Raw genomic sequence first — 72,089 nt, 5'->3', positions numbered from 1 at the left:
TGGTTGACCAGGCACTGATGCAGCAATGCAGTGCTTTTTATGCCAGATGTAGTGTTTTGCGTCCTTCCAAATAGTTCAATCAGAGTTTTGTCAGTCAACAAAATATTTTGCCAATACTGTTGTGGGGTGTGAATGTGCTCCTTGAAAAACTTCAGGCATTCAGCTATGTTCTTTTTAGTAAGCAGCAGCAGCAGCTTCCTTCGTGGAGTCCTGCCAAAGGCACCCTGCTTGTTCAATGTTTTACCTTAATCAATAAGCTCTAATATTAATTACTATGACATGTCTTAAAATAATGACGCTTGGAACAAGTTTAAAGTCAACACATACCTACGTTCTGTCACGATGAACAACCTCAAAAAATCAACAAACACATTGTTTGGTAATGGAAATGTGTGGTGCAGGAATTTCCCACAATATGTTTTCTGCCTCTGCCATGCACTGAACCAACTGAAGGAAATAGCAGAAGTCAAGCAAAAAAAAAAAAAAAAACAAACAAATATTGCAAAAGCATTTTAAAACTTAGGTTGAGGTTGAAATGTTGAAATGGGAACACGCTTAGTGTAATTTAATCATGCGACCTAAACATCCAATAAAGACAAAAAAAGCCATAACCAGTCCTATGTGGAGAAAGTACTTCGCTTTAACTTACAGTATGTCATCTTGTTGAAACATCTTCTACAAAGGCTACCAGCTGTTAATGTGGACACACCAACTCCCACAGTTTGCATAACTCCAGTATTATAGTGATAGCACTTTATTGGTAGTACAGAGGCCCATTTCATGATAAACACAGCTGTGACTCTGTAAATGCAGTCGTAAACGAGTGATGATAGTGGTACCAGTCTTTAGACTTTAACCTGCCCTTATTTAATATTAGCTCCTGAACTTTGTTTCTGAATTTCCTCTTGACAAATATCATGCAGTGGCCAACTGCACATGATGGCAGCCATGATGCTGAGGACGGGCCCAGCAACTGGGCTCAGCGCCCTCACTGTGTGTGTGAAAGGACAAAAACCATAGTAAAGTGCTTGTTTATTTTTGGTGGGTATTTGACTTCATTTAAACTGTTAACGTTTAGGCAAAGGCTTCTTGATCTGTTACAGTAATCCTCCATCCACCTACAAAATCTATTGTCAGCTGGTTTCGTTATACACTTAAAACACACGTCAGTCCTGTTCCCTAAAATACAGTTGGAGATATGGAAAGATGTAATCGATGGTTTACTCGTTTAATTTCATCATAAAAGACTAAAAGCAACACAGGACCCACTGTTTATGATTCTCTCCGATATTTAGCAGCATTTCAAACTTCTGGTTTTGACTCTATGAATGACTTTCAAACTACCAAAGTTATGCTTGTAACTTTAGAACTGATACTGTTTGCCACTGGCCAATCCCTGGATCTTCATTACGCTAGTGAGTAAATCGAGATTGAATTTGAATAACACATGGAACCTATTATGGCTATTTTTACTCTGGCTCCCACACAGGAATGCTTAATGTTACACTGAGCTCTTCTGGATTAATGTACTCAGGGGAAAATAGAGTCATACATAACCTCAGAACTGTCAAAATCTTAAGAAAAATCCAGTCATGTGACGGTAGCCGGCCAATCTCAGTGTCCGATAGCCTCTCCTGATTCCTTTTTGTCGGCAGGGCTTGGAGTGGTTGCTACATGAACAGTAACTGTGCCAACTGGCATGCTAGGAATCACACAAGAGCCGATGGTGTCACAAGGTCTCCCTCTGCCTCTTCTGTCTGTCTCCCTCTGCTACCAACTTTCCCAACACCCCCCCTCAGATCTTAAATTTCTCTTGTGATCTTGATGATATTTCCAGATATTTAAAAAACCTGCATTAGTATGAAAGGGAAATTGTTTAAAAAGTCTGTCTTCTTCCCCTGTTTGCACAAAAAGCACAGTAGATTTCTGGATCAGATTTTTCTTAACTAAATTAAGTGACTTTTTGCAGAATGCAAAAAAGGTCTATATTAAGTGTTGTAGATAGATTGATTGCTAGACAATACTGTGCAATTGCAATGTAAGAGACCATTTTGCAGCACATATTTTAACTATTGTAATGTAGTTACCACAACATTAGGAAGTTGGTACTAGTTGTGTGGAAACTACTGTGCAGTTGTGAGGTAAGACGCACGTGGCCATTTTGCTGCCTGTATTTTGCCTTTTGTAATTTACTTACAGTCGTATTAGAATTTGTGTATTGCACTTGTTTGGTGTAAATTGCTGTGTAATTGTAAGGTAACTGCCATGATTAGTGTGTAATTAGTACAGTGTTAGAAAATTAGTAGTGTGTGAGAATTGTGATGATATGGTGACATATGAATATACTAATAAAAAGTGCATCATGTTATAGGCCTTCCGTTTTTTGATTTCACAGTATTAGATAGTTTTCTAATCACTGGGCAACAGAAATGTCTGCAGGACTCAGTTTGAAATATAAATGTGTACCTACCATATACTTTGGAATACAAACCAAAGTATATGGACATTTCTTCTTCCATGAGCCACTTACTAATTGTTTTATCTTACTTAGTTGCTAATTATTGGATAATAACTAGTAAATGTGATTGTTTTCTCATTTTGGATTTTTTGGTAAGTAAATTAGTTGAAATAATGTTATAATATAACATAATATATTAATTTCTAGGTAAGTATATTAACATTTCAAACTTCATACTAAATGTTTGTAATTAAACTTAAATGCAGTTATTTCATTTAAATTGTGAAACAATTACTACACAATTGTTCAGTAATTAGAGAACTGTAATTTACTAGGCTACTCTCTAATAGCTAATGTTTACCTCTGATGGTTCATCTATCCTGTTTCACTGTTTTGCTAATTTCTTGAGCAGCAAAGTTTCTGAAAAACAGCAGTTACGACAAATCCGTGAGGTAACAAACTGTGGGGTAACATCTGTGTGAATCCACTGGAGTGTAACGACTGAAACTCCGTTCCTCCTCCCATGTATTGCCACCCCCCTGTTTCTTCATGTCAGCTTCATCATGATTGTTGTTCAAATCTTGACAGATTTTAACCATGTGCAGAAAAATACACAAATGGCACATTTGACACTGATGGGGAGCAGCATCACAGAGTAATAAGTGTTTTAAACACTCTCTCCGTCCCTGCGACTGGACTAAATGTGGGTTAGTAGGACCTCGCTCCACCTCCCAGTCAGCTCAGTAGGCCGTTATCATGCTGAGTCATCATGGTTATAGTAATAAATGGAGCACTCCAGGTACCAAAGGTGCTTGGTTGGGTTTAGAGATAAATAGTGGTTTGAGTTCAATTAAAATAAATCAGTTTAAAGTTGGAAACTCTTTGTTGTCCACCTAATTTCAGCCAAAACCATAAAATTTACTTCTTCATGTCACAAATACAAACAATGGGTGAAAACACAAAACAGGCTTAAATTAAATTATATATCATCCTTCCCAATGGAAACTGCTTGTCTGCTTGTAAACTGGAATATTAACTTGTTAAACACATAATTTCACCCTTTTACTTTTCATCACTGCTGTTTTTTTGTAAATGTTGCTATATAAAGAAATCTTTTTTCTGATGTAACCCTGGGGCTATGTTGGGATTGACCTTGGCAACCCATAGACAGTCGGACAGGGCTGCGATAAGTACAGCCTGTGGTCTTTATGATCATGTGAAAGTGGTGTGTTTGGAGCTTTGAGTCTAAAGTCTCTGTCCAGATGATTGACAGGTACACAGAGGCATGGGGATGGAGCGTGATGATGAACCCCCCAGCGATGGTTGTGATCACGTGCAAATGTGGTTTTGTTTACGTTACAGAGAGGCCTGCAGCTTCCTCTAATTAAAGAAGTTGATAGAAGACATGTTAAATAGACTGGATGGTTCAAACACACGTTGATCTGTGAATACAAGTGAATGAGAGGGCACTGAATCCAGATCATCCACGTGTTGGATTGAGAATTTAGTTTGGAATTCAGTTTTGAAAACGGCAGAGTCGTTTCCGCCATCGTGAGCACTTTGTTCTGGTTTCGGGGGCATTATCACCTCTTGGGGGCTTTTCAACCCTCAGACTTGTCTCTGAATGATCAAAAGTGTGTTTGTAATGACCCTCAGCTGAGATTTCACAGTACGGCTGAATTATTGTAAAAGTAACACAGTAGAAAGGAAGATGAACCTTTATCCAGCCTTAACTTAATCATCCCTGATCGACTTCATTTCTCCAAAAAATGTCCACTCTGCTGATGTTTTCCAGGTTAATGTTTAACCTACGGCTGAAGATCAATAAAGCAAATACGCTTTAAAAATAGCATCTCTGTCAACAAGTCAAGACTGCAGCAACTTTGACTGACAGGAGGAATCTGAACCAAACTTTTAGTACTAAAGTTTTAGTCTTTGCTCTAAATATACAGAATTTAAAAACATACATTTTACTCTAAGGATAACACCTCAAGATAATGAAGAACTAAAAGAGAAAACACTGGGAGATACTGTGTTAATACATCAGAAGCTAATGATAACGACCACTTACTACATGGTCGTTCCTCATTAACGCTGCCATTTGGTTGATTGAGTTAAAAACCCATTGTACTGTAATAAATGTCATTCCTTTTGATTATTCTAGTTTCTATAGGTTTAAATATGACATTTTGTAAGATGTTGAGATGGAAATGAATCACTACATGCTACAACTATAATGTGGATATGAATATTAAATACACATGTGGGTTATTATGGAATAAAACACTACTTTTAATAATCACGTACGATGTATGACTGTACTTAAGGTGCTAAAAGTAACTAAATAATGATTGAGTCAAGAGTAATAACTGAGGAGCTGTTTCTTTGTTTCACAGATACTTAGGGACAAATCGATACTGATTCATTAAATATCTGTTAATGTGCAGATTAACAGACTCAACTTCAGAGTCAATTAGGAACTGATGATTAACAAGTTATTTAACTATCCACAGGCGTTTGTTAGTAACTATAATCACGTTTGTTTCATGAGTGTCATCAGTCTAAGGATTAAAGCTTTAAATTACCTTTTCTTATCAAATGTATGTTGGTCTGATCTGAATCGACATCTTTATGATTTGAAGAGTAAGAAAGAAAAGAGAGTGAGTGCACAGAGTCATCATGAATTATTTTATTGAATCACTTTTACATGTGAGGCTTTGGAAGTTTGCCATCAACAATTGGAAAAAAATACATCTGTTAAATCTGCACATTTTAAACATTAGTACTGGATTTAAGTTTCCTTTTAAACACATCAAACTCATTTTTTATTCCTTTTCCACAATATTACACTTGTCTTTCTACAGAGTCACTAAAATAATCCTCTTGTGACGAAGGAGCCGGTGGGTTTATAGAGCTCTCTGCAGTGAGTAATCTGAACATCATGTTGGACACCAGCAGGGGTCCATCATGTTTCTCAAATAGCAGCTGAGCCAACAAGCTGAGGCATCACCGCCATGGGGCCCATGTGAGCGACACTCCCCCTTCAGCTGGGAAGCAGCCAGGTCAAATTTGCTCTGATTGGCTGGAGCGGAATCTCACTTACTTTTCATTGGCTGTTGCATGAACCATATGACTGAATATGCAAATTGTCTCTATGTGGCAGTTGAAATCCCAGAGTGCTGAGCAACCCCGGCAGTGAAAGGCAGAAGAGAGACAGGACAGAGGTGGAAGAGCATGAACTTCTAGAAAAGCTTTTGTACAGATTTCAGAAGTCAAAAAGGATTAAACAGTTTAAAACGCTGTTTTTGTTTTTCTTGGGACTTTTTTCTTTATTCCATGAGTGCTGCAAGGTAAGTTTCAACAAAAGAGTTTAGTTAAGGTTTTGCAAAAGTGACGCATGTTAGAAAACACAGCACGACAAATATCTGTATCACTTTTATCAGGTGCATGACTTTGTTTGCAAGTAGACTTTAGATTTGATTAGATTTGATTAGCTCAGTTTAGACATTATACAAGCCTCTGTAGTTTTAGTCAAATCGAACATTTTCATTGGACAGACTCTGACAGTTGTTGATATTATGCTGCGTGCAGAAGTGACGAGTTTCCTCAAACAGAAACCTTTTAAAGTCAGCTTGAGTTTTTTTTTTAATTGCATAAAGTAGTCACGTCCACTAATCACTCTCCCTTTCTCTCTCCACCACTCTCAAATCTCCTCTCAATTTCCTGCTCTCTCTCTTCCTCTCACGCCACCTCCCCTCTCCCTCCCTCAGTGTGCTCAGGTCTTTCAGCCCATCAGCCATGCCGGGCCCAGTTATGCCGATGGACGTGGCTATGAGATTCTACATAAGCCACTCACCGCCTCCCCTGCGAGGTTTCCTCAGCTCCTATGAGGAGCTGCAAAGGGCCAAAAACAGGGTCAACCAGTCCACCACCCGCAGCCACAACCAGCAGCTGTACAAACCCCTGCGACCCTGTCTCAGCACCCAGCAGAAAGTGGTGGGTAACGGCGATTGCATCAGCTGGAACAACAAGGCTCACAAGAAGAGGGTGGTGTTTGCTGACATGAAGGGCATGTCACTCACCGCCATCCACGTCTTCTCCAAGTTTGATGATGAACCCTATCAAGAAAAACATTGCGGGGGAATCTCAGAGGAGCTCCAGTTTGACATGACAGACCTGGAAACAGCCACAATGGATCTAAAGATCAGTTCTGTGCGCAGCATGGCACTGGACTTTAAACAGCCCTCAGCCGACTACCTGGATTTCCGGAACCGTCTGATTCAGAACTCCGTTTGCTTGGAGAACTGCTCACTGCAGGAGCGCTCACTGGCCGGCACCATCAAGGTCCGGAATATTGGGTTTGAGAAGTCAGTGCAGGTGCGTGCCACCTTTGATTCATGGGCGAGCCACACTGATGTCGAGTGCACCTTCATGAACAACGTCTACGGCTGCCAAGACACTGACACCTTTTCATTTGTTCTGGAGCTGCCTGCGTACATACCCCCACAGCATCAAGTTGAGTTCTGCATCTGCTTCAACGTCCAGGGTCAGACCTTCTGGGACAATAACGACGGGAAGAACTATGTTCTCAAACATGTCGGCTGGAACGGAGAGAACCTGAACACTCAGACACACCCAGCTTCTGTTGAGCAGAAGAAGCCTTCAGAACACAAAAATGGAGGTTTGAGACTCCTGGAGCTGGAGATTGATCAGTTTGGCAGCCCACGCATGTCCAGCGGACTCTTCCCTGGCTGGCAGAGCTGGGGTCAGATCGATAACACAGTGCCTTATTGGTGAGAACATCTGGACATATGTTAACACAGCAATAAAATAAGAAATGAGGAACTCACAGCGTTCAGTATGAATCCAGCTGTGGGTCTGAGGTTGGACTGGCTCACAGCCAGAAACTGAACTGAGGCAAACAACCTCTGCTTTTAAGCAGAGGAAGTTCATAAACCAGACAGAAACCCATTTGTGATGTCCTCAACTGACCTACTTTATGCTGTAATATATGGTCATTTGGCCTAAAGACAAGCAAACTGTCGGAGAATGAGGGGAGTCTCCAATCATGTTTCATATATTCCTCTGTTGTAAAACATTAATGTGCCTTCTGAGAGTGCATGGCTACTAAAATTCAGGCTACTTGTACAATCTACAGCAAGCTGCAAGCCCTTTGTGAACGCCTGTGTTAAATATGCACTGATTGAGATGACGTCCCTCTCAATGTAATGTCTGTTAAGTGAAGAAGAAACAGAAATGGAACTGATTACATCCTTCATATTGAAGGGAAAGCACAGGGAGTATGTGACAACGAAATGCTTCCCCGCTGAAAGAAACACAGCTGATTTATTTCTAATGAAACATGCACACTAAAACTAGCACCTTCAAAAGGAGAAAATGTTAAACATGATTCAAAATGGCCTTAACTTTGAAATTTGAGTCATGCAGCCCGTTCTTTCCCTACATGTAAATTGCACGTGTGATATAAAATGTTTGGGTGATATGATTTTTTTAAAGAGCTGCTATCAAAAGATATGTTACAAGAAAGACTCTGCACGTGATTGGCGGTCTAGAACATAGACTAAGTTTAGAGGTTTACTATGTGGGTAATACTATGTCAAGAAAGAAATTATTTGACAGATGTTTTTATTCTCTTGTTTTTACAAGTGCAATTCTGTGATGAGTGTACAGTATGTATGGCTGGAACTGAGATAGGACCTGTTCTCACTGTGAAGAAAGCTCTGTGCCCCAGCATTTAGCGTTTCACTTGAAAGTGTGTGTAGCTGACATGAACCATGTCAGTCATGTATTTCCCTTTCTGAAAATAAATTTCTATATTTGTGCTAAAATGTCTCGGACCTCCTTTTATTTCTTTATTTACTCACAAAGAGAAGTGTCACACAGTAAATCCTACAGTAACATTTGAAACACGAATGAACAGTTTTTCAGCATCAGCTCTAGTAGTACACACTACGCAGTGTACAGTTACTGATACACTTCTAAACAAGAACTCCCACAACAAAACTGAAACCAAACCTAAACAGGAAGCAGAGCCCGTCTCCAACAAGCCGAGTTCAAACGCTGCTAATTTGAAGAAAACACACTTTAACATAATTCCTAATTTACCTAATCAGGAAGGAAACGAAGATTTTATTAATGAGACACAATTTTATCACAAACTAGACTTTATTTCTACATTTCTTTGATTTGTTTTTGTCGTGCTTGGTTACACCTCCACCAGTTTCAGGTTTTTGTGTAATGCAGCTGCTTCTGTTGACAGCTTTTATTGTGAAACATTGACAGGAAGGACTGAATTTCAACATGTAAGTAGTAAAGTACAATTAAAGCAAGTGAGTTAAAACAGTTTACAATTTATTTATGTACAGATGGTATGAATTTATCCTCATTTATCAGCAGTACATACCACACCAAGAGTCAGGTCAACAGAGACCACAGTGTTGGAACTGTGTGACCAGTCATCAGCCACCAACAGAACCATCATCAAGACAAAGGCTCACACACGTGCATCTCTGAGGACCCGTGAAGCTCTGTTAGACTGACCACTGGGTTCTTGGTCACCTCCATGGTGACCGGTTACTCAGTTTGGATGGACGACCAACTCTAGGAAGAGTCCTGGTGTTTCAAAACCCATTTCAACTGAAATGTCACTGCAAATATCCAGATCCTCTGAAATGGATTTAGCTTTTACTGGGCAGAAATTGCAAAAATCTTGAATAAATAATCAAACGTTCAACAACACAGACACCAGAGTAGTTTAAATGAGTACAAGAATACAGTGATAAAAATCAGTTCATGTGCATTTGGACTGTGGATAAATGCAGAAAAAGCCTCAGCTGCCTGCAGACATTTTCTTTCTTTCCTCAGACTCATTTCAAATGCTGTTGTTCATGCTGGATTCATATTCAGCAGGAAGATTGCCTTCTTCCTCTCTTTGGCATGCACAAAGGAAAGACCTCAGGCTGGACCAGGATGACCTTCTGAAGCCTGAAAACTCAGCTATCAGACTTTTAACTCTGTGAGTGCAGCTTTAGTTTCTCTTTCTCTCTCGCTTATTTCTTGTTTTGTTGCTATATCATATATAAATCTTTTTCTCAAAGCACTTTACAGTAATATGACATAACGTATCAGCGCAGCAGACAATACTGTGTGTAGATGTAACTGGATGCATAAAGAGAAATTACAGTAATATTTATACAAACATTTTGTAACTTGGACACCAACTATGAAATAGATATATAGAAATATTTTTAGGATTTTAAAAGGAACAGTGCAGCTTGTGATTCGTACTGTACAAGCTGCTGTACAGAGCTTTACTTTTTATTTTGACACAGTGTGTTGAATAATCTATACACATATCTGACCTGGACCACTCTCAGTGTGGGGTTTACTGTAGAAAATTGAAAACCTGAACCTATATCAGCTTCAAAAGACACATTCATCCTGAACTCAACCTTCCCTCAGGCTGCAGCTCATCCCCACCTGCTGCTTGATGGAACCACATTCCTTTAATACCAGTAATTTCCTGATGGATCACTGTAAACAACTTCGAGCTCTTCATCCCTCAACCGTTATGTGTCATATTCATTTTTCATACTATAGGTGTCCGTTGCTGCAGCAGCGTTCACTGTCACTGTCTGTTGCAACGTCTACTCTCATGTTTCTTTTCTCTATTTGGTTTTCCTGTTTACATTCATTTCTCCTTTCTGCCTTAATGTCACTGGCGAATCCAAAACACGTGTCAGCAAAACATGAAGGAAATACCAAGATATTATACACAGTTTTTCAAACACCATCTGCTTTTTGTTGAAGAGATGCCAACCAAGAGGGGATGTCCAACAATACAACAGCTGAGTGTGAGTTTAACAAGACGTCGGTAACTCACAGAACTAAAGGACAAGAAGAATATGACGATGGAACAGAGGAAATGCTGGTTAGAAATAGAAGATTTTTAGCAAATGCGCCTACACTTGCCAACCAGTAAGAACATTACTGCGTAAAATAAGAGAATAAACTTTATTTCAGCAGATCTGTTTTCTGCTTTTCTATGATTTAATACAGCTGCATTACGAGGGCCTTTAAACATCAGTCTATATTCTTTCATTTCAATAAATTCAAGCTGCATACACTTGTTTTTGTGTCAATTATTATGAGCAGCTAAAATATCTCCTTACCATGAGGTAATGTATCATTGGTATTGATCAGTCTCCCAGTCACTCACTCCTGACTAATCCTTTGTTGTCTGAGGCGTCAAAATAAAATAATAACGATTCATTTACATTTATTTATCATATAGACTAAATATCAGCTGTAAAATGTGCAGCCAGAGTCACGAGTAGCTCACAGTCCAGCACTTGTCAAACATTAATGGAGGACGGGCTGCATCTAGAGAATTACTGGACCAATATGATGCAATGAGGATGTAAAGAAAACCTCCCATCCGGTTGTTATGATCCCTGCCTGGCCTTGTCCCTGTTAGTTTATTTTTCTGTCCCTGTCCTCTCTGTCTGTCTTCTTTTCACAATTACCATGATCAGCTCCACCTGTTTAGTCCCTCTGCTCACTCACCTCAATCAAAACTCAACTCACAAAACTCTTCATGTGACCCTAAAGACAGGATAACGCAGTATGTGCATAGAAAAGAGCAGGTTTAAATGTGCCTGTGCATGAATGCAGGCCAAACACAGAAAAAACCCAGTGCTAATTTTAACTAATCTGCTAAGATAAGAACAGTAACAAAAAAAGTTTCATTCCATTTAAGGAGGCAAAGTCTCAGTGGTCATTAGTCTGGAGGAAGACAACACAGTTCATTTAGTTTTACTGTCTTCAAGGACGAGTTTCAAATCCCTGGACAAACTGTCTATTTTTCAAAATGTTACCAAAGATTGTGCCACATAGAGTGAACTGTGTTCGTGTCTTTGCATCTATGAAATTCACTTCTCTGCTTTGAATAGTGACAGTGAAACAGGTTTGGGTCGATCATCAGACACGTCTCTGACCTGCAGGCTGCTCAGTGCTGGTCTCATTTAGTGGATCTGCTTTGCAGTAACATTTAAAGTGGTCATGGTGTGAGCTGAATGAACCCGTTGGCACATGAGATAATCAGATCCGAACTACGTATTTACTGTTATGTTCAGTAGGTTCATTAACATGGAGGTCAGGAGAGACATGGAGCGTGGGTTGGCATGTAAAGAACAAATCAAGCAAAGAACAACAAGGAAGAGAAAAGTAGGTGACCCCAGGTGGATGTATGTGTCCCGGTTTGTTTGACAGGGGGTTAACATAAGACATCAGTACTTTCTATTGACGTGCATACGTGTGTGTACATACTTAGACTTCCCAAGGCCACACAAATGAACCGACTGTTTATGTTCTCATTGATCATGTCTGTGCATTCATGTTTTTAGAGGTCAGAGGTCATAAGATACAGCTGCTCTTTCTCTGGCATGTGACCAGAAAGTCAAGCTGTCAGGACCATTTAGAGAGTGCGTCCATGTGGCGAGTGTGATTGATTAGTTTACTGATCAACCTGTCGTCCTGTATTGATCCTTTGAGGGGTGGGGGCCGGGTGTCTACCACTTGAATAGTCCCAATCACATCTGTTAATCATGGGTTTCATTGATTTTGTAGTGTAACAGTGCCACTGCTTCTGATGTAGCTCTGAAATATCACTAGAGCTCAGACCCAGACCCAGGTAGGTCCAAATAGAATGGACTGAATATCGGTCTTTGGCACAAATCATCACACCATCACTCACCATCACATTAAATATGAAATGAAACAAGTCAAGACTTTCAGCTTGAATTCAAGGGGTTTGATGCAGTCGTTGTTACACAACCTGCACAGATCTATTGAAACATCTGCAGAACTATTGATGTTTTTCAACTCAGCTGCTTTTTTTCCTCTGTTTTCTGTTTTAGATTTTTAAAGTACCATAGGGTGGAAACATCTGCAGAGAATTATGGGAGGAAGGCATTTAAATGGGTTTGACTGTAACAATGTGTTTGTTGTACCAGTGATTAAAAAAGGCTGTGTCCTTATCATGTGATGTTTGTGATAACCCATACTCACATGCGTGAACTCAAACACTTTACATGTTTTATTGTACACCTGCATGCCGTCACACAAAAAAAATGCATGTCTGCTCTCCCTTCTTGTGCTTCAGTTCTGTAGTTGAGGCCTTTAATTAAAATCATACAAATTACACAAATAAAAATCACAGATTGTGAGAAAACAATTTCTAATGTGGATAAAATGTGTTGGAAAAAAATCTTTAGCAACTACTTTGTCTGTGGGACGAACTGAATGCCTGCCAGTGTGGTGTGAGAAAGAACTTAAAGTTGACTTGTTCTAGAAGTTGTGACAGGAAAGAAATCAAATTCCTTGTTTACATTAGCAGATGCAGCATTTAATGTGAAAATCCAACAGGTCTCACACAGTGGTAGCTGCGGTGGTTATCTTTCTATACTACCTATACAGTCTGCATGGTTTGGTTTATTTCTACAAGGTAAATAGTAGTAAAAACTTATGTGTATAATGAACACATGCTCACCAACACACACCCAGCCATCCACACAACAGCACATCTGTGTGACAGCTCAACAAATCTAATCACAGGAATAAACACAGGTTAGTAGACATATTTTTTCCTTTTGTGCTTCTCATTTTCATGCATGGTTTTGTCTGAGTGATTCAGGGTGAGGCTCTGATTCAGACTCAGTTATGAATATCTGTTGCGCTGCTGGCTCCATTTAGCTTTATTAAAACAGTTAAGCAACTGGAAACCCTGCAAAGAAGTGATTATGAAAGAAAGCAGCCTGAAAATGACAATAAGGAAAATATATGTTGCTTTTCAGCTATTTTGATACAGCAAAAGAATTCAGTAAGAATTCAGTTCAGAAACCCTGAACCAGCCTACAGTATTTTAAAGAAACTACACTAGCTACAAAACGTAGTTACTTTTATACATGTAATAGAAGTCGTTCTTGCATTAAGACTGTGTCGAAATCAATCTCAATACTGTTAACTGGGGAAATTCAGATCCAAAATGTGCAGCAATAACACAATCAGGGACAGTCCTAAAGTCTTGAAGAATATAAAAATACAAATGTAGAACACAGTATGTCTGAAACAAGGACTCACAAAATAAATCAACACTGAATAAACCAGAAATGAAAAGGAAGAAAACAGACCTCATTATAAAACCACTGACCACTGTGACAGAGAGCACCTCTGCACCAAACCTGCAGGAGTACAGCCGTCTCTCTGTGGTGCTCCAGTGGGAATATTTGGCTTGGAAAATAGAAACCAACAACAAAGCCTTTCTTGTTTCCATCCTTCCCCTTCTGGCTTCACCACAGAACCTGTATGGGTGTTTTCTGGGCTGAGCTTTATGGCTTCACACCAGAACCTTTGCTAAGTCCCAGGTTTTAAATCCTTTGCTGTTTCTTTTACCTCCTGTGCCTTACTTTGGTTTCCAAGTTTCCAAAGTCTCCAAAAACCAGACACATTTTGGGGTTGGATCGTATGGCAGAGGAGCAGGGTTATATGTGGTCTGTGGTCTTAGCCAGTACACCAAATTTGGCTCCAAAGCCCAGTTTCATGGACCAGATTAACTCTGCTGTGCTAAATCTTCCTCAACAAAATAAACTGGTGTTTAAAAGGCAGCGAGAACAGGCTGTGTGTCAACTTTACCTCTGCTGGGAGTTTCAGATTGAGAACAGTCCCGACTTGAGTACTGTAGTTTATCACACGTGATAAAAAGTTCTATTATTTGGTTTATGAGGAGACATTGTTGGTTCTGGTTTTAACAAGGACCAGTGAAAAACTGTGAAAACTCCTTGTGGCCTCGTGACATGTTAGATCTAATGAAACTGCCCATCCCACCTTATCAACCTTCACATCTGAAACTAACCTTTTAGCTCACTCCAGTTTTTATTCTAGAGATCAAAGCAGATTGGACTATTATTGCCCAGTAGCAAGCTGCTCCTCAAAGAGGTTCTGTATAAAAGGTCGGTTGTATAATGCAGGAGGAAGAATGTGTAATGGCATCCTGTGTTTAATAAAGCTCAGTCCTCCAAAGGCCTGACGTCAGCCAGTCAGCATCATTTTATTAAATGGAATAAACAGAGTGGCCGCCTGGGAGACATTAGTGCTTGTTGCTTTTGGTTCTGCACAGGAATATTCAGTTTCTGTGTAATTCGTGCACATTTTGCATCACACATTTATAGACTAGCACCAGTCTTTGTAGGCACTTCATGATTGTAAAGTTGTATTCGAGCTGATGATGCATTGGAATCACTGCTCTGTTAAACTCTGAACAAAAACTAAAATCACTGGTGGACAGTTCCAAACTTCTGTCAGAGCCTAAATTATCTTTGTGTTGTGACTCACAATCATCACAGTGTTATATTTGTTGTGAGTCAGTCGTCCAGTTGTTTTCTGGTTATAAACCGTAAAGATAATAGGAGATGGACATGAAGAACTCCACAGTGGAAAGAATGGATTTTATAATACTTGTGGCTGTTTAAATGACAACATGGAAGTGAGGTGACAGTGTGAACATAGCGATGAACCTGCAGCTCTGCTTTAGAGTTAGTTCCCCTCACACACACACACACACACACACACACACACACTGTTGTTTTCAACTGCAGCACTTTGTTGGAAAAGAAGCAGAAACAGTTCAGTCGACGTTGAGCTGCAGAGTTGTTTAATGATAAACATGTGAGCTGCTTGGTTTATAAGCTAATAAACTAAAGTATGTTTTACCATAGACAGGCGCGCAGTGGCTGTGCCTGTGTGTGTGTGTGTGTGTGTGCACGTGTGTCAGATGTGCAGTGTGTGTGTCAGTGAGTGTATTTGCATCTTGGTCATGATCCTTACTCGGTTTTAAAGGTCAGAAACTAAACTCAAAATTACATTCCTGTGTGTGTGTGTGTGTGTGTGTGTGTGTTCCCTAGCAAAAGAAAATGGTTATGATAACTGATGGATGGTTCAGGCTGGGGTAAGAAACTATCCAATCATTTACACCTATCCAACAATGGACCTTATACTCCCCATCAGTGGATCGGTGAGTCTACTGGTTGAAGGTCTGATGATGGTTGTATCTTCATTATGAGACTCAACACTGCCTCTGGTGGTTCAACCAGGAATTTAAATGACTCATTAAAACTATTTCCACTGACGTGAGTAACTTGCAGCCTCGTGCAGACGTCCTGGCTACAGTGGGGTCTTAGTACAGGGTCTTATGAGACCCTACAAACCTTTTTTTTTTTTTTTTTCTATCATTATTTTTCTACATTCACATTGCAGCAGCATGTCATAGTATTACAGGACATTGACCTCTGCTACTCTTTCTCAGCAGCTTGGGGGGATGAGAATGTGGCCTCTGGACAAACATTGCACTTCATCTTACAAAAGCACCCCACCAAGCCACCAAGCCTGCTTCAGACTGGGAGTTTCTTGCACTTTGTTTCACACTCTATAATGTGAATGACTTGCAGTACCATGCATCCTTTCTGCAGTACAGTACAGTCTGAAAGTTGGAGGAATAGTGAAACGTTTTACCCAACAAGACCAATCCAGTAAATCCAGTTATCTTGACTCAGCTTCCAGATAATGGTGGATAATAACAGTAATAATAATAATGCTTGTTAATCCACTGAACCTGGTGGAGCCTGAGCGAGACAACAGTGTGCTGCATTATGGGCGGATGATAAATTCCTACCACACTGGAACATGGACATGCATGATGCATGATGCACTACTGCAGCAAATGGGCGGGCTTTGATTGGACTGATGGTGGCAGCGCTTAAAATGAATAAAGTGTTTTCTTCGAATAGGCTGCAGTCATGTTTACTGGACTGTCTTATGACAGTTTGGGTGTTGGGTATGGTACAAATATGAAACACATCTAGTGTGTGTAGGTAGAGAAGGGGGAACATTCAACCCTCTACCTGCTTAACATCAGCTTATTAATGTCATGGAGAGCATGTTAGGATGACGACATTAATATTTAGCTCAAAGCACAGCTATATTTGAATGAAGCTCGTCAGAGCTGCTTGCTGCAGCCTCTTTGTCTTGCACTATTTTGGTCACAACATGGCTAAAGATATGATAAGAGTTAAAGAGCCTGATGGCAAGGTGAGGATAAGTACAGCTTAGCAGATTGAAAAAAGCTTTGCTCAGTTGGTGGAGACCATCAGATAAAGATAAGCTCCCAGTTTCTATCTATAGGGCTCCTATACATTATAAATAGTTCAGCCAATCTGAATCTTCTCAGTCTTATCTGTTGTAGGTCAACTATGTCACGATGATAAAAGCCACTTGAGAAGGTCAAAGAGTAATTACTATCTGTGACCACAACCTCCTCTCTCCAACACAGTCCTCGTGTACAGGTAAAAGTATAACTGGTGAGAGTCCATAGCTAGTGGAACATGCTTCCATTAACTTTAAAATACACATCTGTTACACTTTTCGTCAATCTCTGCATTGGCTGCTTCCTACCTAAGCATTGCACTCAAAGCCATTTAGACATAGACAGCGACACTTGGCTAAACTGTGCAACCTTGTGCAGACAGTATAGTCTTCTCTACATGTCAGCTGGGGTTGGAATCTATTCCTGTAGGGTTGAGGCTGCTGATGTGGTTTGCTGCAGGAGTGTGCAGCTGTAATGTGATGCCCTGGTAGTGCTGTCACGCCGGGTCCACGCTGTGAGAGCATGACTAGCTGAAGAAGGGAGGGAGGGGGTAGGAGAAAGTGGGAGGAGGTTAACAGAGGAGTGATGAAGGATGATAGAAGAGAGGGAGGAGGAGTGGAGAGAGCAGAGAAGAGGGCCAGGAAATTTAAGGAGAGAGAGCGAGAGAGAGCTGGTGACGTAGAACTGAAGAGTCTTTCAGTTCTGACCTCAACTAGACCTTGTTCAAGTCCAGACTGAGACCTGTGTGTCAACAAAGCCATCATTTTCCATGTAGAGCACCATGTATAGCCTGGGTTCACAGTTTTATGTCACCAATCCTCAAATACAGTGGCAGAATAAAGAATAAAGACATAAATAGATATTATTTTAGGCACATTGTACGTATTCATACTCTTGACTTAGATTGAGATCGTGATCTGATCTCAATCTACTCAATTTTATGACAAATTAATGCAGAAAACAATAAAAATCTAACATTTTTTCTTATTTTTTCTTGCCCCTGTACACTCACATTAGCAGCTGTGGACATTTATATGATCAAATTTTGTCCAGAGGATAAAACTGTGGCCCATTAATTCAGGTCTGGGCCACTATTGGCTTGCATGGGTGCTAATGAGGACATCCGGGTACAGCCCGTGGTTCATTGTTCACTGTCTGGGACCTTTGTGTGGGTGTTTCTTCTCATAGTAGAGGTTAAATAACTTCTCGCTGTAGTTTTTAGTTTTTGAGGCCGACTTGTTGGTGTCTCGTTCTGGCCTCTGTAGTAATATTCAGTGTGTTTGCACTAACAAAAAATCAAATCAAATGCCTCCCAGACTTCAGACCATCACATAAAAATCATCCATTAGCACCAGTAAAGCAAAGCACGTGCAGGAGGAGCATCGATGTGGGTTTCTTGTCTGTGTGAGAGCACGTGAGTCTGAACAACAGAGTCTTTCTGACTGGACAGAGAGGAGACAATGACAGCAGAGGCCTCTTTAAACCACCCACATACACAACAATACAACACACACACACACACACACACACACACACACACACACACACACACACTAGAAACTCTTTGAACTTTTGCAAATACAGACAAAAACACAGTCAGATCTAAACTGACAAAGAAACACGCACAGAACCAGAACATAAACAGTTTATTCGCAGTAGAAAAAAATCCAGGAGGTTAAAGGTCAAGTGGTGGGGGGCGGGGATATGTTCAAATGTCCTGTTGACTTTGTGAACTAATGGACAGCTCTGAGACCTGTTAGTACATATGATGGTCCTACCGTGACTGGTTAACCACCTCATGATGGCACATGGCTCATGTCATTTGCATCAATAAACATTCAATTCAAAACTATTTTTTAAAGTTACTTTAAGGATTATGTCTGTCAAACTCACTGACAAAAGAGAAATACAAGATGCATCTTTCTGTGCAGCAGACATATTTCTATGGTCTAGGTTTGTTAAAAAACTTCCAGTACATCATTGGCTCTGACCGATCTCTGGCTACAAAGACCTGCACACAGCAACCGAGATCACGGCCATGCTGACCCTGATCAGAGTAATTGTTACAGTCAACACTGTAGGTGAATGAGGTTTCTGTTTGCTAAGCACAGCAGGTGCAGCTTGATTTATTGGTGCTGAAAGTCACAGAACACACTGCTGATAGATGTTAGTCCAGGACATAATGTAGCAGGAAGATACATATAGGACCAGTGAAGGACAGGATAATAAAATAAGTTCAACAACTTCAAGATTGAACTCTTATTTTTGACAAATAAATAACAGCAGGCTTATTAAAACCCAGAAGTGCATGTACACTGGTCGGCCACATGAACAGGAGGTGTCCTGAGTAGAAACATACTGAACTGAAGATGTTCACACTGTGTTCAGAATAATTTACTGTCAAACGGTGATAAATGTGGAGTCAAACAGCTCGAACAGGTGGCACTGAGAGGGACAGAAGCTGGGCCAAAAACGTGAACCGGAAAAAGGACAACAGGCCACAGGCCAAACTCTGTACTCTAAGACCATGGTCAGAACCCTGACGGGGTAAGTAAGGTGAGAGAAGAGGGGAGAGTGTTGGAAAGATGAAACTGGAGACTGGAAAAGGAAGGAAATAATCCAAAGGTGGCACAGGAAATAAAACTGAGATGAAAGTAAAAGGTAAAAACAAAGAGTGAGAAAGAAGAGAGAGTGAGATATGAGATGAATGTTTGGTCAGAGAGGCACTGACTGAAAGATGAATCCCTGCCAGACGTTCAGGACGTCCAGAGTGCAAAAGCAGCCGTGTCCTCGGCCGAACTGTGGTTCAATGAATAGAACAGAGGGAGAAGTGAGACAGAAGGTCGGCCTCTGCTTCAAAATCTGCTAATCTAGTTCTATGTATGAAAACTATATTCAGGTTTCTTCAGATATGTTAGGGGATCACTAAAGTATTTATTATTATTAAATTGTATTAATAAATAAATAAATATTTTTTTAACAAGCTTGTCACTGTCCACTGAAGGTAAAACTCCAGACTGACACAGTCCAACCCAGCTGAAAGTGTTCAAGTAATAAAGATTCCTCTAATTCTTTTCAGTCTATTCATGGAATCCACATGAGAGTATCCTGTGTTTGAAAAGCGTTTTGACTTTTGACAGAGGTTATTTTTTATCCCGAGAACCCTGTGGTCTCCATGTGCTTATCAAATATAGAGACTGAAGAAAGGAAGTCTCAGCCTAAAGAAAGGAAATGTCAGCCTAAAGAAAGGAAGTGTCAGCCTAAAGAAGGGAAGTGTCAGCCTAAAGAAAGGAAGTCTCAGCCTAAAGAAAGGAAGTCTCAGCCTAAAGAAAGGAAGTCTCAGCCTAAAGAAAGGAAGTCTCAGCCTAAAGAAAGGAAGTCTCAGCCTAAAGAAAGGAAGTCTCAGCCTAAAGAAGGGAAGTCTCAGTCTAAAGAAAGGAAGTCTCAGCCTAAAGAAGGGAAGTCTCAGTCTAAAGAAGGGAAGTGTCAGCCTAAAGAAAGGAAGTGTCAGCCTAAAGAAAGGAAGTGTCAGCCTAAAGAAGGGAAGTCTCAGTCTAAAGAAGGGAAGTCTCAGTCTAAAGAAGGGAAGTCTCAGTCTAAAGAAGGGAAGTCTCAGTCTAAAGAAGGGAAGTCTCAGCCTAAAGAAAGGAAGTCTCAGCCTAAAGAAAGGAAGTCTCAGCCTAAAGAAAGGAAGTCTCAGCCTAAAGAAAGGAAGTGTCAGCCTAAAGAAGGGAAGTCTCAGTCTAAAGAAGGGAAGTGTCAGCCTAAAGAAAGGAAGTCTCAGCCTAAAGAAAGGAAGTCTCAGCCTAAAGAAAGGAAGTCTCAGTCTAAAGAAGGGAAGTCTCAGTCTAAAGAAGGGAAGTCTCAGTCTAAAGAAGGGAAGTCTCAGTCTAAAGAAAGGAAGTCTCAGCCTAAAGAAGGGAAGTCTCAGCCTAAAGAAGGGAAGTCTCAGTCTAAAGAAGGGAAGTCTCAGTCTAAAGAAGGGAAGTCTCAGTCTAAAGAAAGGAAGTCTCAGCCTAAAGAAAGGAAGTCTCAGCCTAAAGAAAGGAAGTCTCAGCCTAAAGAAGGGAAGTGTCAGCCTAAAGAAAGGAAGTCTCAGTCTAAAGGAAGGAAGTCTCAGCCTAAAGAAAGGAAGTGTCAGCCTAAAGAAGGGAAGTCTCAGCCTAAAGAAAGGAAGTCTCAGCCTAAAGAAAGGAAGTCTCAGCCTAAAGAAAGGAAGTCTCAGCCTAAAGAAGGGAAGTGTCAGCCTAAAGAAGGGAAGTCTCAGTCTAAAGAAGGGAAGTCTCAGTCTAAAGAAAGGAAGTGTCAGCCTAAAGAAAGGAAGTCTCAGCCTAAAGAAGGGAAGTCTCAGCCTAAAGAAGGGAAGTCTCAGCCTAAAGAAAGGAAGTCTCAGTCTAAAGAAGGGAAGTCTCAGTCTAAAGAAGGGAAGTCTCAGTCTAAAGAAGGGAAGTCTCAGTCTAAAGAAGGGAAGTCTCAGTCTAAAGAAGGGAAGTGTCAGCCTAAAGAAAGGAAGTCTCAGCCTAAAGAAGGGAAGTGTCAGCCTAAAGAAAGGAAGTCTCAGCCTAAAGAAAGGAAGTCTCAGCCTAAAGAAAGGAAGTCTCAGCCTAAAGAAAGGAAGTCTCAGCCTAAAGAAAGGAAGTCTCAGCCTAAAGAAAGGAAGTCTCAGCCTAAAGAAGGGAAGTCTCAGTCTAAAGAAAGGAAGTCTCAGCCTAAAGAAAGGAAGTCTCAGCCTAAAGAAGGGAAGTGTCAGCCTAAAGAAAGGAAGTGTCAGCCTAAAGAAAGGAAGTGTCAGCCTAAAGAAGGGAAGTCTCAGTCTAAAGAAGGGAAGTCTCAGTCTAAAGAAGGGAAGTCTCAGCCTAAAGAAGGGAAGTCTCAGTCTAAAGAAGGGAAGTCTCAGCCTAAAGAAAGGAAGTCTCAGCCTAAAGAAAGGAAGTCTCAGCCTAAAGAAAGGAAGTCTCAGCCTAAAGACAGGAAATGTCAGCCTAAAGAAGGGAAGTCTCAGTCTAAAGAAGGGAAGTCTCAGCCTAAAGAAAGGAAGTCTCAGCCTAAAGAAAGGAAGTCTCAGCCTAAAGAAAGGAAGTCTCAGTCTAAAGAAGGGAAGTCTCAGCCTAAAGAAGGGAAGTCTCAGTCTAAAGAAAGGAAGTCTCAGTCTAAAGAAAGGAAGTGTCAGCCTAAAGAAGGGAAGTCTCAGTCTAAAGAAGGGAAGTCTCAGTCTAAAGAAGGGAAGTCTCAGTCTAAAGAAGGGAAGTCTCAGTCTAAAGGAAGGAAGTCTCAGCCTAAAGAAAGGAAGTGTCAGCCTAAAGAAGGAAGTCTCAGCCTAAAGAGTCTCAGTCTAAAGAGGGAAGTCTCAGCCTAAAGAAGGGAGTGTCAGCCTAAAGAAAGGAAGTCTCAGTCTAAAAGGAAGGCAGTCTACGAAGGGAAGTCTCAGTCAAAGAAAGGAAGTCTCAGCCTAAAGAAGGGAAGTCTCAGTCTAAAGGAAGGAAGTCTCAGCCTAAAGAAAGGAAGTCTCAGCCTAAAAGAAGGGAAGTGTCAGCCTAAAGAAAGGAAGTCTCAGCCAAATGCACAACGCTAATTAAGTGAAACTGAAACGAACCTTAAACATTTTCTTCGTATCGTTTCTTTCCCTTTGTTTTGTAAAATGCTTTAACCTGCTTTGGTGGCACCGCCCAAGTCATCCGAGTTTGAGTAACTGCATACCAAGCCTCATCATCACATCTTAAACATGAAACTTCCTGGCAATACAGAACAACAACATACCATCACAGTCAGTAAGCAGAGTTCCCACAACGTATGTTCTGATGTCACCAGTCTTTGTGCCAAACTGGAACCAAACCCTGTCAGTTACGATGTTGTAACCACTCAAAGCAGTGATTGATCGTAGTGGCTCTCATCTCACTACAACTTTGCACACATCACTGCCAGGAACACTTTATTCTGGACAACCAGCAGCACAGCTATAGACAGGTGGTGATATGGATGTTGTGGCACTGCCTTATCAAAGTCTGGGGGGTCAGCTTGTCTAAGAGATCTACCTTTATATTCAGTCCAATGCCAAGTTATGATATAACAAATAATTCTCCTCTCCTTTGTAACCAAAGTCGTCTCCACAGTTGAAAGGTCTGTGTTACAACTGGCTCCAAAATTCCTGCAGAGATAAAGCATCACATTAGTGATTAATTCTGAGATACAACAAACACGACCTACATTTCTGATTACTGTTATTTCAGTAGGACAAGACTGAGCGTGTCATAAAAGACATTCATTCTGTGTTCAGTTACACAACATAGAAACACGCACACCTGTTGATGCTCCAGACTGATTATCTACGTGATGATGCGGGTGATTCCAGTTTACTCATCTGGTTGTGAAACAAATCTAGTTCAATGCAGAATAAAAGCAAAGTCATCCCCTCTTTCACTTCTTAAAGTCATGTCACAGTGATCAGTAATACACAAATGTCATTCTCCAGGTTGTCTTGTCTTAGTGGGGACTTCAGACGTGCAGCTTTGGATGGATTTGTCTAACGTGACGCTTCTTCATCAATCTTTTCCACGAAAAACAAATTTGTGTGTGTGTGTGTGTGTGTGTGTGTGTGTGTGTGTGTGTGTGTGTGTGTGTGTGTGTGTGTGTGTGTGTGTGTGTGTGTGTGTGAGGATGAGAGCGTTATCCGCCAGGTAAATGGTCACTGGTTCAATCTGCAATCTGCAGCTTCTCTTTCCATATGTGGAGATGGAGTTGCCAAAGGCAGAGCGTTGCATAGTACGTGCACCATCAGTGTGTGTGTGCATGAGAAGCAGTGTAAAACATTTTGGAGACGTGAAGACCATGTAACATACCAGAGATGATTTATCAGTGGAGGACACGAGTTAATGCTCAGTTCAAGGTGATTCTATCTTATAATAGTAGTTATCCAGGTGATCAGCTCCCTTTTTATTTTGACATCACACTCAGTGTTTACACAATGTGTTTTGCTGTATGGAGATAAGAACACAGTAGAATGATAAAATTATCAGGTGATCCATTCAACTAAACTACAACAACAATTAGGTTCTCAGATAAGCAAAGATAGCAAATAACAAACTATGAGATTTGATGTTCTTCCATCGCACACACTGTTTTACCTGCTACATTATCTTCAGTACCATTTATCTGCCAGTATCATCAGGAATATGTGTTTAGTTTAGTGGAAGATAATGGATGTTTAGTCAGGAGAGGATAATGGGAGAATAAGTGAACTCGTGTCAAGTAAACATGACTGAATGAGCAAAGCATTGACCATAGATGTAGTTTACTACAGTAATGAGACACCATGTTCACATGATGCTATAGGTGTGTGGGGGTACAGAGGGTTATTTTAGCTGCTGTAAAAGGTTGAGGTTAACAGGTCAAGAGACTTGGCTGCCAGACGTGTGACTTACAAGGAATGTCGACGTCTATATGCCCTACAAGCAATGTAAGTATATAGAGGGATGAGCCTGCAGTTTGACTGAGGGACTTCACATCCTATAAATATCCTAAACAAATGAACGGAGTCAGTTATTCAGCGTGTGTTGTGAGGTTTACTGAAAACTGGCCTTATAGGTAAAGTTAAATTGTATTTGGAACACACTGGTCTTGAATCTTTTATTAATTTGAAATGTATGAATTATTAGTTTTGACAAGAAAAAGGAAATTAAAATGGTCTCTGTCATCTCTAAATGACTCAGCGTGTGATGAGATGAAGCGTTTACCATAACAACACAGAAGGATGTGCAGTGGTTTTTCTGGTGAAGGGAAGTGACGCATTGATGCATCTTTAAATATTTTAAAGTAACACATCCGCCGGTAAATTGTGAAAGAGATGCTCTGGATAATTGTAAAAAACATCCAGACTGATTCCTGCATTCTACACTGCTTTGAATAAACTTACAGCAGAACTCCATCCTCCAAGTCTCCTGTAGTGTTTTCAGACATGTCGAAAGCAGCACGCTGCTATTTATTATTAACCATTTAAAAACTACAGAAACACTTTATTCTCTTGTTAAATGTCAGCTGAAGGAAAAAATAAACACAGAGCAGCACATCGGTGGAAAAAGATAGAGTCCATATGGAGGAACACCAAGTCTCTGTTTGATCTGAACAGACTGACCGACCCTGGAAATGTACACCGATCACAGAATGTGATCTGCTGTTCGACAGGGTCATTTCATCTGCTGTGGTTTTGACTGAACCCCCCCCCCCCTACCGATGTCAGTCGGCACACAGTTCATCTTCTCTGCTGATCCTTTCAGGGCAGTAGAAGATGTTCAGTAGTTTGAAATGAACACTGAGGTTCATGTTAAACAATGTTCTGCTTTCCAGTTATAAGGTCATAGCTAGGTGTTATATTTCAACATCTCCCTCTACTCCATGTTCCACCGATGTTCTAAACTATTCTTTACCAACATGTATTCTAGTCAAATTGTGGCTGCGTCCACTCCAAACAATGACAAACATTATGTTTTTATTTGTTTTCATATTAAACAGCATTTTCAACATCCATTGACATTGAAACCATCAGTTATGTACTGACTGTGTGACTGACTGCACTCCATGTTTGAGGCACAATGTAGTTTTGTCTATTTCTATATCTTTGATATCTTAGATGCACGAGGTGATTCAGATTACATTTTGTATCTGAAGACTCCAACAGACATGGTTAAGTTACTGGATATTCATATAGATATTCGAGTTCATTCGTGCCCCAGTTAATTTTCTGATCATTCCTGTGGGTGTGGTCGTCTTGGCACACCTTGTATGTGTTGTGCAAGTGTGTGTAAATTTAGATGACACATGCACATATTCATTCCGAGTGTCCATGTCTCTGACAATTTGTGTCAAAATCCTTGTGAAGACGTGACTCGATTTATCACCTTCTGCTCCTAGAGAGTCTGGACACGAGTGCAGAACTGGTTAGGTTTATTTCTGGATATTTGGCATGTGCATGATGTTGTTTACATGCAGAAGGTGACTCGGGTGACTTTCCTCTGGCAACACAAGGACATAGTAAAGACACAGGATATCCACTTGTGGACTGAGACTTTGGGTGGAGTCGAGAGGCAGAAATAATTCATGTTAAAGGAGAATCTGTTCATGTTCAGGATTCTCCTCCAAATGATTCCAGGTAGTGGGAATTATGTGTGTTTATTAAACTTCTGCCAAAGTCACAAACAGAAGTCTTTAGGTATGAGAATAGTAAAGCTAAAGGAGATGAGATCATTTACACTAACAGTGATATTCTTCATTTTACAGTGTATAAGAGGTAAAGATTTTTCAACTTAGAGAATCATACTGTACATCACCACACACAACATGAACTGTAGTAACCGAACATACAAAAGACCTAACAATAAGAATGCACTATGAAGCTTTTCAATGTGGTTTGTAACAGAGCAGCTAGTTTACTTCTGTGTCTCTGCGTATTTGTTCAGGTAATGAGAAACGTCTCGATGGATTAAACGTCAACATATATTCTGACTCTCCCAGCTCCTCTCAGAGTAAATCATATGTTAGGAGAATAACGGTTGTTGTTTTTGATGAAAGTCAAACGTCTGCTTGTGCAATAGTTTCCGTTTTGTGCCAAGTTGGTTTTCTCCACCAAACCAGGTTGTTGGTGTCTGTAAAACTGAAAACTCCAATCTGCAGACAGGCTGCACAGAATGACACAGATCCACTGATCGATGTCTTGTGGACTACGTGTGTGCCTTTAATCATAATAAATGCTGGTTTTATCTCGGCAGGTTAACAACAGTTTGACACTGACACTTTTCTGTTTTGGCAGAATCCCCTGTCTTATGTCACGAGTGAAGAAAGCAGCCTGAGAGGTGAGCTGGGGACAGCTGCAGCGCTACAGATGGGAGGATCAGTAGGCGGTGCGGAGTTTAAGGTGTGTGTGGTAGAAAAAGTGTTTCTGTCTCTCAGTCAACCAATTTCTATCATCTCAGAGATTTCAATAAAGAATTCAGGTGCTGCTGCTGAGGATCAACTTCATTTAACACTTTTCTCAAGCTGGTTTAAAAAGACACTCTGGATGAAAGTAAACCACAATCATGGTCCCAGCTACGACCACATGCCAGAGATTGCACACTATAGTTTCACAATCTAATAATGTGCACAGCATTTTGATCACAGCTGATCTTGCTGCTCTATCTTGTTCAAAATAAACTCAGCTGCAGCTTCAGCCTTTTATGCCCTCACATCTCACAGCTGACATGAATAAATAATCAGTGACATCAGCACAGTGTCAATACAATAAGAAACTAATGGTGAAATCAGTGTCTTTGTATAAAATGGTGTTTTTATTTTGTCTCTACTGAAAGATTTCATGCCTTGTTTTGGAAGTTTGAATCTGATTTCCGGGATTTTTGTGTTTTGTGGACGGACTGTGGGTTTTGTTGAAGTGCTCTGATCGACCTGGGTGGAGCTGTGGTTTGCTGATGGAGTCACTGATCATGCATTGATGTCAGGTGTGAGATGTGAGTGCATATAAGGCTGTTTGACACTAGAGGAGTGGTTGTGTTGAAATGTTGGCCATTCTTAGAAATTGTGAAACTTTAGCATGCAGATCTCTGTTTCTTCTGTTTTGGGGCAACTGATGTTAAAGTCTACAAGTTGTTTTTAAATTAAAAATGATTAAATGTCTGCACATGTAGACTTTACACAACTTAACACCTTTCTACAGAAAGTTGCTGTTTCATGTAATACCCTCAATGGAAACTACATTTACATATATTAGTTTCTATTAGTTGGCCTCAGCTATAAGATCATGTACATCTGTTGGCAGGTCTGACAATGAGTCCTACAACTTTAATGCCTTTTTAGGTTGTTTGGTCGTATGAGAGGGTTGAAGTCACTCTTTGTAACAGTGCTCCCACAAATGTAGGCAGGCGTTGAAATTGCACCATCTTTGACACGAGGCACCATAATGGCAGCTGATAACACTGAACTTCACCCTAAACAGTCAAACGATGGTAAACAACTGTACAAACAAAGTGATTTGGTTTGGGTTTAGGTATAGAAATGTTTGGGTCAGGCGGAGGAACTAAATGACCATGGTATGGTTTTGTTGTGCCATCCAAACCTCTTCCTGGAAAACTCAGAGTGTCATAAAAGTTGGTGGCCGTGTAACGTTCACTGCAGCCAGTAGATGTCAAGTGATAAAACTCAGAGTTGATAATTTTCTGCTGCTGTTAAAACGTCATATTTCACAGAAGGACAATCTTGCAGGAAGTGGTGACTCTTGCACCACAGAGTTAGATTGTTTTCCAGTAAGTGACTTGAATCATCAAGATGATGATGATGATGGGGGGACTGACACTAGGAGTTTTCATCTCCGCTGTCTCTCTACCTGCTCTGACTTGCTTCAACATGTGGGTCAAACTGCACTGAGACATATTTGTATGGTTTGTCTCACTAGGATGTTTTGATGTGGGACTTTAACGGTATGTCTGAGAACTGTCATTTCACTCTTGGCTCTGACTAATCAGGTTGGACACCTAGGAGTTCAGAGTATTAGTAGTAGAGGTTAGACTGAACCATGTTACAACATCAGAGCTGGTTGTTACCAATGTTGCATAATGTTTTGTGTTTGCACTGTGAAATTTATGCCACTATTGAAAACAACTCTAATCTAGTGATCTTCACTATTTGTCCCATGAGAGCCTGGACTGGCAGGACAGAGTCAACAGAAGAGACACTTAACACACTTAATTAACCCCAATCATTGAGCATATGTGCTAAATAACTTCTGATCCCACAGAAAATGTGTAAAGCAGCCAAAACAAACCTGACTCAACAGACCAGAAATGCATTTCCTTGACTTTCTTTATATTATTTGTAGTTTGTTGTTGCAGTGATGAGGCTTTCAGGACGCATTAATAAGACGACTTCTGTTTCCTCTGAGATGGTGCTCGTGGTTAAAAATGTTGACTCGTGTTTCTTTAGATGCTAAACTCCAGAAGTGGCCTCCTCCTGCTCTGAGTTCAGCTTAAAGGATCTCTCCACTGTTTCTCATTGATAGTCAGAGCTTTCGTTTCCATTCATTGAATCTAGATTCAACCCCCCCCACAACTCTCTTAAAACCTCAAACTGCTTGTAGCTGAATTGCTGCAGCTACATGGATTAAATGATTCATTTGTTGTAAGTCCAGAGTTTTGGGATGTGAAGTATGTCCTGGTCAGGTATCTACGGGACAGTTTGGTTCTGGACTGCTCTTATCGTCTTCAGCTTGTTGCTTCGAAGTTCATCTGTCCTTGAAGTCCAGAGTTCAACACATGCACAAGTCGTCTTATTTGAGTCTCAGCACCAGTGACTCTGTGTATTAAGCAGTGAAAACAGTAAGTTGGGCATTTCTTTCCTTATTTTCTTTTCATGCCGGCAACAAGTCCCTTCTCTTTGCCTTTGTTTAGGGCCCTCTCTGTTGCAACACTTGAACAACTGAGTGTTGTTTCATTACACTTTATCATTGCGCCTTTGCCAAAGTCTCTAAACGGCCTCAGTGAAATTCTCTGCTGTAGAAGTCCCAGGTAAAGTTTCAGTGAATTTTGGATGCATGGTTGTGGAACGTTGTTCAAATTCATTTAGCTTTAAACAGACAGGTTTCTTTGCATATTAAACACAAAGAGTTGGATCTAAGCAGTACAAATATTGTGCTCCTGTGTGGCACCTGGCATCTTCATACTGATTTCTGCATGTTCTGGGTTTTATAGCACCTCTTGGTGTCTGTCTCTCTGGTTTGCTCTTTTATTTGATTAGAAATGTATTTTATTATTTATTGTCCATGCACATCATGCTAGTCAGGATAAGGTGTGTGTGTGTGTGTGTGTTGCTTCTAGACTGTTTAGAAAACTCTCTACTTTATCCCCAAGTCAATATAAATGTTGACTCTGACTGGATGTCTTATGTAACTCTGATATATTCACTATACATTAACAACACTGTTGTTACAATACTGTGTGTTTACTGACTCCAGGAAGAATCTTAATTCTTTCAGTTTTTCCTTTTGCTTTTATTAAAAACTAAAATCCTTAATGCAGTACTTCCTAAGACTCGCTTAGGCAGAAATGACATCTTTCAGGATTCTTCAAGTCTTCAAGCGTTGCACACCTGAATTTGGGCTTTTTGAAAAATGTTCATTTGTAGAAACACTTGAAATTAAAGTGCTGAGCATCAGAAGGTTTTGCTATAACTTTATCAGTCGTATCAAGACCGACTGATGTGGAGTCAAAACAGAACTTTCCCTCCTGCAGTTAAATCATCCTGCAGGCTGTTGTCCTCCTTTGACTTGTGGGGCTGCTTTCCTCACCTTTGGCTCTATAAAGCTGGGGTGTCGGCCAAAACAAAGAACAGGATGCCTGTTATTAACCTGCACAGAATAAAATTGGCATTTATCGAGCATAAACACAGAACACGATGCACATCGTTCTGCAAATATCTGCATAATACGTACGTGCTCAAAACCACTGAGTTTGCATGAAATTGATATTTGAATTGGCATGACTAAGACTTTAAATAGACTTCTTTTAAGAAAGAAAACTGAAGCTTGCATCTAATTCGTAGTATTTTCTAATTTGTGTATAAAAGAACCATTATGAACATTTAAATTTCAAATTGTAGTCCAAAAAAGTGAAGGCATCTGAATAACTTCTACAGCCACTGTACACGTGTCCATCTGTGGCTAAAATATGTAAATTAAAAATGTATAAACATCACTTTAATTTTAAATGCATCTTACGAAATACGTTTATTTCAGCTACCATGTTACTCTCCGGTAAATAAAATATGATGAAACAGGGTCAGTTGCACAATGTTGTCCGTGCCACTGGGCACTGACCAGTGTCAATGATCCACAAGCTTTATTACATAATCAGTCACTTTAATAGGAGAATGATAAAAATTCATCATTAAATATTCCCAATGCTTTATTTAATGTTAAATAATAACAAACATCAGGATGAGTTGTTGTTTCTGACAATGACACTGGAACAAACAGACAACACAGGATCTGAACTTTCATTACAGAGCCGTGTTTAAAGAGGAAGCTGTGCTCATCATCAATACTAATATTTATTTTTAAGGTCCTGACACGTTGCTGTTGATTAAGGGCTTTGACATTACTGCCAAAGCCCATCTTTAGATTTTCTACTGTGGGTTTAGGTTGGTGGTCTTTGCTTAGTTGAATATCTTCTAATCTTTAATTAAGCTTATTTATGTTTTTATTTCAAACGGGATTTCTGCACGCAAGATAACAAGTTACAACGAAAGTAAATTTAAAAAAAAAAGTAAAATAAAATAAAATAAACACGTTCAGATGCGTTTTTTGCTACGGCAAAGAAATTGAGCAGAGGCTCTACTCCAAGGGTCCCTCTTACTACAAAGAGGAAAAGCTATAATATATTCAACTACAACGTGTGTGTGTGTGTGTGTGTGTGTGTGTGTGTATAAACAGACTTTCCTCTGTTTATTCACTTGTGTTTAGATGATGAAAAGATTATTTACACTGTGATATTCATTTTGATCTGTGTTAATGTGGACTTTGTTCATAATATCAGTGGTTTCAGGTGAAAAGATGATGTGACATTTGTAAACTTCTCTTTAGACCACACATGCTCTGCAGGGCTGGAACTGCAGTTTCAGTAACATGGATCACTTCCCCTCTCCAGTTGATCCACACATTTGGGGAAAAAAAGGTCGTTTACCCAGTCGGTCTGTTCTGATGGAGAATGGTGTCAATATCACTGATCTGTAGGTGAAAAGCTGTTGATGTGGAAAAGGTACCACACTGCATTTAGTTGAAAGGTGAAAAGTTCCTTTATGTAGTCCGATTCTGTATAGTTGAACTGACAGACGGGGAGGAAGTTGTATATTCAGCTCATATCACAATCATTTGAGCTCTGCTTTGTTCAATGTGCACTGAGTTCCTTTAGCTCATCAACTCATCACCAACAGGTGTTAAATGAAGTCCTACATCCAGGGGCGTGTCCAGATCTGCCTTTCTAAAACTCCCACATGGCCCCTTAGACTAACTAAGAGGATGAAATGTCTACAATGAAACATCAGGAGACCAATGTTGAATGTTTTTAACATGTTACATGTTCAATTTAGTTAAAGTTGTTATGTCAAACTTCCCATTTCAATTAGTCGGAGACGGAGCTTTTAAAAATCTAATAGGATTCAAGTTGTAGTAACAGGCAAGAAGGTTTGGTCAGAGAGCTCTGCAGAGAGGGGAGAACCTGTCAGAAGCATGAACATCTCGGTCACACTCCATCAAGCTGGAGTAGTTAGACAAAGCTCATCTGGTCTGATCAGATTAACTTAAACTGTTTTGGCAGAATTCCAAAATCTATGACACGTCTGATCACCTGTCACTGCTCCTCATCTGCTAATTCCATCCATACACTGAAGAATGAAGCAAACAGCCAAGACAGTGCTGGAGTGGACTCGAACTTCTCCTCCTTAATGTACTGTGTCACTGCTCTGGGAGTCAAATATTTATTTGCATACTTTAGAGTGGGCATGAAATGCAAAAGGCCTTAGAATGAGATCAATTCCCTAAATCCAGGTGTGAGACTTGTAGAAACTTTACCTACAACACTGTAACTGCTGCCAAACGAGGATATGAACACTTGACGACTGACTGATTAGAAAATGGGAGAGGAAAAAGAAGATTGTAAATTTAGTGGATAACAAACCAGTAACTCGACTCCAGCCCTGATCTGACATTATGTGTACGTACAATAACACTGAACTGTATTTGATGTCCAGAATATAAAGAACCAACGTAAGGTCAATGCACCCGGCACTTGGCACTATGGTGTGATTATTTCTGAAATGAATAGAGGTGTAATTTGCTGAGTCAGGCGTCTCTCTTATTAAAAAAAAAAGATAATGGTGAACTGTTGGCTGGTTACTGAGTGACAAAGCGGCGCTGGCCATGGCCTACATACTTGTGTTTGTTTAATAAACGATAAGATCCGTCATTCCCGGCATTGAAGTAGGCCACCTCAGCACCACAGAGAGACGGAGGAAAAAGAAAGTAGGCATGAGGGAAAAACAATAGTTCAGGCATTAATTGGTTTGGACGGTAAAAAAGGAGGAAAACACTGAATGAGAGAGAATGTGTTTGTGTATATGAAGTGGAAAACTAACCATCCCATGACTAGTTGGTAACAGCTCCACTTCTTACTGAAGGTTTTTTTTTTTTTTTTTTTTAGCAAATTTTGGGACGTTTTGCTTTAATTACAGACACGAGCGTGTGGTGCGGGCATGTTGGAACAACCAACTTCATATGCAAAACAAAAAGCCTTTGTTACTTCTGTGCTCGCTATCGTGCACCATCTCATGGTAACATGGCACCGCTTGTTTTAGCAGATTTTAAAATGCAGCTTTGTTAGCATTACCACAATCTAAGTTTAAAAAGGCAGAGAATTCACCATCAAACCACAAACCAATGTAATTCAGCTGCCCGCTCACCAACAGAAGACTATTGTTCTGCAGCTCCCAGTGTAAATGTGAGGATGTGCATGGACTCCAAGTGTAGATTGTAAAAAAAGGCAAACGTCAGCAGATCTTTTCTAGAGGAACAAGCCGTCATTGACCTTTACTGTAAATACATCCAGAACATTACATCAGAGTAGGTTTAAAAACGCGTCTGTACGAACAACTCAAGCTGAATTTCTACAAATGTTAAATAATAAACACTTCTCTCTACTTTTCGGTGCCATCTGTACATTTCAGTCCATCTGAAAACGACATCTCATCAAATCATATGAACTATTTTCAAATCGATTCTCAGCTCTTCACGCTTTCGTCCCGCTGTATAACCCGTCAGTTTGGTCCCATTCACATACAATTACTATAAAACACTGACATTAGCTTTAGTTCCTCCTTTAACATCCCAGTTTACAGCCCTTCATTTTGTCCAGTCAGCAGTGTGTTTTTACGATAAGTCCGACAAACTGCGTCTGGCTCCTGCTGCTGCCCTGGACTTGGCATGAAATGATTGAAAAGACCCATTGTTGCAGAAGAAGCTTGTTCAGAGCCTATAGATCCTCGGTGAATGAGTGACCCAGATCCACTGATTTACGTTGGGACGGTGCAGCTCGAGTGTTGCTCGGTAACTTCTGGCTTTTTGCCAGTTTGTCTTTAGGACTTTAGACGTTTTACCTTATGTAAGACGGTGCTGAGCTTTGGCCAAGAGAAGAGGAGCAGGAAGCCAAAATGTTACACAAAGAGTTTGAATGCTAGCAGCATTTTGTGGCACTGATTATACCGTACTGCACCCGTTATGTTTGGTACCATCCATGTTGGACATAATGCTGATTATGATTTAAGAATTTGTGTAAACTGTGAGGTGGAAAAATAATTTAAGGGAAAAAGGGGCAAAATATTTCTGTCCTATCATTTCTGGCAGCTGTGATTTGCACAGGATTTGAAAGCAGAACTTGTTAAATGAGGACAATTGTGCTAATTTGACATTTCTGAGCACAGATGATTTGTATTTCCAGGACTGGCCCAATGAGGCCTGTGCATGCACATGACAGGTGATGGAGTGAAAGGTGCAACTCAAGCTGCAGGACTGTGGTTTGATGTAATAAAGTCACATTTGCTGAAACCTCAATGCTCAAATAACCAGAATGACAGTCGCCACGCTACTGACAGAACACTGAGAAGGTGGTTTCTTTTCCCATGATGCTTTACCTTCTGTTCAACATGTGGCACTAATACATCATACAAGAATAAGAACCGAAACATCTCTGGTTCTATTTTGTCATAAGACCTCAACGAAACATTTCTGCTGCCGCCTTTTGTTCATTAAACCAGGCAGCAATGTCAAAAACAACAATAACAAACTATGCACAAGATAATCTATATCTCATGATGCACTATTGCATTATCTTCCCAGCAAAGCTTTATATGCTGACAGTGTGCTGCAAACAAAGCAAAATGATATAAAACCCATTTACTATGCCTTCATAGAAAATACATTAAAGTCACTGAAGCAGTGAAGTCAACAGATATAGAATATTAAACCCATACATACAAAACTTGAGTGTCCTCCAGAAATCTTATATTCCAAATATAATAAGTAATACTGATTTTTCTAATTTCATTTATTCATTTTTAAATTTGAACTTATTTCACTTAAATTCACCATCAGACAGACTCAGTGTCACAGAGACCAGCTGCAGTGGTGGAGAATTATCTGGTGATTCATTTGAAACTTTTATCATTCAAGCGTTTCCTTTTTTGGTGACACAAGGTTTCTAGAGAACACTGATGAAAATGACCTGATTCAGTACGGTTGATATGTTTTCACTGGTATGGGACCAAAAATATTTGTGACCACACTTTGACCCGTAAAGTTTTTAAAAGGCTGACACACACATATATTTAGTTTTCTTTTCTGATTCATAAAATGAGAACTTCTTCATATACTGTACACTAACACAGTCCATGTGCAAATCAATGTCTAACATTTCTAGTGTCAGAAGCAAGCTCCCATATTACCTTTTTACCTGCTAAGTCCAACCCCAACGAAACGATGGAAACTGCATTCCAGTCCAAAATAAGTGTCTGACATTTGAGAAACTCATTCCCTCAACAGTCTGATCCATGATCAGAGATGAGTAAAGCCCGTAGTGACAGCTGTGTTGAATAGAGAGCGCTGCCAAAAGCCCGCTGGTGGTTACGTGCAGGTTGGTCACTCCAGGCCGAAGCCCTCAGCGTTGGAGATGGCGATGGTGAGTTTTTGTTTAAGCTCCTTCCTCGTTCGATACGGAGGCAGACAGATCTGATTGAAACAGGTGTGAGAAATCGGCAACCTGGAGAAGACAGAGAGAAATGAGTTCCTACTTTTTTCAGTATTATCTTAATGATTGTGAACCTTAACATGCTTGAGTCACAGGTATGTACATCTCGAATTAAAGTTTCAAAACCAAAGTTTTGATTTATTCAGCAGAAACATCAGCGATCGAGAGGAGGAAGACGAATGGCTCAGTTTTCATGTAGTGCACAGTACCACATGTGTTTGACCTAGATGTATTTTTATTGATATAATTATGTATCCCGTCCCTCCTAACGTCCTGTCTTTGACCATTTTGAGGTAATGGAAGTAAATACAAAATGAGACTGATGTGAAAACAGAAAATCCTACTGTACACCCAGATGAAAACTTTTTTCAGTCAGACTCTGAATCAGCCTTTATCTAACAGGGCGTCTTATCTCCTGTAGTTCAGTTCACACCACAGCGAGATAACAGTCATACAAAGACGGGACAGAGAACATTCACAGTGTTAATACTTCACCTATCTGTTAGGCAACACAACCCCCTCAAATCCAATCAGTCAGATGTGAGTAGCAGGAGACAGACTTTAGTCTCTTCATCAGTGAAACGGTAAAAGAGGCGTTTTTCATAAAGAACTATTAACACTTTAATTATTATTCATAATAATAATAATAATAATAATAATAATAATAATAATAATAATAATAATAATAATAATTTGGGAGGATGAACTTGAACGAGGTGGGACTCCATATTAATGTGAACAGGCTTTCTGTGTGAATGACAGAGGGCAAAGGTCAAATAGAAACTATTCAAGTTTCTGCAAAGTCTGTATTCAGTGTTATCTGAGAACATGCAGCAATATTTCAAATTCCTCCACAGTATTTTCTCATTTGCATTTCAAGGTCTTAATGATAAGCCTGAGTGAAGTCTCGCTGCGGTCAGCGTCGGGACATACCAGTCTGTTGGAACATCAATCTTGGAGATTTTGAAGTTGAGGTCGGCCATTCCTCCAACAGGAACACGATCACTTCCTGTGGCGAAGTGGAGGAGCTTCTTCTGCAGCTCCAGAGGGAAGGCCAACACCACATCCCAGAAACACCTTGTGCAAGAAACGGAGAACAGCGTCACACCACAGTGTGTGTAAATTAATGCTCACATGGGTGATTTGAGAGGATTAGTAGGAACCAGGAACTGGAAGTAAAAACATTTCAATCAATACATCACTTAATCTCATCTTCTGCGATGTGAGTGTGATGTTTCCAGCTCCACTTGACTTTGACCCACTGTAGTGATTCTGACCACAATTTAATTCAGTCTTATCAAATGACCAATATGATCCGGAGTTGTAATTATTAACATTATCATTTCAGTCTATCAACATGGGCACATCTAGAGAATTTTCCATCCTTGACTGAAGTGTGGACCAAGCGAAACAAAACTTCCAGAGACATTTGCCTGCACTGAAAATCCAGTATTATACACTGAGGAACAGACGGGCAGACAGACACTACTGACGTTGTGTAACAGCCCTGCAGCTGCTTGTTGTCAGCTGTCAACATCGCGCTGAGTTACATTATCTGTTGCTGACAAGTGTTGGCTTATTTTCCTCTCCTACTGCTGCCAACAAAAGGACCGAAGGGCATCACTGTTTAAGAGACAGAGTGGGATCCTTCCTACAAAATGAATGCCTTACAGCCTGAATATCTCAGAAACGCTTCACTTTGTCTTGTCGAGAAGAAACAAACGGGCCACAAGTCTTGTTCTTGCATCTCATGAAACAGAAACACTTGATGTTTTTCTCTTTGACATGGATTTAGTTTTTCTTGCCTTGTTCCTCACTTGTAAGTTGCTTTGGATAAAAGCGTCTGATAAAAGACTAAATGTAAATGTCTAATAGGATAATGGTCGTATCCAGAAAAGAATTAAGCAATAATTGTTCAAATATCTCAAACAACAGACTGTCAGACAGCAGCTTCACTTCTCACACAGGGTGATCAGTTCTCAACAAAAGTACTACACAAGGAAAAGAAGGTTGGATATATTTGTGTATGCCATTTTCCTGGGAAGTGGGTTCAGTCTATTAAAAGGAAATGGGAGGTGGTTTGACTGAGTGTGAAGCAGGATGCACGGACTTCCTGCAGAGTTGGTCCGTTTCAATAAACAGGAAGTGGCGGCGTCTTACCGTACAGTGGTGTCGGTCTTGCTGTATCCTTCATACTGAGCAGCTTTCTGCAGGGCACTCATGTCGAGCTCAGGACTGCCACACACCAACATCTCCACCTCCTCTGGCCGCAGCAACTGCAAAACACAGGAGCATAAATATTATTAAAACACACACTACTGACAGAATGACGCACAGTCTGTGGAGTTTTTAAGTTTTATTTTGAAAGAAAGAAGAAGAAGAAGAACTTGCCAAAATGAGATGGCAACATTACCAACATTCTGAAAACAGTCGTACATCTTCTGAATAACTCCAACCCAACATAAACAGACCACTATCTGATATAAGCATGCAACATGAAGGAACCTCATGCAATGACAAAAAACTGCAATTAATCTAAAAACGTGGTTCGATTTCATGTGTTGTTGGTTCTCTGGCAGTGTCAGTGTCCGGCTCAACCCACTGAGCTACAGTAACTGCAAGGAAGCGTTTCAAGAAAACATCTAAATGAATGCAATACTTTCTGCAGAATTTTCCCTTTAAACACATGGCACAGTCATTTCCGTCTCTTGAACGGTGTAAGATCAACTAGAGGAGAAATGGGAAGTTGTTACTCATCAGATTAGCTAATTACACATATTAAAAACTTACTTTAAAGGGTATACAGTTGTGAAAGTGTCAGAACTGCAGTGTAATCAGTCAGGGTCTCTAGCCTCTGTCCAAACGAACCAAGGGTTAATTCTAAAATTGGAACATTTTAACTATGTCTAGTTAAAAAAAATTATATTTTAAAGGTGAGAATACATCTTATGAATACATGTTCAAAAGTAGTTCAGTGACAGGAAGAGACTTCAGTGAAAACACTTGAGATGTGCCTCGCTGTCATATAGCTCTCTGGCACCATATGATCTAAGAACGAAAACTCCCAAACAGTTTCAACACCTTTTAAACTGACACTGCAACACCAAACCACACACACACCTACAATTTAACCACAGCTCTGCCTCGTCACATCCTCAGACGTCAGACAGTGTGGATGTGACTGAATACAGATGAAACGGAAACAGAACAAGGGACTGACAGCTGTAAGTGACACAGCATAAGTGTGTCAAACTGTGACCCACTAAACATAGATCACTGCCAAAGTGAAAATGGCAACATATGCAACACAACTAATCACATTAGTTAACAAGGCACTCGATCTTTTTCATATTAAGTCTCCTGTGAAGCTGCACCGGAGGTTTGAGGTCTGATGAACATCATGAGTCCTTTTGTAGACTAGTAGTCTGTAGGATAATTGACATTCTGACACTGCTGTCCAATATCTGCAGGCTCATTTTGTCACAGTAAAGTTTTATGGAAATTGTTTATTGGTGTGTGTGAGTCTGTGGTCTTAACTTTAACAAAGACATCACAGGAAATCCATATCAACAAAAATCTACAGATTCCCAACACAGCTACTGAGCACATTTAATCTTCCTGGAGGAGAAACACAGACATTTCCTCTACTGCCAATCTCTGGATAAACTATTGGTACTGTAAAGGTCTAATTATGGTTAAATCAGTCCATTTTATGTGATTTCAGCCTCTGGGGGCATTAGACCTTGAACTTTACTTTAGGTGTAAACAGTCGAACAATAAGCAAAGATGGAGGAGTTTTAATGTTAATGTTAGAGCTGCTCAACAACTATCTGTTGAGAAACTGTGGGAATTTGGGAGAAGTCACAGGGTGCATGCTTGAAGGAAAAGTGTTTACAAAAATTGGCCTGGGAAATCTGCCAAACTGTGGGAGGTGGAGCAGACCAAAGCAGATCAGGAGTTAGTTATTATCTGTTGAGCAGAGACTTGCCCTTGATGTTTTGATCTTACATCAGTCTGGTCCTTCACTGACCTAGAATCAGGCCTCAGGTGATAAACTGGAGTCAAACTGACCATTTGTCTTATCTGCAGACACACAGGGTTATTTCTGTGGCTGAGGAGATCAGAGGTGTGACTCCCAGAGGTCCCCCTCCACACATACCTACACATAGTCATACATGAACTTGACAGATGTAGGCCAGGATCAGAGGTCAGAGGTCAAACTAACAGCACTTCCATGTCCTGCTGGTGTAAAAGTACTCCACCGTGTCACAGGAACCATATCTCACTCTTATTTTGGCAGCAAGAAAACAACACAGGCAAAAATATTTTCAGGTTCTTAGTGTTAAGATGTGTTGAACGTCATTAATGGACCTGGTGCTGCAGCCTGAACAATAAGTAAGAAGGAAAAAAAGAACAGACAGACACACGCAAACAAATGAGCAGGAACAGGACAATAAGCCAGAGCAACAAGGATGTTAGCAGGTTAGATGCATGTTGTGGATTTCTCTGTTGTGTTTATTTTGGGCCCCTCAGGGGCCCACCGAGCTCCTCCTCTTCAGGGTCCCCAGAGTTCAACAAACAACAACATGATCAGATATGAGTCAGCCGCTCCATATCAGGTAGAGCTAACATTTGACTAAGGAGGGAGGCAAACACAGCTCCATGTTTGGGCAGACGTGTCCAACATGATGGACGAGCAGGTCCAACTGCCAAATGTCTTTTATTCTCAGCTCTAGGTTCTTCTACTGTTCATGCACATGAAGGGATCAGTTCTACAGTGCTGCCATGTTCACAGTTTACTTCAGAACATGTTGTTAGAACTATTATTTCATTCCCATTTGACTTAATCCAGTCAATTACTGATCGCATCGTTAGATAGTGAGTTAGATAGTGAGCAGGTGCTAAGAAGACATGACGTCTGTTCATCCAAAAAAAAAAAAAATCCAGATATATACGCTGTAAATGATGTAAGTAGTGAACAACATATCCTGTGCAATGCTCAGTATGACTCAGACTTGACTTGATTTAAACAATGTTTTGGTTTTTTCTGGAACCCACAGGGACGACACAGCACAACATGTGGAAAGTTGCTGATAATAAATGAGCAAGGGACGTCACGATCATGTCACTCTGAGCTGCCAGAGATTCAAGAGGAGGAAATAAAAATACACTGATAAATGTGTTTTTTTTCTTCCGATGGCCTTAATCAGAGAAAAGCAGTTAACAAACTGAAAGCAGGTTTTGTACGACACATTACTGGTATAAATGTGGTGCTGGAGATTATGAATTATTGTCCCAGTAACGTGATGTGGGATGTTAATCATCCCGGTTGGCTCTCACTGCTACTGTAAATTGAAGCCATTGCATTTGCTTAAAGATTTTCATGCAATGGGAGAAAACACAGCAACTCACCAGCATTATTTAGGCATCTCACCGTAATTGCGTTCAACTTCCTGATTGCACAGTGCACATGCAAGAAGCTAACGCCAAACAGAGTTGACCAGAGGAGGTCAAATGTATTACACTACAACAGTTGCATTCAGCTCATGTGGCATCACTTTGTTTGCAGGAATCAGAAACAGTAAAAACTCACACCTGGAAGGTTTGAATGTATTTATGCAACTAAGTCAGTCTGTTTCATTGAGACAGACACACACACACACACACACACTCTGTGGACTCACCATGAGTGCGTCAGAGGCACACACACTGTGGAAGCCGTGATAGAAGGCAGCAAACTGTTTATAAATGGATTTGTTCAGCAGGAAGTCGACATAAAGCTGGACATACTCTGTGGAGACAGAAGTAACATGACAGTGTTGTTTCCGATACTCCATTACAAACTTTGATCCATTTCCCCTTCAGTCTTGGCTTCTCAGAGCAACACTGGCACAGAACTGGACCTGGACAGCAGCAAAGGCTGCAGAATGGAAAACTGGATTTAATACGAGGAATAAAGTTGACATTCGAAAAGTGACTTTATCCTCTTTAAAAGAACAAAGAAGCTTTAGAGCCGAGCCAGGTTTCTGTGTCACTGCTCCGATGAAGGGAAACAGCACACGAGGAGCCGGATAATAAACTTCAGTTTTCTTTACAATACAATGCTGAGCTTACTTAATGTGAGAAGAGGCTTGATTGTACTTTCACTATCTGCAACCTATGCAGATAAAATCATCATATTTTATATGGCGTTCAGTGGGTTTTAACTGTAAATATAACTTTTGATATTGTGATGTAAGGAGGAACCGTATCGACCACAGTGGTGATACTTTAACCCACGATTTTGTGGTCGGACCAAAAAATCTCTCCTACTACCTGACATGGTGCTGTACAGAGACTCTTAGTGATTCCTTGACTTTATGTTGAGCTTGAACAACATGTCATACAGTAAATTCATGTTTCCACCATGGTTTGATGTGTAACCATGGTAAGCAGGGTTTACAATGTTGGTTAGATAAAGATGCTATAATATCCATGTTACACTGTCAACCAGTTCCCCTTTTTAACCTAGAATTCACTATCAGCTACATAATATTTATATTACATACATGTGTTTTTATTCTTCCAGTGTTTTTATTCAGCATTAAACCTGTATGAGCCGGTGATCACAGGCTGCTGCAGGTATAGTAATGATGACCTGTGTAGGCACCGTTTCCTGACTTGCAGTGTAAATTACTCCCGCTCCTGCCGTGACTCACCCTTCCTGTTTTGCTTGGTGACGGGGATTTTGTCTCCTCCAGGCTTCAGGTTATAGGATTTTACCATGCCCATCTCCTCCTGGAACACCTGCAACACACAAACACAGAGTCCAATGTTACTTAGGTGGTGGTGGATGAATCTGTGCAACCTGATGATGACTGAAGAATGTGCAACACCTTCTTCGTTTAGGCTGCTTTTGATTTCCCACTCAGAACATGGCCGTTTCACTTTATTATTCTATTTTCCTCTGTTAGACGATTAATATTTAAAACAACACTGATCAATGGTTACTGAACCTTTTGGTGGTTAAATTGTCCATTTGCCCTTTCTGCAGTGGAGTTCAACATTTAACTACAGTAACCTCCTCTGGTTTAAAATTAACACAGCTGTCAGCCCTCAGACCTGCTGACACACTTTAAAATCTGTGGCACATTTAGCCTCTAACAGCCCATTTTTATGTTCATCCATTTAAAGCTAAATATATGTAGTGAAGAAGTAAACCGCTCAATGCTTCCAGCTTTACTGTTAGTGTGGATATTTACCTGGAAGGTGAGGTAGAAATCCTCCTCTACGTTTCCCTCGTAGCTCAGCAGCTCTCCCAAACCGTGAGCCAGCTCCTGCAAACAGAGTAAAGAGTTCAGATAAAGGAAAACAGACACAGGTTTAGTGGCAGTCAGTGTTTTTGTTGCATGCTCCTGTATCACAGGAAACATTGAAGCAGGTTAATAACTTCAGGGTATGAAATGGTTTTTTAATCACAAATCACCAGAACACGTTCATCTGCATTACCTGAGGTCTGGGCTCAGTATTAACTCTTTAACCAGAACATTTAGAGTTCCAAGCAGCATGCTCATTTAGAGCAGCTAAACTCAGACAAAGGACAAACAGCGTGCAAGCGTGCTTCCTCATAATGTATTTACATAATCCAGCATCATTTAATATTGTTACTATGCACAATCAAGCGTTCTATGTGACAGGTTCTCTTTCATCCAAATGGTTGCTGCACTATTTGACTCTCTGTGAAACATGCGTGTCAATGCAGAACAACGTCAGCCACTGATCCATTATGGATCTGTTGAGGAGTCGTTCAGACGCCATGTGCTCGCCAGCCAGGCCTCATATCTAATATTATACTGTTATGTAACCAGAGGGCCAGTTATAGGCCTCAGTGTGTGTGAGTGTGTCAGTGTGTTGCGTGTATCCTGAGAACCAGTGCTCGACCTTGACGTTGAGGAAACTTTAGGATATGAAGCAGCTTGTGGATCAGATAACTTTGAGTCTGTCAGGAAATAGTTCTGAAGCTATCTTTCACTGCTGCTGCTGCACAACACAGGCGCAGTGTTGGTTCTGTCAGCGAGTGTCTCTGTTGCACAGCGAGGACAAAAAGTGAGCCCACTTCTTTCACTTGGGTGCAGACTGACGCTGTTTGGCCTTTGAAGCAGGTGTGTGCGGAGATTAACGCCTTGTTCGCAGTTAAATATCATCTGTCTGATGTTACATGTATCTATATATGTAGAATATTACATATATCTACATCTTGTGGAGACGCTTCAAATCAAAAGCTTTTAGTTTGAAACACAGGCATAGAAACAGAAGCTTCACATCTGGGTTCACTCAACAGATTCAACTAAACAATTTGTTACTGTAGATGTGAATTTTCCCAAAACAATTACTTGGTGAATTAAAATCTACAGGACTTGAAAAAGCTGGTTAAGACTTGAGAGAAGCTGAGAGAAGACAGCGATGTAAAAAAAGAACGCTTGGCTGAAGACCAGAAACGGAAACAAGACAAACACGCAATAGTTCACACATCACCCACAAAACCTTAATAGAGTGAAAACAATCAGCACGGTCACAGATGGAGCCAGTTGCATAAAAACTCGAATGGAGTTTGAACCATTGATTTCATGGTGGCGATTTCAATCTGACAGCATCATAAAAAGTTAAATTTAGACTCAACAGAGAGGAAACGTGAACCGAGAGTAAAGGTTTAACTCTGCTTCCCTCTAGTGGCAGAAAAGGGGAACGTAAGATAGTTTAACAGACAAATCACTGTAGAAATATACATAGAGTCAGTGCAGTAAATATGCTGAAGGTGCTTTAGTCTGCTGCTGAGCTCAAGAACAACATGCAACACACACACACAATGTGGGATTCAGACCTATACAGAGACCAGAGACGCCTACCGGCATGATCTGCTGCAGGTCGTCCAGCGAGGCCGTTGTCATGCCAACAAGAGCATTTTGGTCACATGGTGCAGTAGGTGGAGTGAGGAGCTTCCTGTAAGGGAAGTCGCAGACATCAGGAAACATACAACAACATAGTGAATGTAGTGACTGGAGGTGATCCAGCTTTCACAGCCACAGACGACGGCTGTGATGCACATGTGATGCACGACTGACAGGAACACTGGTGACATACTGTATACAGTATCTCTATTCTACAGTCACATGGAAACACCTACTCCTACCTGTAACAGTAGAGAGGGAAGTGGATGTCCAGCGCGATGCTGTTGTAAACTGCTAAGCCCATCAGCTGATAACACAGCAGGTTAAGGAGGAAGTAACTACTGGTGAACAAGCTGTGTGTGCACACACTAAAAGCACTAACCATAAAAGAACATGCTCTGTCCAAACATCACTAAATCATTTTCACATTAATTTTAAACATAAATATATTTATTACAAATAAACAGGAGTTTAAACTTTCCTATGATCAGTTTTTACTCTAAGTTTCACAAACACCAACTCTGTAACTTTCTCTCTTAACGCAGTCATTTCAACCAGATGTTAAACATGTATCAATCCTGGTTTTGGAAAATATCAGCCATCCGTTTTTTTGCCAGATAAGGTTCAGATTCAATGGATGCATGCAGTGTTAGCAGAGTGTGACAAAATGGTAATTTATTTTTCTACTATGTTGCTGATATAACCGTCTGTGTCCAGCTCACTAGTAGATTCTCATTTATGCCAGAAAACATCAGAGACACGATTCACATGACAGAAATCTGACAGGAGGAATCCCCAATGAATAAAAAAGGCAGAACTAAGTTAAATTAAGCAGAAAATTGGACACTGAACAATTAAAACTGATGTCATCAGACAGAAAAACAGAGCGAATGAGGACGCACATGATCTAGTGGTGTTCAGTCTGAGGCCTGCAGTGAAAAACGAGGACAGATAGCAGCGAGTTCATGTACTGAACGTCCATCCACCTGCACATTTACTTTTAAATCCAAGAGGTGGTGGCCCAAAACCCAAAGATACACACATACACATCTACACTGAGACACAAAGAACTGCCACATATGGTGACCATATGCTGTGTAATTGTATGTGTAGGCTGAGAACTACTGATTACAGGTAGGTGACACACACAAGTAAATAAATCCCCTTCTACAAACCCACACAGGCACCAACATGAAAATAAACACTAACTGTACTATTAGCACAACCATTAAGGTAATTAAGAAGTCACACACACACACACAGACACACACAGACACACACAGACACACACAGACACACACACACACACACACACATTCTTCTATTTGCTTGACTGGTTCTCAAATTTAGTTTAGTGCTTCTGCAACAATTCTCCAACTGCAATAATTAAACTTAGAAACATACAACAACAAAAGTCAATCAGGTTCATATGTGGTCTAGAGCAGAATGAGACACGGATCCTATCAAGTATAGTGGAACCCTAGAAAAGTGGAGTATTTCACTGAGACAGTGAGGGACTTTAAAATAAATCTTTAACACAGGGTCTTGTCATCAGCAATAAAAGCAGGACCCACTTCAATGTGCATATTTCCAGCTGACAGAGGAATAAGCCTGGTACGTTTGAGGGCCCCAAATTTCTGGGGCCTCTTTAAAGTTGCCAACTTTGCCCACTTAGTATTGAGAACTTGATAAACCTAAAGAAATCCAGCATGCATGCTGTGCAGAGCCTCATATCGGGTCTATATAAATGCTTGTAAAAAAGAAAAGCTGTGGGACACTGAAACTTTGCAACTTGATTTCTATCTGTGATTTAAAAGGTCAGTGCAATCTGAACGGTGCCTTAAATGAGTTTTCTCTTTAGGCTGCCCTTTAAACGGGACCATGTGTTGTGACTTTATGAACTTGACAAATACATTTAGTTTGAGTTGGAGATGTGAATCTCGTCTCCACAGACGATTACACACCCAGTTCTAAGTGATTAACCTGCAGGAACACAGTGGCTGAGGAACAGGGCAGTTCTGCCCCTGGTCACTGCCCCCTCTCATCTCTCTGACTGTCTTTCTCCCTTCATGCCCCACTCTGTCTCTCTTGTCCTCTGTTTTTCGCTCCTTGTTTACATGTGTTTATACTCTAGCGTTCCTATTACCCCCCTTCTCAGTGCAACACTTTCTATCTGCTTTTCATTTATCTTTACTCGCTTGGCTTCATCTCCCTCTGTAACACATTTTCTCTTCGGCCTCCTTCGCTCTCCACCACTCCATCTCCATAGTGACGCTGCCATGACGACTAAACAAAAAAAGGGAGATAAATGCATGTTACACCCTGGAGCACACACACACACACACACACACACACACACACACACACACACACACACACACACACACACACACACACACACACACACCACACAATAACCTGGCGAAGAACAGGCAGCCATTAGGTTATATAACCTTTTGACAGTTCCCAGCTGGCTAGTAACTAACGCGAAAGAGCTGGATCATTCTCTATTCAAACACACACACACACACACACACACACACACACACACACACACACTCCACATACATGTAGTGTATACACACAATGAGACTTATACACACATGCTCATAGTCTTGTAAGCACATTTTACAAATAGCAGGAACAGCAGCAGAGCTACTCTGCAACATCGGAGACGAGCTGAAGAAATTCACATACAGACGTGGCACCGTAACACCTTCAAGTGCTGAAGTTAAAGTTATATTGTCATGCATCATGTCTGCATGTCTTCAGTTTGCCAAATAATAAAACAAAGACTAGTTAGAAGTAAGTGTAAATAAGTGTAGTGATATTTTAAGCTCACTACTGTACATATTGTGTTGTCTGCACTCTGAATATGGAATGAAAGTAAACAATGAGTAGTCTGAAGACGTAAGGAAGGAAATAAAAAGACCATCTCCAAGCAGCTTGAGTTCCTCCGACCACAGCTGCTAATATTTATATTTAAATTCAGATTCACAGGACGATAGCCAGCCTCCCTGGATGAGGCAGCAAGAGGAAAATTAAGTACAGACTGATCAGAAGGAAAGTTCAAGCGGTGGAAAGAGAAGCAGGAGAAACTTGATACAAGCTGATCAAGAAGAGTCCAATATTGAAACGGAGCAACAGGAGAACATCTCTGAGACAGATGAAACAACGTGAGAGCATTCTGGTAACTCGCAGTTTAAACTGTATGATTCACAGACAATTTAAACGTGTGGGGAACATTGTGTCCTCATTGGTGCTTAATATTAAAATAACGATACAGTAAATCACATCAGAACAGTCACAGGACAGGAAACTCAAATGCTCACTGTTCAGACCGAACCTTGAACAACAATGTGGGTGTGTTCAGACTGGAGGACTTTAGGAGCAGCGTGAAGGATTCAAACAGATGCAGTTAGGTCAAGTTGAGATAAGGACACATTCACAGAAGTGAAACAACAAATTCTGTCCACGTGTTCACCATTTCTGCACGTACACTGTAGTTACTGTGAATGCAGAGCAAAACAGGCAAAATAGGTAAAACAGGTCTATTTCCTGCTCCAACAAGCTGCAAGCGGAGGAGAAAATGTGCAGCAGCTGTATGTTGTTGGAAGAAGGCTGTAGCTAAGAATTTACACATGTGCAATGCCAATCCGAGACAACAACTAGATCTTAATAGAAACACTGTTTTCCAATTCTGTTATATTTTAGTCGATGTTCCTTGTGGACATGTGCACTTCAGAGGTCATCAAGTGTGTGACTATGACTAACAAACGTAGTTACAGACCTTAGCTGAACTTAGACAAAGATCATGGAGTTTAATACAAGAAAAGTCACAAGTGGCTTGAACCACAAATACAAAGTGTTTATTGTGTTAACAATTAACCAGATGCTTTTAAAAGGCAAAATAAATTAGTGCTATTTCTTGAAGACGAATGGTCTGCACAACGACCTGATGCTTCTCATCTACACACACACACTGACGGTGAAGCTGCCATACCAGGTACTGCTCTGACCCACTAGGAGCAAGTTAAACCTGTGGTCGGCGTTCAATCCCCAGCTCCTTGGACAACAAACCTACGACCCCATGATCGGTCCAGGCTTCATCCTGAGCCGTGCCAAGAGGAGGGAGACGAGAGACAAGCTTGGTTTCTGCTGGGACAATGTGTGATCTCAGAAGCACCTGTTTCTTTTTTATACTGTAGTTTGTGCACATAGATTACGATTCATACAGCATAGAAACGTGCAAACTGAAACAGCTGGAGTCTTTGAGACTTGTAATCAGACTGATTAAAGCTGAAGTACACAAATAAACACACAGGGTGTTAGCTGGATACAGCAAACATCTGTACTGTCAGAGCACCAGCTGTTCACAGAACGACTGTGATAGTTCACTTCACATTCAAACACTGCCGACGACTTTTACACTGTTAAACTTTATTATTCTATTCTATGATAAAAAATAACATATTGAATTTCAGATATTTGTTCACTGTGCAGATTTGCAGCCTAAAACATTACATTCACGTTATGGTTCCACTTTTTCTTCTGTGGTTAAAATTCAGGAGTTTTATAGTGTGTGAGAGAGAAAGGATGTAAAAAGTAGAGTCACTGTGTGTGTATGATCATTATCGACACACTAAAGTCTGAACATCTACAGGAGACAAACCAGCAGCTACACTAGAAAAACCACTGAAGAACAAATATGAGTTGCAAATCGTTTGTGCAGATGCAAAAAACACAAAACCTTATTTAATACAGGATATAGTGACTCCAACACACTGCTGAACCTGTATGTACAGGTTTACATATGTTTAAAGTGTCTTCTGCAATTACTGTAGGTGCTCATTCAAACAGCAACATAAAACACTTGCATTATAAAGGACAAAGTATATTTAACCCGATTTATTTTGATTTGATTAAAGGATACGGTCCCGACCAACTGGAACTCTGAATAGTTGTCACACTTCCAACTGCTGAACCAATGGCAGCGCGAGTCTTTCATGTAGGTGAACATTCCTAAAAAATAAAGGAAAATAAAGAAAGAAAGTTACTAACAATTAGATTTTGCACATTTCTGGTGGATGAACGAAGGAGAGATGGACTGACAAGGGGGAAAGAAAGGAAGGACGTGCATCTCAACTAAGGTTTGGTAAATAAATAAATATGTAAAGGTTAAAATAATGTAAAATATATAAAAAAACATTGTAATATATTTTATATGTATAATACTTATTGTACTTTCACTGGATAAAGGGCTAAAATATTCAAAATGTAAAATAAAGCTTATAAAACGCTAATGTGTTCATTTTCGACCTACTTGTAACCAGATGATGTGAGCGGCACTATAGTGAAAACTGATTTATGTACCAGACTACATAAATCAAGGGGTGTGTGTGTGGTATTCAGCTCTAACTCAAATATTCAAGTTGTATTCAATAGTCAAAGTGAAACAAGTCCTTACAAGAAGAAACAGTGAGTGTTTGTCTAATGCTGAATTACACATTATTACATTCTATAATGACTAATCAATGAAACCACTACAAAGTGCTGAACAGCAGGCTTCAGTCGACTGATCTGGCCCGAGTTGTTTTTTACTCTCTCTCGTCAACACCTTGTCAACATTCATAGTGTGTTAAACTGCTGCCGTCTCTGTCGGAGCGATAAAACCAGAATAAAGAGCAGGTTGTTAAGAAGAATAAACTGGACTGAACGGTGAAGCGCTGCAGCTTTTCCAGCTCTGACTGAGAGAAACAGCAGCAGCTTGTTCTGAGAAGCACATCTGGATCACCCACATCTCCAAACTCCAGAAACTGACACCACTTTAAAAGAGCCTGTGTGTGTGTGTGTGTGTGTGTGTACACCTGCCTGTGTGCAGCTGAGAGAGTGTGTGTGTGTGTGTGTGTGTGTGTGTGTGTGTGTGTGTGTGTGTGTGTGTGTGTGTGTGTGTACACCTGCCTGTGTGCAGCTGAGAGAGTGTGTGTGTGTGTGTGTGTGTGTGTGTGTGTGTGTGTGTGTGTGTGTGTGTGTGAGGCTGAGACGGGGATTTCCCTGTGCTGCTAATGAGGGGAACACAGCTTTCATTGAGTGTGTTGCTTTGGGCCAGCATCCCCTGGCCCCAAAAACACAGACGACCACAGAAAGATGGAAAAACGATGGAAACTCGACCGGAGGAGAAAGAGACACCGACACACAGAGAGAGAGAGAGAGAGAGAGAGAGAGAGAGAGAGAGAGAGAGAGAGAGAGAGAGAGAGAGAGAGAGAGAGAGAGAGAGAGAGAGAGAGAGAGAGAGAGAGAGAGAGAGAGAGAGAGAGAGACAGAGAGAGAGAGAGAGAGAGAGAGAGAGACAGAGAGAGAGAGAGAGAGAGAGACAGAGAGAGAGACAGAGAGAGAGAGAGAGAGAGAGAGAGAGAGACAGAGAGAGACAGAGAGAGAGAGAGAGAGAGAGAGAGAGAGAGAGAGAGACAGAGAGAGACAGAGAGACAGAGAGAGACAGAGAGAGATGCACAGATTGTCCTTCGCTGTCAGTTTGCATTTAAGTATGTTTATGCAAATCCTAATGTAGTGAAGTAAAGGGTGAATCAAAACAGAAAGATTTACATCAGTATTTAAAATGACTTTTGACCTCACATGAAGGGAGGATGTTGGAAGTGGTGAAGAGAAGGTTCAGCTTGAGTCCAGATTCAGCTTGGATGTGGATAAAAATAATGTCTGTCTGTCATCTCCACAGTGTGACTTCACTCGGCTCCTCGTATGGATGTAATTCAGCTGCTAAACGTCTATCTCTGATCAACCAAATATAAAATGCACTGATTTTATTAGACTCGGAAGTTTCTGACTAGTGGGTTAAATCAGAGCATTGTGCTGCAGGATGAGATGAAAGGATCAGACTGATGATCATTTATCATTTATCAATATGTTTACTGTGAAGGTTCAGGGTCAAGTACAAACTTCGCAGAGCTCAAGGATCCAGGTGGAGTATTTGAGTCTCAAAGGATCAGAGAAAGACACACCGAAAACCATAAAGAAGCAATATGATGTAGAGCTCATTAGAGCTAATTAGAGTCACTGAAGACGAAGACCAACCTAAAAGGAGCTGCTCTGGTCTTCTCTTTCTGAGTTTCCAAAACCAACACTGACAGCGTTTCTCAGGTATGTGACAGTTATTGCTGCTGCAGTTTTTCTGACCTGAAAAACTCAGAGCTCGTCCACTGAGACCTCCGTCTCATAAAAAAATCTGTTTTTATCTAATAAAAATCTCTTTCCGCTTGTTTTCAATAAAGTATTTCTTCACTTTCCACTGTGTTTGTATCAAACCGGATTTACCTCTCAGCACTAAGGTTCTGAGCTATGCTGCAGATACACTGATGGTACAGGCTCAGCGACACCCCAGGCTCTGACTGGAAACTCAGAGCACGTCTCACCATAGTCTGTGTGGAAGATCTGTCGGACCAGCAGCAGGAACCACTCCTTCGTCAGGCCACCCATGTCCAACCCCGCCTCCCCGACAAATGTCACCCGCAGCTTCTTCTTCAAGTCGCACCTCTTCCTCATCAGCTGTAGAAGGATTAGAAAACATTCAACCAAAACAATAAGCACTTCATATTTTACTATTCTTCAGAAACTCGATGTGTATAAAAGCATCATGTTTTCTCTCTGCTGTGACTCATACAGCAGAACTGTGTGGACCATCTTCAAAAGTCATTTGGCCGAACCCTCCAGCCTTGAGGAAACTACCATTTAGCATAATTTAGACTTAGATGTTTAGGGTTTCTATCAGATTTACAGTTGGGTTTAGGCTAGACTAAGTGCTTGAGGTTGATGCATGACTGTAGAACATTAAAGGCATACTTGCTAATCCTCATGAGAGCTTCTGTATTTTTGCCGCCCTCTACCAGTGTTCCCAACACCACAAATCTGCCTGTTTTTCTCCAATTAAAAAGCCCATTTCAAAGAATCTATTTTTCATGTGTCATCACACCCTCATATGGGATGGAAATCCAGTTTCCACCCAAGACATTTATCTCCACTATCAGTGAGATGAATTCCTTCCATTTCCATTATCTCTGACTTCTGTTGAGGATTCATGTAAAGCACCAAAAGTATTTTGCACTGGATCTGCTCCAAACTGAGTTTGACTGTCACAGAAGATCCTTTTTTCTGAATGGATGTGAGGTGTCTAGTCAAACACAGTTCAACAGATCAATAACTTACAGTATTTAATATACAGTATTTCTACACAGCAAACACAGAGACTTTCAAATCTTAACTAAATGGTTGTGTCAGTGTCCAGACTGGAGGTGATGGTGAAACGGAAAAAATATCTAAATCATAGAAGAAGGAATTCTCATGTACAACGACTCTTTGAAGAAGAAGAGGAGCAATATGTGTCATTTTGCATTTAAGCTTTTTAAAAGTACTTTGGGTTTAAAACATCCAAACGCAGAGCAGATGCAGTGAGTGAGAAGTTGTTTCTCTACTAACCTCATCCAGTGAGTCGCTGAGGAGTTGTGCTCGTCGTACTTTAATGTTGAGGAACAGGAGGTTCATGTCTACTCTCTGCCTGCGAGAAACCTTACTGACCAGACTTTGCTGTGAAACACAAACACACACAATCAGAGTCTGAAGAGACACATTTGTTGGACCTGGGAAATGGAGACACTTCAGAAAGTAAGGACGTCTGTAAATCTTCAGAGCGTTGTTTCACATTTAAGACTGAAATCAGACTGAGTTATAGTTCGTGTGTGTGTGTGTGTGTGTGTGTGTGTGTGTGTGTGTGTGTGTGTGTCTCACCCTGGCCTGACTGATCATCTGTTGCTCTGAGTCTTTCTGGATGATGGCTTTCTTCACCACAGTTGAAAGGATGAAGGGAAACTGACAGAAGGAAAATCTGAGATAACGAGAGCACAAATGAAAAGTTGATTTTTTTTCTGTTTCTATCATCAATTAAAAACTATGTTTGAAGCCAACATTCATTCTGATCCAACTGTCAAGTGATTTTAAAATGATATGCTTTACCAAATGAGCAGGTTCTGAAATCTCCACCCACCCAACATGAAATGAGCAGAATGCCCCACCACAGCAAACAGAACTTCGGAGTTTGACCCGTGAACTCTTGATCCATTTCTTTTGAACGGACGTTAACAAGCCATGACGTGGCATGAAACAGGCTTCACGGCTTCTGAGAGTGTTTCCACGGTTCTGGATAAACGGCAGCTGTGGGAACGTTACTGTGTCTCTGCTCGGGAGCAGATCCTCAGACCGACTTCCAGGAATCTTCAGACAGAGCTAACATTTCTCTTGGTCGGGGGCAGCTCTCAGTTAATGTGGTGCCACATCTGTTAGCATTTCTGGTCCTTATTAGAAGGCAAAACCAAACACACTTTGTCTGGGAACATTCACAACTTGCTGTTTATTCTACTGTTCCTCTTATTAGTCATTCACTAGTACTGAGCCTAAACCAGCTTCTCCTGATTATTATTATTTGATTAGTTGCTGAATTAACAGAAAATATCATGCAAATGAGACGATTTGCTGCTTTTCTATGTTTTGTCACTGGACTGATATGGAAACGTTTTGGAGGGTTGATTTGCAGAAACAGAAGAACATGGCACTGATTCAAAGATAAACTAGGGTGCATTCAGTGTGCGATAGTTCAGTTGAACAATTGCATTCACAGTGACTGTCAATCATCTGATCACCAACAGGTGACGAGTGAGAATCTGTAACGAAGAAATCCCCAAATTTGCCTCTTAAATCCCACAAGACCATTTACAAAAGTCAACCCTTCAACCACCAAAAAGGAAACCATCATTCACAGAATTATACACATGGACTGGTACAAATCAAAATAACAAAACAACTATACAAAGTAATAACTGCAAATCAGATCATTATGGTCAGATACTGTTCATCAGGAGAAACGAGCCCTTGATGCATGAATAGCTGCACATTTTTCTGTTCTACTGAATGATCACAGAGAATACTAGAACTGAAATGACTGGATTCTTTTATCATGCGAAGTCTGTCTGTCTGAGCCTAAATTTATTCACAGGTGTAAAAATGCAGAAACAAAAACACAGTTCACATAACAACTAAATGATGAAGCACATTATAATCTACACATTCATCATTATGGACAGTGTAAGGGTTCAACTGGACAGATAGAAGCCAGGAATATATCTGACCTGCTGGAGTTGCCATAGTTCTGCCAGGTCCTGTACTCCTCCATGAAGTCTATGTGCTCAAGAGTGATGTTGTAGAAGTCAGTGAATGGCATGATGGGAGGAGAGGAGATACTGTTGGCTGCATCTGAGATAGGAAAAAGGAATTTGTGTTATTGTAATACATGATTAAGGTGATAGGAGTGTGTGTTTGTGTATATATGAGCCACTCACTGAATAAGCTGAGCACTTTGGTAGCAGAGGGAATCCACCAGGAGCACTTGGCCAGAGGCGGAAGTTCGTCGGGTTCTGCAGGAAACAGACGCGTGGAGATGAACTGCAGGAGGCGCTCTACCAGCTGCCTGAAACGCCTCGCTGACAGCCTGGCACACACACACATTCACACACACAGAGTTAATGCTGGTCAACTTCAGCAGCTTGGCAGAGTCAAACCTGCACAAATACATACCCTGAAATATACAAATGCACAGAAATAAACACTCCAGGAACAAAAAATAGCTGCTTCGGATTAAGAAATGGTTTTTGGATTAAAGCAGAACTAAACAGAACTTGTAATTTGAAGCAGCTCGCTGGTAAATCATCACCACAAACAGCATAAATTCTTCAGGGCTCTTTATTCAGGCTGAGGGAGACATACAGAAGCTGGCTTCCATTTGTACTTGTAGGCTGTGAGTCAAAAGCTACAGGATTTGATAACTGGCTGGAAGTGGATAATGTTTTCGACAATATACTGCAGCAATAACATGATAAATTAACATGTAGACATTTGTAAAGTAACCAACATGTTTTAATTTGACAGCAGCTTAAAATGTAACCGTTAGTCTCTTTCTATCTCCGGCTGCATTAGTTGTCAGCTTCAAGTCAAAGCAGCAAGTACACTTACATCAAGATTTCTCATTTGTCTGATTGTTTTTAAATCAATCAAATTTACACTATCTGCTCATAATCTGCACAAACACAAAGGTTTAAAATATAGAAAATATATATGTATAATCTATGTATATGCTCTGCCAACTCGGGTGCAAACCAACACTGAAATGCTGTCAGACCTACTTCTTGAGCCAGTGAACCAGAAAGTGATGGTCGGCCTCAGACAAAGCTGCGATCTGCCTCAGCAGGTGAGCGTAGATCACATAAGTGCTGGTGCTTGAATACTGGGGATTCTGTGCAAAGAAACACACACAGCAGAATATCATATTGAGACAGAGCTGACATCTCTCACACATTAGTCAACAAAATCTTAAATATTTGAAATAAAGTAATTGTTTAAAAAAACGGCCCATCAGATTTCATTATGGCAACAGCTTCGTGTTTCCAGCTTTTCTTCGCAGAGTGCAAGAAGGAAATGCTAAATACTAACGTCGGTCCATTTTCACAGCTATTTTTATGTCTTGAATTTCCAATTTTCTAACAGATGAGACCCTCAACTTGTCAAATTAATACTGTCGCCAACCTGGTTAACTAGTAGTTGCTCTGTAAAAAGAGGCTTTGTCACATTTTCCTTAAAGTGAGGAGAGACATCTCTCTGTGTCTGTGGAGCCTGGCTGAATAAAGCCGAACTTAACGCTTGTTATTTCTCTGCAATTCCTTTTTTTTCTTTAAAAACATGACTCACTTTAAGAACGCGAGGTTCTGCTTGATAGAATGATGTTTGACAAGAATAATAACAAATGACATAATTCATGCGAGAATCCAAAAGAGCTCTTTACAGGGTTCTAGCACACAGATGAGACAGAGAGAGAGAGAAATGGGTTGAATGCGAAGCGCACTGAGCCTATAAAGGAGGAAAAGTCGTCATGAGACAGGCAGGAAACCAGCAGTCCTCCACTCCAACATGACCTCACCCAGTGTGTGTGTGTGTGTGTGTGTGTGTTCTCCTGAGAGTTGGAAGACGAGGCGAGTCCTCAAAGTGAAATGGGACAAAATCAGACATTGGCCTTCTGTGTGTGTGTGTGTGTGTGTGTGTGTGTGTGTGTGTGTGTGTGTGTGTGTGTGTGTGTGTGTGCGCGCTGATGGAGCATGGAACCACAGTGGAACTATTCTAATTCCCAAAACCATATATGGAAATCAGGCAGCAGGGAGACAGAGAAGGGGGTGCACAGAAAGATAGAGAAAAAGAGAGCAAGATGAAAAACGGGAACGAATGGGATTAGAGGAGTTTTAGAAAGTGGTACAGAAAAAATACAAGAAGACAGAAATGGAGGGCGAGTCCACCTGAACAGGCGACATTTAGTCCGAATTCTACTGCGTCATGTGCAGTAGAATCAGGAAGACACCTAATGAGTTCCAGATTCATTCTGCACATGAAAATGAGCCCAAACATCCAGTTGGGTTATTAAAGAACTATCTATGGAGCCTTGATCCCCACATGATGGAGTCAGTGTGAGGTCACATGAAGAGATACAAGATGCTTGGAAAAACCAAGATCTGATCACAAGCACCACTGCACAGTTCACAGTCAGTCTTTACAGCGTCTCACCTGAACCAGGATGAAATAAGCTCGCAAGTCATCTTTTGTCCGAGGCCTGAAAAACACACAAAACCAAAAACGTGTGAAACGAAACAAACATTGGGTTCAACAAAACACAGCGAATGGGGCTTTCTGAAAGTTCAGCTGAAGGATTTCACTTGTTTTATCCTCACTCTAAAGTAGTTCATGGTGAAGATACTGGAGTCGCACTGTTCCTGCATTAACCCATGTAGCAACGGGTTCCATGGAACCAATAATCAGTTTTTCCCAAAGATCAAATTACCTTAAAATGACCTTAAAATTCTCAAAAGATGAAAGTGAATAAAGAAATTTAGGAACTAAAAAGTAAAAATAAATAGTGAGCTACATAATTTAAAAGCGCTGATGTGTATGAGAGGTTTCCTCACCCTTTCCACTCTCTCAGCAGGCTGTTGATGATGCCTTTCAACACCGACTTCTGGATGTCCTGAGGCTATGAACACACACACCAAAACATTTTCAATGGTCGAAACAGAAGGAATCGGATGGTTGACTCAACAATCCCAGAAACCCACAGAGACTCCTGAAACACTGGCCATCGTACATTATATTACCAAACCTTTACTCAGCCAACAACTCAACTATAGGATGTATAAAAACTGATTTGGAGACAATAAACTCAACATTACAAACCTGAAATGTTTCATAGGATCACACAAGCATTAAAGAGTAAAAGGACGTCATGCATCCAAACAGCTAGAAGGTGTAAACCCCTTCTCCCGTGTCTTTTTTGCAGGTGAGCGAACACGTGCTTACTGTGCTGAGCAGTGCGTCGTAGACAGCGTTGACAAACTTGGCGTTAACCCCCGAGTCATCTATTGTGTTAAACGATCCATTCGCCTCTCGCTGGGTAAGAACAGAGCAGTGAGGGCAGAAAATAAGGGAAGACAGAGATGGAGAGAGCATGAGAGGAATAAAACGTGTTCCCATCGTAAAACAGTCACGGGGTCTGGTGAAATTTTAACAGCATCTAAAACAAGTTCCTCACAACAGGCGTGCTGCTGGGAGCTGGACTGGGTGTGTTTCTGTATCCTACCTTGAAGGCAGCGTTGATTTCTATGAAGGAGTCGAAGGTGGTCAGATAAAACTCTCTGACCTCCCTCCAGTCACCTGATTGGACAGCTCGCTCCATGTCCTCCCTGGCAACACAAACACACAGTTAGCAGCAACACTGTGATAACACTTGGGTTTGGTTTGGTTTGGTTTGGTTAACGGAGACTCACTGGAACTCCTTGGTGGTCTTGGTACGCAAGGGGATGACAGGATCAGAGGGGAATGGAGCTTTGACCTCTGGAGGAAGAGTGTCGATGGTCAGACGCTGCTTCTGACGAACATCACTGCAGATGGGAGGCAGCTCTCTCCCTAGAAGAGGAGTTCAAACATACAATAACGCACTCATTAAAGGGATTCTTTGAGGCTGGTGACACTTTCCTATCTGTTACTGAAGACATGGCCTACAGTACAGCTATGTCTTCACTTGACATTTTACTAGTTGATGCAGTGAAACTCAATCACACAGGACAGAAGACAATGAAGATGAGAAATTCCCATTTTGCTGTATGTACAGTATGTGTCTGTATCAATAACACCAAACCAAATATCTTGAAGTGATTAATACTGTTAGATTATTGAGGTTCTGGGCTTTTAAATGAGATAAAGCTTATTGTGAAGCCCCTCGTTTGAAAACTAAAGAATTTAGTTTTAGCCAAATAAACAAGAAGCCTGCTCAAACATTGTTGATAATGTATTTGGATCAAAAGTCCTGTAGTTAAAAACCAGATGTTTGAGGTATATTTCATTGAATCCAGTTTTAAACCCTCTGATTATTAAGCACATACAGTAGCTCTCAGCGCTTCATGAGCTCTCACACAGGGAAAAGATACAGATACAGAAAACATGAGCGAGATCCAAATGTTCATCAGAGGGTGACCTTTAACCTTCCAAATATTATTTCAGTTGCTGGCTGCAGTTCTTATCGGTAAATTCTGTCTTTTTGCCAGTAACAACATGTTTCACATTCACCACATTTATGGATTCTAATTCAGAAATACATCAAAGAAGGCCGCACTTTGATAGAAACATCAAATGACTGAGATCTGCAGCTTCACTCGACATGAATCGATGCAACAATGGGAATAGTTTTTAATTTTCCGGATGGTGAAGAGAGAAAGGAGCAGAGACGCTGAAAGAGAGCCAGGCTGTAAAAGAGACGTCACTGATGAGGTTTACACACATACGCACACACATGTGCACAAACAACAGCTATTAACCCCAATCAGTGTGTAATCACTGAGGTTGCACTACGTGTCTCCAAACCCGTATCATGCAGAAATGCGCTCACACACTTCAGAAACACACACACACACACGCGTTCTTTCCATTCTGTTTTTAATTAGCCTGTTATTGTCTCCGTCTCCACAGTAACAACAGACACCAACAGGCCTGTCCAGGTGCATTGTGGGGGCTTATTCTGTAGGCGTGCATGTATTGTACAAGACAAAGATAAAAGGGACACAAGTACAGAGGCAGACTGATGCATGAATGATACCATGATGGGTGTTGAACGAGATGTGAAAAAAGAAAATGTCACAGGGCAGAGGAGTTCATCCTCTGGGAGCAGGAACGTGTTCAAGAGCTTTCCTGTGAATCTCCACAGTATTAGGATTAGTAGTTTAGCTGATGGACCCTGCTTTGTCAGACTGTGTGTCTGCACGGGAGCACGACTGTGCTGTACTTTAATCCATGTTAACCTGATGAGTTGAAAAACATGTAGTTTTTTCTTTGATTTGGACAAAACCTCCTCAACTTGCAGGCAGAACTGAGATAATGAGACAGCTTAGTAATGAGACCTCTGGGAGGTGATTATCCAGATGTTAATGCAGGTGAAACCAGTGCCACCTATACCTGATTTGATCATTGCTTGTTACGTTAGGTAAAACACACTGTACCCTGAGATCTACTCTGATCAACTTAACAAACACACAGTAACAAGTGTGTTTGCATATGTCCACACAAACTTTAAACGTGGTCCACGAGGACAGGACTGTAAACATAAGAAGTTCTTCCAGGCTGTATTACCTGCTGCAGAGCCCCGGGGTCCCTGCTGCGTTTATACGGTTTTATGTCTCTTTACATAATAAGCAGCTTTCACGCTATTGTCTGGAGAAAAGGTGTCTGTTCCTGAAATGAGACTCGGACCTCTGCCACCTCAGCCTCAGAACACAAAACCATATTTGACAACATTAAAAGGAAATACAAACCTGCTGTAATACTTCACACATGAAATAGCAAACTGTGGTGATTATCCTGCAGGCCGGACGACAGAGGAATGCAACACTATCTTGTATGTGTGTGTGTGTTGAGTGTTTTCACTTTCATATGGTTTTCATTTGGGGCGGAGGTTTGCATAATTATTCTGGCATCAGTAGCCGTGGTGACAAAGCGGGCTGGTGAGCGCTCCGCTGGCCTGCGTTCTCACGGCAGTCAGAAATAACCTTGACTTTAACAGGAAGCAACTTTCCCTTTAATGTCAAAACACTCATGACAAGTGAAGAATATCGCCGCCGTTACAAACCTCAGCACATTTATCACATTGATGTTTCTTTTTTCATCTCTACCTGACACAAAGCAACAGTTTCATAAGTGATGTTTTTGATTCCACTCAGTGTCAAATGAAACTAAATTAAACCTAAACTTTTATTATATCCTTGACAAATCCTATTGAGCAGGAAGAACATCCAAACACCTTCCTACGTGAGATCTGAAATTCTGATCACTGATTACCTTCAGCTCTAAATCTATTAAAACCTGGAGAGTGAAATGACAAACAAGAAAAAAAAAAGCATAAACGATGAATCAAGCCATAAAACGCCTGCAGCTATCCAATTAGAAGTGTGATCTGTGATTTTCTGCATAGTGCAGGACTTTTAAAAGCACGGTCATCAACTGAGAAACACTGCAACAGCTTTTCATTCTTCCATTTTTCAAACACAAGTTTGCTGCTTCAAGATTGTTGCTAGCAGTTGAACATAAACAGAGTCTGAGCACATACATCCAGCGTACTGTAAACAGAGGAAGTAACACATCATTACATCCCAGACACGACAGAGACCACGGTGTCCCTGAGAGAACAAAGACAGTGAACACAACACACTGGGACACTGGACGGTTTTATATGGAGGCATTTAAAGAACTACAGCAAGTTATAGTTTCAAGTGAAACCAGTAAAAATGATTAAGACTTCGAGAGACTTCATTATAACTTTTTTATATAACCACTGCAGTGCCACATTTTTTCCTAAATCTGTTTCTGGGAAAAATGAACCACTGATTTTACTTTTGAAGTCAAACACCCAACAAAAATTCTGTTTCCTCTCATAAACAGTGGGCTTGTTACATTCACTGCCACACTATTGTGAGGGCACAATATGTCACTAATCCCTCAAAGTTGTGAAAGAAACTATTTAGTAAAGACGTTTCAGCCAGTAATATGTTCCAGCACTGAACACAGTTAAAAAAACGTTTCCAGGAACAGTTTAAGTAACGTTAAAAATTGAATTATGACATTTTCACCTTGACTTCTGTTTTTCTGGGTTCTGTTTTTTTTTTAATACAGAAAATTTATTTACCATGTCTGAGCCCCAGGGTGCCGCTCAAGCTGCCCGTCATGCCACCAGCAAACCCCCGTCCCCCGAGATCCCTCCGCTGGTTCAGTGTGGAGATAAAGGTGCCCAGAGATGGAAACGGCTGCTTGGCTCCTCGCCCCAAACCCTGGTGCAGAGATCATCAACAAACAGAACAGAGATGAGGAATTTCTGAATGTGCAGTAGAAAATAACCAATGCAACAACAAACATTTACTTTTTCTGTGTATTTTATTTACTGTATAAAATATCCACGCACTGCTGCAATTCACTGTACTGTCATTACGTACACCTATAAAGAGATTTCTCACCAGAACATCTGAAATAAAACCAGGCTTCCTAGAGCACATGACTTTGAATTTCTCTACTTGGCTTTGATGCTTTGCCTTGTATCTAACTTGTAAATGAGTAAATGTAAATGTAAATGCTGCAGAAAAGCCACAAGTGAAACCAGAATCTAAAGGGATCTGGATGAGGAAGGAGGAGAAAACACAAATTACTGGATACAAAAGAAGAAAAGTGAGAGAAGTGAGAGAAGTGAGAGAAAGGAAAGGGGAAAGAAAAGGGGCATATGAATGGGGAAAAGGGAAAAAGAGAAAGGCGGGGAGGGAGGGAACAAGTAAAGACATGGAAGCAGCTGTAAAGGATGAAGGCAGTCATCGAGATCAAATAAGAATTATAGAAGTGGGAACCTATAAAAATGATACACAGAGAGAGAATAACAGAGGAAGAGTAAAAGAGGAAGGATGAGAGGTGGAGAGATCGACAGACGCACAGCAGCGTCTGACATCAACACACACTCAGCAGTGAGTGTCAGGGCTACGAACAAGGAAGAGCGGTTAATCTGCGCTCAAATGAACTGTTCCAAGAAGAGACCTGAGGAAAAACGGAGCAAATTAAGTCTTGGCTTACCCTATTGTTTCCATGTCATTCTATCATTTTCTCTTCTGAGTGCAGCAACATAGAGGAAAAAAGACAAAGAACAGTTTGTCTGAGGAGAAACAACCTGAGTCAGTCAGTGGCAGGTCACTACTTCACCCTCCAGACACACAGGTTATAAGAACACGATCGACTTTATTATAACAAAACCAATAACTGGACAAGTTAAACAGTGCCCAGTGTGTTCATCACCTACTTTTATTAATTTAATGTGCAGACAACAGGACAGCAGCGTTTTAATGAGTCAACTTTCTGTCCATTACTTTGGTTCATGGTCAAATCGCTGACAATGACATTCTGAACTAAACTGTGCTCAACTGCTAAACATCACCATGTTGTAAGCATATTACCATGATGTTAGTATTTAGCTTAAAGTACTGCTTTTCCAAAATAGGGCCTCTCTGAGCTGCTTGCTTTTACTTTTGTTCATAATCAGTTTGTTTCCTACAAACTTGTCCTGTGTATAATTACACTTTTTTCACACTGGAGCCACAGCAGCCACTCTCTGCTCACTCTGTCATTATCATCAGCCCCACCCACACCCGCTGACTGACAGGTGATCTCTGGGAAACATGCAGCAGGGACACCGAAGTGATGATGGAGGCTGCATCCAAATTTTCACTGCTGAAATAAATCAAGTATTTTTCATTGTAGTTTCCTTTGATGAAATCAACACCGACTACATCCTGGTTCACATCTGACAACAATTAACATTTAACGCTTTTAGCAGCGATTTCTCCTCAGTAAGTCCTGTGATGTCACCTCTGACTCGCTGTGCTCAGTCATTCAGTCTGAGAGGAAATGCTGTCATCCAGAGAGAGAGAGACCACACCAAGAAGAGAATCGTGTCTCACTCTCTTTTGGTCTCACCCACTTAGCTGTTAATCTCAAATCAGATCTGAGACTGTGAGTTTGTAGCATCATGGCTGATGACAGAAATAAGGCTGTTGCGCTGTCTCTTCTCATTATTGTTCTAGTGATTTCACTTTCTGTCATGTCCAAATGTTTCTTATTTGCTTTATATTCTAAAATGTCAAACATTTAGCCTGAGTGGCTGCCGCTGATCAGATCTGCATCTGATGGGCAGATCTTACAGCAGGTGAATAGAACCAGATATTTAGTGGGACCATGAATCATATTTGTGTTATAGCCACAGCCATTATCCCTCATCAAGCCAGGCCGAATATGGCTGAGCACTGGCACATTTCAATAAGTTCTGGAACCAGAGGACCAGATGTGAGCCAACTCTTACCAGATTGACTTTGGTCTGGGTCTGTAGCACTCGGCATGAGCTTTGGGCCTTGAGTTGGTCTAAGGATGTTGGATCTGATTGTGGTTCATTGTTCAAGCCTGAGATGAGTCTGGCAATAAGTCTTGATAGAATTAGGGCACTGTTGGTGCCTTTGGCTATTTGGACGAAAATGCTTCAGAAAACAATAACAAACGGAAGAGATAAACTCAGACTGAACACTTTATTAAAAAAAAGAGTCAAGTAGATATAAACTCAACCATTTGATGTGGATTTGACTAGATAACTCTGGGTAGGTGCATCACATCACTGAATCTGCTCATTCTTATCAACCATGCAATACAGGCTTGACATCTGTCCCCAGTGAGTGTAACAGTCATGGTGCTATGTTTAAACTGAAGAAGCCTCTTGGATGCATGTGTTATTCCGTATCTCTATGCATGTGACTAGAACCTCAAGCTACTCGAGTTCCACCAAACAGCACTTCAGGAAAAACCATAATCTGATCGATGGAGCATCTCCACTGACATCAGTGTATGTTACATAATTTATGGCTGTGTCAGTGTATAAACAACTAAACAAGACATGTTGGTAGGTGGTACATCGAAAGCAAAATGCAGAGAGTCAGGACATACAAGGCTGTAAGGCTCATGCATGGAGGTGAATGCTGATGGGTGACCAATAAAGGAAAACTAATTATTATTATAGATCCTGGTAATGCGCCACCCTCTGATCCAGAGGACTCAGTGCCGGAGCCCGACTGCCATCCTATCCACTCTGCAAACTCCTTTTTGTTGTGTTTAATAAAACTCTTAAACTGTTCACATGCATTCAGCCTGTTCTTGGGTTCCTTAAAACCAAAAGCCTTAAACCCTCAGAACAATTCTGTGGCGTACTCGTGGGGAAATACTTCTTACTGGACACCTGTTGTACCTAATAAATCTGTTAGGTGTATCTGGAAATCAAAGAATGTCCATAAGCCCTATCAGCCAACAACTGGATGCTTAATTGATCTATATAGTGCTATAAAAAAAAATAAAATAAAAAATGTTTGTCACATCCCATGGGAACCACATGTTCAATCCAGAAGGACATAAACAAGGGACAAGTAGCAAATCTGGACCCAGAGATGTGTTTGTCTTGATGAATAACTTTCTCTTTTCTCTAGAGGCGTAAAGTAAACTAGAGTAGAGTAAAGTCTTATCAAATCTAATTTAACCAAACCATCAGCTCATCAAATCTTTGGAGATCTGAAGGAAATCCTGTTAAGAAAATTGTTGGAATGGAAACCTTAAGATAAGTCCAGATAAAAGAAAGCGTCCATCTTCAGTGACTGCAGCTGTGTCCACTTCTCCTGTTGTTATTGGTCTGAAATTCAGTGACCAGCCACTGTATCTGCAAACTTTTCTATGCAACATTGGAGCCTGAATCTTCTCAGATCTCACTGAGCTTGTGGGACCAGAAGGAATCAGATAATCTTTCTAAGTCCCAGAGAAACGAGCTGCAGACAGAGAACTTATGCAGCTACTTTATGCCATTTCCAGACACAACCGGAGTCAGTCTGAGCAATGACAGACTGTTTATTGGTCAAAACCATCTGATCTGCACATTCCTGCTCACTGACACAATGGAGATGACATAAACCAACCAGACTACGACCTGAGAAGTCTGCTCTAAAGTGACACACACAACCAAACCAAAAACACACTGATAGAAAGTCCAGCAGTCTGACACTCAGCTCCCTGCTCTGCATTTAAAAACATGGTGATTACATCATCGGACACTGCTGGAGAGCTGATGTCAGGAGTCCTTATGTAAGACAGGGACATCACTTGTTCCAAACAGCAATAAAAAGGTTTGCAGTGTGATTTAATCATGTTTGCATCTTTCTGGTGATTCTGTGTTCACATGGCTGCAGGACAAATGTCCGTATGGAGACTATAAGGTTTATCAGCTGAACTCTTGAATATCAGACATGTTAATAATGATTGAACGCTTGATAACTCTATACAGATGTAAAACAGCAAAATCAGTAAACAGGTTTTCCACACTGTGAAGACAAAAGCAGTGATGATGTGTTTTACTGAGCAATACAGTAAAACACAAGCTTCATTCTGACTTCGCTGGTTTTGTCATTTTGTATTTTTAAGTATTCATATTTTGTAGAAAATAATGAAGATATATTTTATTTCCAAATGAACTATAAGCATAAATGTAAATGTTATGATTATTTTCATTTGTTAAATAAATATATAATGTAATATATATAATGTCAACTTGCATTTAATCAAGAATCGTGTTCATTTCTTTCTCAAAATTTTAACTTTTAAATTGTAGTTTTACTTAGTTTGAATTCGTGTTTGCTGACAGCATGTTGCATTTTATACAACGACAAACGACATTTCAAACAGATAAATCACTTTGTTGTAGACAAATAATGGAAAAAGGTGGTTTTCTTACAGCAGGAGGGGAACTGTTGTAAATTGGTGGAAGCTTCTCTCTTTCCCTCTCAACTCCTGACAGCGCAGAATGTTCTCCATCCATCCTCCTGATGTGGAAGAGTGGAAAAAGTTGTTTTTTTTCCCTGGAAAGACTCAGTCCTCTACAGCCTCTGTGTTTCTGCTCCACAGTGGCCTGCACATGTTTTTACCAGAGCCAGCTCTGACACGGAGTTGCCCGACTGTCTGTTCAGTCTGTTCCGTTATTTCAGATAAATCAGGGAGATTCACATCCTCGGAGAAACGGAGTGAAATCTACCTTCGTCTGACAGGTGGGTTCTCCGTTACGCGCACAGCCCGACGCGTAAACGTCTCCAAAATCTGCGCGTAAAATATCCGGTGGACACGTTCAACAGAGTGAAGTTGTTTTAGTTTTAAAAAAGTTTTAAAACGCGTTCAGGGTGAGTTTCTACCCGCTTCGTCTTCCCCTCTTTCTGCCCCTCTCTGTGTCGTCCGTCGGGGAGGCAGCACAGCTGCGGGCCGGCGCCATGTTTGGAGGAGGAGGAGGCGCCTCGAGTACAGAGCCTGGAGACAGCAGCGTCACACACACACACACACACACACACACACACACACACACACACACACACACACACACACACACACACACGCGAAGAAAAAAAGAGAGAGGTGGAGAGAAGAGAGAGAGAATAACGGGAAATAGGATTTACGAACAGGGAAGCCAAGAAAGACAAAAAGAAAGAATAAAAACTATAAGAAAAGACAACTTGGAAGTATCAAACAAAACAAAGAAGAAAAATGTCAAGATTGACTCATTTTCATCTGTTTTGTACAAAAGTCAGAACTGTGACTCTGGATCTCAACATGTTGACGCCAGTGACAGTTGAAAACAGGTGGATCACAGATTCCTGATCAGTTTCTTTCTTTAGGGAATAACAAGGATTGTGATCATATAAAAGTTTTGTTTAAAAGATAAAGATGTTTTTGAAGAAAATTCACAATATACCCTAATCTGGAAATAATCAGCTTATATATCCAAGCTTTGATCGTGATTGAATGATTTTCAGACTTTTTAAAGTTCCAAATCTGCTTCCTCACAGTTTGCACCACAGTTAGTTCAAATTCACCAGCAGAACTTTATTTTGACAGTTGTGACAGGAAGCTGTGTGCTGTTATTCCTGTCTTGACTGTAGTCCTGCTGACAATTTAACTTCTGTCCATAATTAGTGAGAAACAGGATCCGGGCTTCAGGCCAACTCTCAGTGAACATAAAGAAACTGAAGTACTCCTGATGTGGCACATCTGTCTGTGTGTGTGTGTGTACTTGAATAGCTACACACTGTGAGGATCTGTTTGGGTTTTGGACCAGAGAGGTAAAACTTTATTTTTATTTTTGTTTCGTTTTCTTTGGAAAGTGAGGACATTTGGCCAATTATTAAACTCACACACTGTTAAAGAACTGTTCGAGGGTAAAGACCTGTTTTTTTACAGGTTAGAATCCGTTTGGGCGTTCGGTTGTAATAGTTACTGTTGGACTAGGGAATGTATTAGGTCAACAAATGTCCTCACAACGATAGATCTGTGTGTGTGTGTGTGTGGTTTTTGGTAATGTTGAGATCATCTGCACTCCTCGTCTGGTTTCCTAAAAACAGCTTCAGTGTTTCTGAAGGTCCTGGAAATGCCTTGAAGACGGTTTTAGATCCTATATTTTTGTAATTGCAACTCAGCTCAGTTCTATTTCAAGGTCGACGTAAATGTAAAGTTGAACGACTCTGACTTGTTTAATACCAGGAGACTAAATATTAGAAACTCATCAGTAACTTACCAAACTCAGTGACTGTTAGGCCTCAAATCAGATCTCAGAGTTTTCTTTTCTTTATCTGACACAGACTGATGGAAAAAGTTTCTGTTTATTAGTTTTTGAAAGTTCTGAAATTGGTTTAGTCCATGCGTCAGGTCCAGATCTGTTTGTTCAGCAGCAGACAGTCAGTGTGAAGCAGCAGATGTGTTGTGCGTCGCCTTCTGGGTTTTTATGGCTTCTGGGCCTCAAACATTCACTTCAGGTGCACCTGAGGTGGAATCACAGAGAATCCTGCTGCAGTTTGTGACTGCACAGTAGCGGACCGGATCTGATTCCTCTAGACCAGAACTCTCTGAACAGCATCTGTAGTAAACAGTCATGTGGTGTTCAGGTCTTTTTCTTCTGGAGCTCGGATTAAAATCAGCGCGTTCATCGTTTATGTCTTGACAATCAAGGTGGCAGACTGAGGCACCAGGCGCTGTTGCATTATGGGAGTGTTATGTAAGAGCAGATGGGCTGTGGCTGAGTCATGGATTTATGGGCTGTGGGCTTCTTCTGCAAACACATCCAGGATACGGCCCAAGAGCTGGGGATTGAACGTATGAGTCAGGAGGTGAATAAACAAATATGTGAATGAATGAGAGTGTGAATGAATGAGAGACCAACAGAGGGACTGATTATTTGATTTCCTGCACAGACACGTGGGCGGATTCCAGCTAAGAACATTAACAGACTGAGTGTTTGCTGGTATTAACTCACCTTCTCTTCTCCAGATGTTCTTGACCAGTGCTTTAATTTAGTACAGAGTCTCCAGGGTCACAACACTGTGATCAACACTGACCTTCGACCTCTCTGAAGGAACACACTTTTGTTTCTCCTGGTTCCGACTAAATCTGAGTGAGTGTTGGACTGAACTGAGCAGAAGCCGAGCATATGAGACCATGGGTCTGGTTGGCAGAGAGGAAACTCTGCAGTATTTTTAACCCACATAAGCATCAAAGCTGCTGACCCACACAACTTTTTAGAGTCTGGGCACTCCTGGAGAGAACTGCAAAAAAAGAAGCAGAGAAGTGGCTGTGGGGTTTCCTACACATGACCCTAAAGACTGTTCCCAACAAGAAATGTTGCTGTTCACGCTGCTCGCAAAGGCAAAAATACTGCTGCAGCAAAAAAGTAACAAGAAACAGAATTGTTCATTATCATCAAGTGTTTTTTCAGTTTGACTCATTCACAGACTCGTCTAAACTGTGTCCTCTGACTGTCCAGCAACTAAAACCTTCATTTGCCTGGATTCTGCCTGGCAGGTGTTGATACGTGTGATACGTCGCTTTGTCAAGATAACCACTAAAATCATCATTTACTCTTTGATAGATTAAATAAATTGAAAGAAACGTTTCCTGTTGTAGTTGGTGTTATTGAAGAACCTCTGACTTCATGTGTTCTACACCTACGCCCCTGACTCAATTCATTCTTACTGGACAAAAACATGTGTCGAGCTGCCTTTTGTTGCATAACAATACATTTTTCTGAAGTGAGGTTGTTGAAACTTTAATTTCAGGAATATACATTTTGAAAATGTGGACACTTTAGATGTGTACATGGAGGTCATGTGTACATCTGCTGCAAGTAAATTAAACATCTTTGGCAACACATTCATCACGAAATAAAAAACCTGCAAGCGAATAAAAACACAAGTAAACTGGGTCACACGTTCACTTTCTCACTGAGCGTCCATGATTCATCCACTGTGATATCCCTGTCAGTTTGCTCTGATGTGAGAACCCAGAGGAGCTGAGAGGGAGGAGAGGCATCTGTTGTCAGGAGGAATATTTGGGTTGATTCATAGCAACGCCTAAAACTGTGGGAGAGAGAGAGCAGAAGCAACATCTGGGAGAGAGAGTGGCCGAGTCGTCTCTTTCAGACCTTCTGACACACACACGCCTTTACCCAAAAACCAGAATTGAGCGGGAGAGAGGTTACTTTAGTTCAACTGAGATCCAGAGCGAGCGAAGAGGAGGAGGATGAGGAAGAGGGTGAACACATTTCCTGCACATGAGGGTGTGTTTCTGGATCCGGTCTGACTTTTAAGTGCCGAGAGTGTGTTTGAGCAGCACAGATGGAAAAAAAGGTGAAAGGAAGAAAGAAAATTAGAGAATAACAAATGGAAAATATAAAATAAATCTAATGTACAAAAAGAGAAGGGAACAAAACTGAGGTTCATAGAAAATGAAACTCAGACAGCAGAAAACAACACACGTAAGAAGATATTACACAACACAAACAGCGAGAGGCTGCAGGAGTAAATTATATAATAACACGGACATGAATATGGAAAAAATAGTAACAAGTAAGTAAAAAAGCAATAAAAGAGCTGAAAGAACAAAGAGGCTGTTTGTCTAAATGAACCAGTAAGATCTGTCATTCTGTTCTCTACTCACAAGAGGGAGCTGTTTACCTACTGTTGAGCTCTTTAGCTGTCGTCAGTATAACAAACTGCATCATTACATCACAATTAGACTGGGGGTAGGATGCTGGGTCAGGTTAGGATTTGCTTTGAAGGCATGCATCATCTCAGTGAATCTTATCTTAAAGGTAAAAATCAACCAAGTGGTTAGAGAGGGTTTATAAGAATATTTCCATGTCCACTCTGTTAAAAAATGGTGTCTTACAAATGTCTCAAGACACAGAACGTCTTCAATACTTAAATATGTTAGAACTCTGGAATCTCAGCGGAAATTATTCCATAATCTCAAAGATCACAGAATAAAGGACATGTAACAGAGGAATCTACTGTAGAATATGTGTTTGCATGTATGAGACTCAGAGCTTTGGAGGATGATGCTGTCCCGCATTGTGGCAAAAGTTCAGCCTGGTTGAACTTCGTTTTTCAGACAAATGCTGGTTTTGTTGTGAACTCAGGGCCCACATTGTGTCCGCACAGTGGTCCCATTTAAACAGAAGAGGGGGCTGCATTTTTCACCACTACAGCTTTTTCAGTTAATTATACAGTTCTGCTAGTCACAGGGTTCATCGGCTCAGGGCAGGTGAATCAACTAGTCTGCTGTTAGATGAGAAGCAACAGGCAGACCTGGGAGTCAAGAACAGTACAGCTGTCAATAAAACCAGGCAATTCAAGAACATCTTCTGTGTATGAGATGATGGATTCTGTCATGAAGGAGAGTTCCATGTTATTAAGAAATACCCTATCTCCACGAGTAGGGTTTACTGTATCCAGCTCCAAATTAGGGAAAGTATTTTTTCTCCGGGGGTCTGAGAGCAGAACAAACCAGAACAAATGAGAAGTAAATGTGACACATCTGTGTGGAGGTGCGAAGGAGCAGTAAGAAGGAGTAAACACAGTTATAATGACTCCACCGTGTTGAGGCTTGAAATAATCACCACACATGGATAAAACTGTTCAAGCTAAAAGCTGAAAGCCTCAGTAGATAAAAACAGAAGTGCTCTGTCACCCAGCAGAAAACACGACTGTGTTCGGTGGTGACAGGAGACACACTGGAAATACGAAGCATGTGTGGAGCGCTGACCCAGCAACATGTTGCTCTACAGACTGGAGACTTTGTGCACATGTGGCTTTGGAAATGAAAGATATTAGGTCCTGTTTACTTTCTCTTGAGGGTTTTTAAGGGTTAAGGCTAGAAGCAGGTCTAAGGGCTAGTGCTGGGGAATGAGCCCAGTATATCACTGTGGTTCCTTCAAAACATAATAGCACCAACACCACACTGTGTATTTGTGTGTGTTCTCATCAGTGTCCCTGTCTGTCCCTCATACATTTACTGCCTCACATTACCACCTATTTGTAGCCTCCTGCTCCTGCTGCTGTAGTAATATGATCTAATTAATCACACACATTAAA

The 72,089-nt window shown here is 40.8% G+C and overlaps 2 protein-coding genes across 2 annotated transcripts; one reads left to right on the top strand and one right to left on the bottom strand.

Annotated features, from left to right (window-relative positions):
* The first annotated feature begins 5,641 nt into the window (after nt 1-5,641).
* On the top strand, nt 5,642-8,307 carry LOC113159469 (protein phosphatase 1 regulatory subunit 3C-B). Its single transcript, XM_026356189.1, has 2 exons — nt 5,642-5,808; nt 6,229-8,307. The coding sequence occupies exons 1-2, from the start codon at nt 5,795-5,797 to the stop codon at nt 7,253-7,255; spliced, it is 1,041 nt and encodes a 346-aa protein (XP_026211974.1). The 5' UTR covers nt 5,642-5,794; the 3' UTR covers nt 7,256-8,307.
* Nucleotides 8,308-34,368: 26,061 nt separating this feature from the next.
* On the bottom strand, nt 34,369-66,932 carry hectd2 (HECT domain containing 2). The gene is made up of 22 exons (XM_026356131.1): nt 66,416-66,932; nt 61,754-61,895; nt 58,350-58,488; nt 58,163-58,265; nt 57,883-57,972; nt 57,495-57,559; nt 57,097-57,142; nt 55,671-55,780; nt 54,831-54,979; nt 54,621-54,744; nt 53,227-53,323; nt 52,918-53,025; nt 51,858-51,990; nt 49,364-49,452; nt 44,673-44,737; nt 44,389-44,482; nt 42,745-42,819; nt 42,202-42,289; nt 41,188-41,294; nt 37,664-37,779; nt 36,437-36,580; nt 34,369-35,515 (listed from the first exon to the last, which is right to left on the bottom strand). The coding sequence occupies exons 1-22, from the start codon at nt 66,497-66,499 to the stop codon at nt 35,395-35,397; spliced, it is 2,289 nt and encodes a 762-aa protein (XP_026211916.1). The 5' UTR covers nt 66,500-66,932; the 3' UTR covers nt 34,369-35,394.
* Between the last annotated feature and the right edge of the window lie 5,157 nt (nt 66,933-72,089).

This window comes from Anabas testudineus, chromosome 15, assembly GCF_900324465.2.
Source record: "Anabas testudineus chromosome 15, fAnaTes1.2, whole genome shotgun sequence".
Lineage (NCBI taxonomy): Eukaryota > Metazoa > Chordata > Actinopteri > Anabantiformes > Anabantidae > Anabas > Anabas testudineus.
Note: the sequence above shows the minus strand (reverse complement) of the source record. Positions and strands in the feature narration are given on the sequence as shown.

Coding starts and splice junctions, on each gene's coding strand:
- hectd2 (XM_026356131.1), bottom strand. CDS start 66,499: ATGGATGGAGAACATTCTGCGCTGTCAGGAGTTGAGAGGGAAAGAGAG. Junction 61,896..66,415: donor ACAACAGTTCCCCTCCTGCT/GTAAGAAAACCA, acceptor TCTCTGCACCAG/GGTTTGGGGCGAGGAGCCAA. Junction 37,780..41,187: donor GTGCCTCTGACGCACTCATG/GTGAGTCCACAG, acceptor TGTGTTTTGCAG/TTGCTGCGGCCAGAGGAGGT.